Below are 72,089 nucleotides of genomic sequence, written 5' to 3'. Positions count from 1 at the left end.
TCATGCGGTACCAATTTAGTAAGAGGGAAAGTTTGCCCAAGAGAAAATGATTTTCCAGACATTCACTGCCTTTTTTGCACATTTTTTGCAGCTGTGATCTTCATCTTCTTGGTGTGGGTGTGGTAAATTTCAAAGTTGCCATCAATACCATCATCGTCCATATCTTGTAAAGAGGAAATTTGGTGTTTCCCAGGGTCGTGGTTATCTATGTTTAGTGGCATTCCTTTTACAGTGTTCGTTACACTAGAACAAATAATTTTTGACTGTGACATTTGGATAGTATTGGTAATATGTATGGGTGAAGATGAAGAAGCTTGTGCCAGGGGTGTGTTTATAGTTATGGACAGTGCACTCCTCTTTAAACTTAGTTTTTCACAAACATTCATCAGTTTGTTCGGTTTTCCTCCAACACTGATCTGCTTTCTCTAATTCAGCATCTCACGAACATGTTGCACTTTGCCAGCCATTTAGACAGACACGTCTTTGGCAACATATTTTTCACATGATTTTTTAGGCCGAGTCTAACACGCGCATCTGTTACACCGACCTTCTGATGGGCATGAAACACATTCCGGTAATTGGTGGTGCCTAAACGACTAATCATTGTAGGCTGTATCCTGGATCTCATACCTCCCATAGCCAACGCTGATATTAATCATGTACATTCCCATTCCTGCAATCACCATGCCCTTTTCCTGATCACTTGATCCAACGATTAGTCCGCCATATTTATACTAAAAACCTGCACCTTCCCAGCAGCAGCTGTGTAGGAAACCACTTTACAGGTTTGCAGGTGTTTATGATACCCATAAATATATATTTTTTTTTAAATTGACCCCCCCCCCCCATGGGGAAATGTTTGTCAGCCCATGCACTCAGTGTATGGGCATTACAAGTCTGGGAGACATGCTCCTTAACATTGGGACTAGTTTTTAATAATGTCTTCCTCCACATATCATCATTCTCTGCCACTAAAACACCATGGTGAAAGTGTTCTGTGCTGCTGCAACCATTCAATTTTTGGCCCAGGGGGTCTATGATCCCAATAAATAATTTTTTTTAAATGTAACCCACATGGGGAAATTTTTGACAGCCCATGCACTTAGTGTATGGGCATTACGAGTCTAGGAGACCTGCTCCTCTGTAATGGGATAGTTTTTTTTTATGAGGCCCTCCTCCATGTTTCTTCCAAAGGGGATTGAGGAGCGTGCAAATTTGGGTCAAGTCTGCCCTTGCATTCAATGCATAAGGAAACAGTATGGCAAGACCAACTGAAGAATGTGAAGTGGGTTTTCCTGTGGCCATTCAGTACCAGTGGTTCAAAGGCTTATAGGGGTGCATATCTCTTGATAGCAGGGCAGGCCTTGCAGGTAATACATAAGAATACAGTATGGCAGGACCAACTGAAGAATGTGAAGTGGGTTTTCCTGTGGCCATCCAGTACCTGGGTTCAAAGGCTTATTGGGTGCATATGACTTGATAGCAGGGCAGGCCTTGCAGGCAATACATAAGAAAACAGTATGGCAGGACCAACTGAAGAATGCACAGTGGGTTTTCCTGTGGCCATCCAGTAACCAGGTTCAAAGGCTTATTGGGGTGCATATAACTTGATAGCAGGGCAGGCCTTGCATCCAATGCACTGTACCTCTCGGGAAAGGGGTATTGGGGTGCGTTGTAATTGTTGGCAGCCCAGCCACTCACGCCATAGGCATAAACAGCATAGGATACCCATTGTTTAATAATGGTCCTTTAAGGATATTAATGCCGCCTGATGCCCCTCTAAAAATAGGCTTTGAGACTTTAAGACTGAGTCCCTCTTTCATAAATGAAACAAGATGTGTCTCCTGATGTGTCACACACCACTGTTATGATCAGGTGGCCTTGGAGCAGCATGAAATGACCTTCACTGGAGCAGTGGTAACTTTACTGACCGCAAACCCTGATCCTATCACCGCAACTAGAAGTAGCCGTGGGATGTGCCTAACCAGACCTAGACACCTCGACACAGCCTAAGGACTAAATATCCCTAAAGATGGAAATAGGAAAACTCTCTTGCCTCAGAGTAGATCCCCAAAAGATAGATAGCCCCCCACAAATAATGACTGTGAGTAGGAGAGGAAAAGACACACGCAGACAGAAAACAGGGATAAGCAAAGGAGGCCACTTCTACCTAGATAGGAAAGGATAGTACAGGATACTATGCGGTCAGCATAAAACACTACAAAATATCCACAGCAGAAAAATACAACTCCACCTAACTAAAGATGTGGAGAGTATATCTGCCACTCCAGCGAGTCCAACTAGACTGAGAAAAACATCAGGCACAGTCTAGCAGGAACAAAATAGAAACAAGATAAGCACAGAAAATAAACACACAGCAGTGTGTCTAAAAAAATGAAGCAAACACTTATCTTAGCTGAATTGGCAGCAAGCAGGAGAGGCCAGGCAGAGGACCAACACTTCCAAAGGAACATTGACTACTGGCAAGGACTAATGAGTCCTGCACAGTTAAATACCCCAGTCAGAATTGCAATTAGCAGAAACACCTGTCCAAGACTGCTGCTCAAGAATAACTGCATTACCATCAACAACCACCGGAGGGAGCCCAAGAGCAGAATTCACAACACACCACTTGGCCAGCTAGCGTTGTTAAATGTTACAATGACTTGAATGAATGTTCCCAGTGAATGCATTTGTATTGGTTGAAAGCAATGTAAAAGTTGAAAAACACACCAAAAACGCTGCGTGTGAACATGACCCAAGTGATGGTGGAACATTTTAGTCTGGGGTTAATTATTTTGCGATCCCCATGATGTTCTCGTGTCATTTCTGCAGTGTTTCTGTAACAACTCTGCTGGCATCACGCCATGGCCTCACATCTCTCACACTATCTTACCCACTGCTCCAGGTCATGATGTGGTTTCTGTTTCATGCCAGCTCCATGTTCTGTGTCTCTGCTCTCTGCATGCCTCATGGCTATGTGTATAGGGGGCCGGCGCCTGAACTCTCTGGTTCTTATAGGAATCAGGTGCATCTGTCTAATTAGTTCCTGACCAATTATCAAGAGACCTCCTGTATATAGTGCAGCTCCACCCTGTGGTCTGGGCCTGTGCAATGTGTTAGCTCAGTTAGTGTTTAGCTGCTGAGTTTGCCTGGCCTTGCTCTGAGTTACTCCCTCTGAGCTTTTCTCTATGCTATTGCCTTGATCTTGTAGTCCGCCCCCCAGGAGGCAGAATATCCTGGTCCCTGTGTCTTTGTCCCAGTGTCTTGTTCCATTGCCTTGTCTGTACTTTGTCTTTTCTCGGTCTCCTTGTCTGTGGCTTCCTTCCCTGCTTTGTCTTTCCTTGTGTTCTCAGTCTGCTTACACTCCGCACTCTTGCGGCTCTGCACTCAGACCTTGCTTCGCACTCTCTGGCTTTGCTCTGTGGCTCCGCTCTTTGCGGTTCTATCTGGCTCCGCCTCCTGTGTTTCTACACTTGGCTCTGTCTCTGCTCTTGGCTCTGCCTCCAGCGTCTCCGCTCTTGGCGTTACCTCCAGCGTCTCCGCTCTTGGCTCCGCCTCCAGCGTCTCCGCTCTTGGCTCCGCCTCCAGCATCTCCGCTCTTGGCTCCGCCTCCAGCGTCTCCGCTCTTGGCTCCGCCTCCAGCATTTCCGCCCTTGGCTCCGCCTCTTGCGGCTCCGCCCTTGGCTCTGCCTTCTCCTTCTCTTCTCTTAGTTCCATCTTCTACTTGTTACTTAGTCCTCCTGTCTGAACAGGTTCCCACCTGTTTCACATACCTGCCTGCAGACCGGTCCCTACCGGTTCTTCCTATGTTCCAGATGTACCGGCCTGCCTACCAGAGAGCCAGCCGTGTCCGCCTGCCCGCCAGTGTCTCTGTTGTACCCGTCTGCCTGCCTGTGTACCAGCCGTGCCCGCCTGTCAGCCAGAGTGCCAGCCGTGCCCGCTCCGTTCCTTAGTGGGATCAGCAGCCACAGCCAGACATCACCCTGGAGTGGTACCTGGTAGCTTCCTATTGCACAAGTCTGACCTCACCATCAGAGGCTCCAGCGAACACCTAGGAAGCTACTTAGTTACGCCCCTTCCAGGGAAGTTTGGTCTGTGGTCCAGTGGGGCCACACCCCCATATGCCCGCGCCAACCAGTCTGGGCGCGTGCGTGACAGTTTCCATCATTTTCAGACTTTTTAGACCTTAAAAGGACCCCCGGGGGAGTCACGGCAAAAATACTTGGGTTTCCCATAGACTTACAATGGGCTCGTTGCTCGGATACCCGAGTATCCCAATTTGCTTGACACAAGCAATGAGCAACACGAGCATTTTAGTGCTCGCTCATCACTAGACACTAGGAATAGAAGAATTTTTTGCGGCCTCTTTATCAGGCCTCTATAACATGCTAGATGCTACAAACTATTTTAAACTCAAGGCCTATGGATCAGGCCTCTATAACACACTAGATCCTGCAAACTATTTGAAAGTCAGGTCCCCTATTGTAAGATACTAGGAACAGAATAATTTTGGTGGCCTTTGTATCAGGCCTCTATAACACCCTAGATGTTAAAAACTATTTGAAAGTCAGGTCCCCTACTTTATGACACTAGAAACAGAAGAACTTTTTTGTGGCCTTTGTATCAGGTCTCTGTAGCACACTAGATGCTACAAACTACCATATATACTCAAGTGTAAGACAACCCTAGTATAACCCGAAGCAAGCTGGGTATGTATTGTCCCCTCACCTCTATCCCTGTATGTGTGGTTCCCCCATCCTGTCCTGCTCTGTATGGCTCCCCCTGTTGTATGCATGGCTCCCCGTCCCATCCTTGTATGCATGGCTCGGCTCCCCCAGTCCCATTCTTGTATGCATGTATACAAGGCTCCCCCGTCCTCCCCCCATTATACTCACCCTCCTCGCTCCGTTGCTGAATGTCACGGCAGTTCTTCCTGTGCTGAGCGGTCACGTGGTACCGATCATTATGGTCATGAATATGCACTCCATGCCTACTGGAGTGGAATCGCGTTAATATTCATGACCTTAATGAGCGGTATCACCTGAGCACAGGAACAGGAAAGAGCTACCGGCGCTCGGTCAGATCTGAAGGGACGAAGATGCAGTGACGGAGGGTGAGTATCGATGTCTTCTGGAAGCCAGCGGCTGCAGCTGTCACTGTGCTACAGCTGCCGGCTCCCCACTCCCCCTCCCCCACCGGATTTTTTGGCCATGACTCATGTATAAGCTGAGGGGGATGTTTTCAGCACAAAAAAATGTGCTGAAAATCTTGGCTTATACATGAGTATATACGGTATTTGAAAGTCAAGTCCCCTACTTTATGACATTAGGAACAGAAGACATTTTTGTGGCCTCTGTATCATGCCTCTATAACACACTAGATGCTACAATCTATTTAAAAGTCAGGTCTCCTACTGTATGTGCAGCGCCCCAGAGTCCTGGTCGTTGAAGTAATGTTGTTCTTCCACCAGGGGGAGTGATGTTACGTCTGAAGGCAATGAAGGAGATCTTCTGTCCAGGTATCACAACCACAAAACACACTTCACACTCCAGTTCACCAGGGGGAGCCATGCTTCTATCTATTAGGGCACTCCCCACACTTAGGTAAAACTGGTGGGTTGGTTAGGAAGTTAGGCAGAAGCTGACTGGGCTTCACCCAGACAGTGAGTCCCGACCGAGTATGGCAGAGGCTGGTTGGAGGGGGTTCCAGCCAGGTCCAGACTGAGGCCTGTGGAAGAAGAAGGTACACGGAGCTGCGCCTGCATCCCATGCGGCAGCATCCTAAGAAAGGACACAAAAGGAATTGTGTTGCAGTGAGTGACCAACAAAGTCATAGCAACAGGAGAGGAACATCAGTGGGAGACCAGCTAGAAGCAGGCTTCCTCCTTCTGAAGCGCACTACCGGTAGCCAGAACACCGAGGGAGTAAAGACAGTTGATTCCTTGTCGGCTGCCCAACCATATACCCAGGAGGCCGGGGCATCTCTAGGGTCCCTATAAAAAACCTCAGGGCACCAGTCATACGGGTTTGTCCTATCCATAAGGGGGACAAAGAGAGAAGAGACTTAACATCTACAATAGTTGTGAGGACCTTACTGAGTTGCTCAGCAGGGAGGTACTACAACGCCCTGGTGCTAGAGGAAGGCTATTGAATTCCACCTGGATAAGGGGACTCTGGATTTGCCTTCAGACCGGCTGGAACATTATCCCTTTAAAGAACTTTCCCCCAATTTGCATCAGCAGATGTCCCCCTAGGGCCACGGACTGGGACAGCCACCGTGACATCCCCACTGAGAACCGAACGACCCAGTACCGAGTACCCCACAGCCCTGGCGGGACGCTGCATATGACACTAGGAACAGAAGAATTTTTGGTGGCCTCTGTATCAGGCCTCTATAACACACTAGATGCTACAATCTATTTAAAAGTCAGGTCTCCCACTGTATGTGCAGCGCCCCAGAGTCCTGGTCGTTGCAGTAATGTTGTTTTTCCACCAGGGGGAGTGATGTTACGTCTGAAGGCAATGAAGGAGATCTTCTGTCCAGGTATCACAACCACAAAACACACTTCACACTCCAGTCCACCAGGGGGAGCCATGCTTCTATCTATTAGGGCACTCCCCACACTTAGTTAAAACTGGTGGGTTGGTTAGGAAGTTAGGCAGAAGCTGACTGGGCTTCACCCAGACAGTGAGTCCCGACCGAGTTTGGCAGAGGCTGGTTGGAGTGGGTTCCAGCCAGGTCCAGACTGAGGCCTGTGGAAGAAGAAGGTACACGGAGCTGCGCCTGCATCCCATGCGGCAGCATCCTAAGAAAGGACACAAAAGGAATTGTGTTGCAGTGAGTGACCAACAAAGTCATAGCAACAGGAGAGGAACATCAGTGGGAGACCAGCTAGAAGCAGGCTTCCTCCTTCTGAAGCGCACTACCGGTAGCCAGAACACCGAGGGAGTAAAGACAGTTGATTCCTTGTCGGCTGCCCAACCATATACCCAGGAGGCCGGGGCATCTCTAGGTTCCCTATAAAAAACCTCAGGGCACCAGTCATACGGGTTTGTCCTATCCGTAAGGGGGACAAAGAGAGAAGAGACTTAACATCTACAATAGTTGTGAGGACCTTACTGAGTTGCTCAGCAGGGAGGTACTACAACGCCCTGGTGCTAGAGGAAGGCTATTGAATTCCACCTGGATAAGGGGACTCTGGATTTGCCTTCAGACCGGCTGGAACATTATCCCTTTAAAGAACTTTCCCCCAATTTGCATCAGCAGATGTCCCCCTAGGGCTACGGACTGGGACAGCCACCGTGACATCCCCACTGAGAACCGAACGACCCAGTACCGAGTACCCCACAGCCCTGGCGGGACGCTGAATATGACACTAGGAACAGAAGAATTTTTGGTGGCCTATGGATCTGGCCTCTATAACACACTAGATGCTGCAAACTATTTGAAAGTCAGGTTTCCTACTGTATGACACCAAGAACAGAAGGATTTTTTGTGGCCACTGTATCAGGCCTCTATAACACACTAGATGTTACAAATTATTTGAAAGTCAGGTTTCCTACTGTATGACACTAGGAACAGAAGGATTTTTTCGTGGCCTCTGGATCAGGCCTCTACAGCTTAATTTGAACACAACAAAATGACAAAGTGTGATACAGCGGGTTGTCTAACATTTGTAACTGAAAAATTATACAAAATTTTAATGTGTCTTAGGTCTGCAGTCAGTTGCATATCACCACAGCATAAAATGACAAGGTGGCATACATCAGGCTGTTTCACATTTACCCGCTGAAAGAATATTATTTAGAATGCTATACTCGTGCATGGATCACAATAGAAGCAGTGCAAAACACACTTGTAGGACATGTGTCCTGCTGGCTTTGTCTGTGGACCTCCATAATGGCCAAAAAAAAGTGCTGGAAGGTAAATTTAACAGCCACACTGGACACTAGCTAGCTACACATCTGACGGATATACAACCACCTAGCTAACTAGCTAAAATCTGGGATACAACATACTTTTTCACATTTAGCTACTGAAAACATATTATTTATAATGCTATACTCGTGCATGGACCGCAATAGAAGCAGTGCACAACACACTTGTAGGACATGTGCCCTGCTGACTGTCTGTGGCCAAAAAAGGCTGGAAGGTGAATTTATAAACCACACTGGACAGGAGCTAGCTACACTATCTGACTGATATATAACCGCCTAGCTAACTAGCTAATATCTTGCTGCTAACAGTGCCAGTGTCAGGACCAGCCTCTCTGTGCTGTTACAGTGTCAAAATGGAGCTAAAATAGTGTTTTATAATTAGCATGCGCAATTTAGTGATTCATTAGAAATTGGATACTGAATGAAAGAATAGCAATTATGAGATTTTCAATTGCGGTAAGTGAAACATCAGAAAATGCTTTAAAAATAGTAGAGAAGTCTGCTTCTTCGCTTCCCTTGTTGTTGTGTCTGGTATTGTATTTCAGTCTCATTCAATTTCCACATTCTACAGACAAAAATAAATGTTCCTGGTAAAAAGATAAAAAAAAATACTTTATTTCTAATTTGTGAGCTGTCATAGTGTACAAAACAAGAGACGACCAATATCAATGTACTTTATCCTTCGTAGCACATGCAATATACTAACCCTTACCCCCTTGGATTTACATTATATTACCATAACATATTTCAGGACAATTATTAGTTTTAGTACCTTGCTACTTCAGGAAAATAAGAGACAAAAACTTTGAATTCTTGAAGCACAAGTGATTAGTAAGCAAAGTCCAGAAAAGGGCAAAGAGAGGGAATTGGGAGCAACAACAGTAAATTACTTATTGATTGAGGCGAAGAAGCCAACATTGAAAGCCTACATTTATGTTTTAGTGGCTGAGGAATTCCCTGGGATATTGAACATGTTTTATATCCCCACATATAAGGTATTTAATGCTGTGTTTGCATATACAGTCATGGCCAAAAGTATTAACACCCTGCAGTTCTGTCAGATAATACTCAGTTTCTTCCTGAAAATGATTGCAATCACAAATTATTTGGTATTATTATCTTCATTTAATTTGTCTTAAATGAAAAAACACAAAAAGAATTGTCCTAAAGCGAAATTGGATATAATTCCACACCAAACATAAAAAAGGGGTGGACAAAAGTATTAGCACCATTCGAAAAATCATGTGATGCTTCTCTAATTTGTGTAATTAACAGCACTTGTAACTTACCTGTGGCACCTAACAGGTGTTGGCAATAACTAAATCACACTTGCAGCCAGTTGACATGGATTAAAGTTGACTCAACCTCTGTCCTGTGTCCTTGTGTGTACCACATTGAGCATGGAGAAAAGAAAGAAGACCAGAGAACTGTCTGAGGACTTGGGAAACCAAATTGTGAGAAAGCAAGAGCAATCTCAAAGCTACAAGTCCATCTCCAAAGACCTGAATGTTCCTGTGTCTACCGTGCGCAGTGTCATCAAGAAGTTTAAAGCCCATGGCACTGTGGCTAACCTCCCTAGATGTGGACGGAAAAGAAAATTGACAAGAGATTTCAACGCAAGATTGTGCGGATGTTGGATAAAGAACCTAGACTAACATCCAAACAAGTCCAAGCTGCCCTGCAGTCCAAGGGTACAACAGTGTCGACCCGTACTATCCGTCGGCGTCTGAATGAAAAGGGACTGTATGGTAGGAGACCCAGGAAGACTCCACTTCTCACCCCAAGACATAAAAAAGCCAGGCAGGAGTTTGCCAAAACTTACCTGAAAAAGCCTAAAACGTTTTGGAAGAATGTTCTCTGGTCAGATGAGACAAAAGTAGAGCTTTTTGGGCAAAGGCATCAACATAGAGTTTACAGGAGAAAAAAAAGAGGCATTCAAAGAAAAGAACTCGGTCCCTACAGTCAAACATGGCGGAAGTTCCCTGTTGTTTTGGGGTTGCTTTGCTGCCTCTGGCACTGGACTGCTTGACTGTGTGCATGGCATTATGAAGTCTGAAGGCTACCAACAAATTTTGCAGCATAATGTAGGGCCCAGTGTGAGAAAGCTGGGTCTCCCTCAGCAGGATAATGACCCAAAACACACTTCAAAAAGCACTATAAAATGGTTTGAGAGAAAGCACTGGAGACTTCTAAGGTGGCCAGCAATGAGTCCAGACCTGAATCCCATAGAACACCTGTGGAGAGATCTAAAATTGCAGTTTGGAGAAGGCACCCTTCAAATATCAGGGACCTGGAACAGTTTGCCAAAGAAGAATGGTCTAAAATTCCAGCAGAGCATTGTAAGAAACTCATTGATGGTTACCGTAAGCGGTTGGTCGCAGTTATTTTGGCTAAAGGTTGTGCAACCAAGTATTAGGCTGAGGGTGCCAATACCTTTGTCTGGCCCATTTTTGGAGTTTTGAGTGAAATGATCAATGTTTTGCTTTTTGCTTCATTCTCTTTTGTGTTTTTTTATTTAAGACAAATTAAATGAAGATAATAATACCAAAGAATTTGTGATTGCAATCATTTTCAGGAAGAAACTGAGCATTATCTGACAGAATTGCAGGGGTGTCAATACTTTTGGCCATGACTGTACATAGGTTAGGTTATCTTTGATTCTACTGATGTGGTTTCTTGTTACATGGCACCATAGTTTTTAAGGCTGGAAATATAGATAAGTCTACGTATTTCATTCTAATTCCATCAATTTTGATTAGGAAGAAGGCCAAATGCTTTATGAGACAGGGGATATACTTTCTCATATTTCAGGGAAAGTAAAAAATTTCCAGAAATCTTGTAGCCATTGCCAGGAAATAGGAAGAATTTCATATTACTTCAATTACACATGCAGATCTCTCAGCACGGGTGTCGTCTTTCTATGAGGTTCATACACCGAAATGTGTGGGATGATGTAATGTGAATTCTGTGGCAGAGCTCCCTCCTGTGGTCACAAGTGGTACTTCGGCTGGTTCTCTCTGTGAGCTTCCGTTGGTGGAGGAAAGTGGTACTGCGGCTTCTGAGTTTCCTTCCTCAGGTGATGTGGTGAAGTCGTTAGGTGCTGCTCTATTTAACTCCACCTAGTGCTTTGATCCTGGCCTCCAGTCAATGTTCTAGTATTGGACCTGTTTCCTCCTGGATCGTTCCTGTGGCCTGCTTCTCTGCATAGCTAAGTTCCTCTTTGCTATTTGCTGTTTTTTTTCTGTCCAGCTTGTCAATTTGTTTTTTACTGCTTGCTGGAAGCTCTGGGACGCAGAGGGTGTACCTCCGTGCCGTTAGTTCGGTACGGAGGGTCTTTTTGCCCCCTTTGCATGGTTTTTGTAGGGTTTTGTGTTGACCGCAAAGTTACCTTTCCTATCCTCGCTCTGTTCAGAAAGTTGGGCCTCACTTTGCTAAATCTATTTCATCTCTACGTTTGTCTTTTCATCTTAACTCACAGTCATAATATGTGGGGGCTGCCTTTTCCTTTGGGGTATTTCTCTGAGGCAAGGTAGGCTTATTTTCTATCTTCAGGCTAGCTAGTTTCTCAGGCCGTGCCGAGTTGCATAGGGAGCGTTAGGCGCAATCCACGGCTGCCTTTAGTGTGGTTGGAGAAGATTAGGGATTGCGGTCAATAGAGTTCCCACGTCTCAGAGCTCGTTCTTGTTTTTTGGGTTATTGCCAGGTCACTGTATGTGCGCTGACCTCTATGTCCATTGTGGTACTGAATTACCTTTCATAACAGTACTGGAGGCCAAAAGTACTAATGATTCCCAATAGAGGGAAAAAAGAAGTTCTGAGACCATTTTTTTTTCTTTGCACTGTGTTTTGCCTTTTTTTTCCCCTAGACATTTGGGTGGTTCAGGACACAGGTGTAACAATGGACATTAAAGGTCTGTCTTCATGTGTGGATCAGCTCACGGCAAGAGTACAAAGTATTCAAGACCTTGTGGTTCAGAATTCTATGTTAGAACCGAGAATTCCTATTCCTGATTTGTTTTTTGGAGATAGAACTAAATTTCTGAGTTTCAAAAATAATTGTAAACTATTTCTGGCTTTGAAACCTCGCTCCTCTGGTGACCCAGTTCAACAAGTTAGGATCGTTATTTCTTTTTTGCGTGGCGACCCTCAGGACTGGGCATTTTCTCTTGCGTCAGGAGATCCTGCATTAAGTAATATCGATGCATTTTTCCGGGCGCTCGGATTGCTGTACGATGAGCCTAATTCTGTGGATCAGGCAGAGAAGAATTTGCTGGCTCTCTGTCAGGGTCAGGATGAAATAGAGGTATATTGTCAGATATTTAGAAAGTGGTCCGTACTTACTCAGTGGAATGAAGGTGCGCTCGCAGCTATTTTCAGAAAAGGTCTCTCTGAAGCCCTTAAGAATGTCATGGTGGGATATCCTATGCCTGCTGGTCTGAATGAGTCTATGTCTTTGGCCATTCAGATCGGTCGACGCTTGCGCGAGCGTAAATCTGTGCACCATTTGGCGGTATTACCTGAGCTTAAACCTGAGCCTATGCAGTGCGATAGGACTTTGACCAGAGTTGAACGGCAAGAACATAGACGTCTGAATGGGCTGTGTTTCTACTGTGGTGATTCCACACATGCTATCTCTGATTGTCCTAAGCGCACTAAGCGGTTCGCTAGGTCTGCCACCATTGGTACGGTACAGTCAAAATTTCTTCTGTCTGTTACCTTGATCTGCTCTTTGTCATCGTATTCTGTCATGGCATTTGTGGACTCAGGCGCTGCTCTGAATTTGATGGACTTGGAGTATGCTAGGCGTTGTGGGTTTTTCTTGGAGCCCTTGCAGTGTCCTATTCCATTGAGAGGAATTGATGCTACGCCTTTGGCCAAGAATAAGCCTCAGTACTGGACCCAGCTGACCATGTGCATGGCTCCTGCACATCAGGAGGTTTTTCGCTTTCTGGTGTTGCATAATCTGCATGATGTGGTCGTGTTGGGGTTGCCATGGCTACAAGTCCATAATCCAGTATTAGATTGGAAATCCATGTCTGTGTCCAGCTGGGGTTGTCAGGGGGTACATGGTGATGTCCCATTTCTGACTATTTCGTCATCCACCCCTTCTGAGGTTCCTGAGTTCTTGTCTGATTACCGGAATTTATTTGATGAGCCCAAGTCCGATACCCTACCTCCGCATAGGGATTGTGATTGTGCTATCGATTTGATTCCTGGTAGTAAATTCCCAAAAGGTCGACTGTTTAATTTATCTGTGCCTGAGCACGCCGCTATGCGGAGTTATGTGAAGGAGTCTTTGGAGAAGGGGCATATTCGCCCGTCATCGTCGCCATTAGGAGCAGGGTTCTTTTTTGTAGCCAAGAAGGATGGTTCACTGAGACCTTGTATAGATTACCGCCTTCTAAATAAGATCACGGTTAAATTTCAGTACCCCTTGCCATTGTTATCTGATTTGTTTGCTCGGATTAAGGGGGCTAGTTGGTTCACCAAGATAGATCTTCGTGGTGCGTATAATCTTGTGTGTATTAAGCGAGGCGATGAGTGGAAAACTGCATTTAATACGCCCGAGGGCCATTTTGAGTATCTAGTAATGCCATTCGGACTTGCCAATGCTCCATCGGTGTTTCAGTCCTTTATGCATGACATCTTCCGAGAGTACCTGGATAAATTCCTGATTGTGTACTTAGATGACATTTTGATCTTCTCGGATGATTGGGAGTCTCATGTGAAGCAGGTCAGAACGGTGTTTCAGGTCCTGCGTGCTAATTCTTTGTTTGTGAAGGGATCAAAGTGTCTCTTTGGTGTTCAGAAGGTTTCATTTTTGGGGTTCATCTTTTCCCCTTCTACTATCGAGATGGACCCTGTTAAGGTCCAAGCCATCCATAATTGGACTCAGCCGACATCTCTGAAAAGTCTGCAAAAGTTCCTGGGCTTTGTGTTGTGAATTCTGTGGCTGAATTCACTCCTGTGGTCACAAGTGGTACTTCAGCTTCTGGGCTTCCTCCCTCAGGTGTTCTGGTGAGCTCGTTGGCTGCCTTGTTATTTAACTCCACCTGATTCTGTCTTCCTTGCTCCTTGTCTATGTTCCAGTGTTGGATCTGAGCTTCTGGATCTTTCCTGTGGCCTGCTGCTCTGCTTAGATAAGTGCTTCTTTGCTTTTGTTGCTGTTTTTTCTGTCCAGCTTATCTATTCGTTTTTGCTGGAAGCTCTGAGACGCAAAGGGTGTACCGCCGTGCCGTTAGTTCGGCACGGTGGGTCTTTTTGCCCCCTTTGCGTGGTTTTTTGTTTTAGGGTTTTTTGTAGACTGCAAAGTTCTCTTTGCTATCCTCGCTCTATCTAGAATATCGGGCCTCACTTTGCTGAATCTATTTCATCCCTACGTTTGTCTTTTCTTCTTGCTAACAGTCATTATATGTGGGGGGCTGCCTTTTCCTTTGGGGTATTTCTCTGAGGCAAGTCAGGCTTGTATTTCTATCTTCAGGCTAGTCAGTTCCTCAGGCTGTGCCGAGTTGCATAGGTAGTGTCAGGCGCAATCCACAGCTGCCTTTAGTTGTGTTTAGGATAGGTTCAGGTATTGCGGTCTACAGAGATTCCACGTCTCAGAGCTCGTTCTATTGTTTTTGGGTTATTGTCAGATCACTGTATGTGCTCTGATTACTGGCACACTGTGTTACTGGATTGCCTTCATAACAGTACAAGGAGCCACAACTAATGATTCTCAATAGAGGGAAAAAAGAAGTTCTGACATCATTTTTTTTTCTCAGCTCTGTGTTCAGTCTTTTTTTTCCCCTAGACATTAGGGTGCTTCAGGACACAGCTGTGGACATGGATATTCAGGCTCTGTGCTCTTCAATGGATAATCTCGTTATAAATGTACAAAAGATTCAAGATACAATTGATCAGAAATCTATGCTAGAACCAAGAATTCCTATTCCTGATTTGTTTTTTGGTGATAGAACTAAGTTTCTGAGCTTCAAAAATAATTGTAAGCTATTTCTGGCCTTGAAACCTCATTCTTCTGGTAATTCAGTTCAACAGGTTTTGATTATTATTTCTTTTTTGCGCGGCGACCCTCAGGACTGGGCATTTTCTCTTGCGCCAGGAGACACTGCATTGAGTGGTGTCGATGCGTTTTTCCTGGCGCTCGGATTGCTGTACGATGAGCGTAATTCAGTGGATCAGGCTGAGAAAAATTTGCTGGCTTTGTGCCAGGGTCAGGATGATATAGAAGTATATTGTCAGAAATTTAGGAAGTGGTCAGTACTCACTCTGTGGAATGAATCTGCGCTGGCAGCTTTGTTCAGAAAGGGTCTCTCTGAGGCTCTTAAGGATGTCATGGTGGGTTTTCCTATGACTGCTGGTTTGAATGAGTCTATGTCTTTGGCCATTCAGATCGGTCGTCGTTTGCGCGAGCGTAAATCTGTGCACCATCTGGCGGTATTGTCTGAGATTAAACCTGAGCCTATGCAGTGCGATAGGACTATGACCAGAGTTGAACGGCAAGAACACAGACGTCTGAATGGGCTGTGTTTCTACTGTGGTGATTCCACTCATGCTATTTCTGATTGTCCTAAGCGCACTAAGCGGTTCGATAGGTCTGCCGTCATTGGTACTGTACAGTCCAAATTCCTTCTGTCCATTACCTTGATATGCTCTTTGTCATCGTATTCTGTCATGGCGTTTGTGGATTCAGGCGCTGCCCTGAATCTGATGGATTTGGATTATGCTAAACGTTGTGGGTTTTTCTTGGAGCCTTTGCGGTGTCCTATTCCGTTGAGAGGAATTGATGCTACACCTTTGGCCAAGAATAAACCTCAGTACTGGGCCCAGCTGACCATGTGCATGGCTCCTGCACATCAGGAAGTTATTCGCTTTCTGGTGCTACATAATCTGCATGATGTGGTCGTGTTGGGGTTGCCATGGCTACAAACCCATAATCCAGTATTGGATTGGAACTCTATGTCGGTATCCAGCTGGGGTTGTCAGGGGGTACATGGTGATGTTCCATTTTTGTCTATTTCGTCATCCACTCCTTCTGAGGTCCCAGAGTTCTTGTCTGATTATCAGGATGTATTTGAGGAGCCCAAGTCCGATGCCCTACCTCCGCATAGGGATTGTGATTGTGCTATCAATTTGATTCCTGGTAGTAAATTCCCTAAAGGTCGTTTATTTAATTTATCCGTGCCTGAACACACCGCTATGCGCAGTTATGTGAAGGAATCCCTGGAGAAGGGACATATTCGCCCATCGTCATCACCTCTGGGAGCAGGGTTCTTTTTTGTAGCCAAGAAGGATGGTTCGCTGAGACCGTGTATTGATTACCGCCTTCTTAATAAGATCACTGTTAAGTTTCAGTATCCCTTGCCATTGTTATCTGACTTGTTTGCTCGGATTAAGGGGGCTAGTTGGTTCACTAAGATAGATCTTCGTGGTGCGTATAATCTGGTGAGAATCAGGCAAGGAGATGAATGGAAAACGGCATTTAATACGCCCGAGGGTCATTTTGAGTATCTAGTGATGCCGTTCGGACTTGCCAATGCTCCATCTGTTTTTCAGTCTTTTATGCATGACATCTTCCGTGAGTATCTGGATAAATTCCTGATTGTTTACTTGGATGACATTTTGATCTTCTCAGATGATTGGGAGTCTCATGTGAAGCAGGTCAGAATGGTTTTCCAGGTCCTGCGTGCTAATTCTTTGTTTGTGAAGGGATCAAAGTGTCTCTTCGGTGTGCAGAAAGTTTCATTTTTGGGGTTCATCTTTTCCCCTTCTACTATCGAGATGGATCCGGTTAAGGTCCAAGCCATCCAGGATTGGACTCAGCCGACATCTATGAAAAGTCTGCAAAAGTTCCTGGGCTTTGCTAATTTTTATCGTCGCTTCATCTGTAATTTTTCTAGCATTGCCAAACCATTGACCGATTTGACTAAGAAGGGTGCTGATTTGGTTAATTGGTCTTCTGCTGCCGTGGAAGCTTTTCAGGAGTTGAAGCGTCGTTTTTGTTCTGCCCCTGTGTTGTGTCAACCAGATGTTTCTCTTCCGTTCCAGGTCGAGGTTGATGCTTCTGAGATTGGAGCAGGGGCGGTTTTGTCACAGAGAGGTTCTGGTTGCTCAGTGTTGAAACCATGTGCTTTCTTTTCCAGGAAGTTTTCTGCTGCTGAGCGTAATTATGATGTGGGCAACCGAGAGTTGCTGGCCATGAAGTGGGCATTCGAGGAGTGGCGTCATTGGCTTGAAGGAGCTAAGCATCGCGTGGTGGTATTGACTGATCATAAGAACCTTACTTATCTCGAGTCTGCCAAGCGCTTGAATTCTAGACAGGCCCGTTGGTCGTTATTTTTTGCTCGCTTCGATTTTGTGATTTCGTACCTTCCGGGCTCTAAAAATGTGAAGGCGGATGCTCTGTCTAGGAGTTTTGTGCCCGACTCTCCGGGTTTATCTGAGCCGGCGAGTATCCTCAAGGAAGGAGTCATTGTGTCTGCCATCTCCCCTGATTTGCGGCGAGTGTTGCAAAAATTTCAGGCTAATAAACCTGATCGTTGTCCGGCCGAGAAACTGTTCGTCCCTGATAGGTGGACTAGTAAAGTTATCTCTGAACTTCATTGTTCGGTGTTGGCTGGTCATCCAGGAATCTTTGGTACCAGAGAGTTGGTGGCTAGATCCTTCTGGTGGCCATCTCTGTCACGGGATGTACGTACTTTTGTGCAGTCCTGTGGGATTTGTGCTAGGGCTAAGCCCTGCTGTTCACGTGCCAGTGGGTTGCTTTTGCCCTTGCCGGTCCCGAAGAGGCCTTGGACACATATTTCGATGGATTTCATTTCTGACCTTCCCGTTTCTCAAAAGATGTCAGTCATTTGGGTGGTCTGTGATCGCTTTTCTAAAATGGTCCATCTGGTGCCCTTGGTTAAATTGCCTTCCTCCTCTGATTTGGTGCCTTTGTTCTTCCAGCATGTGGTTCGTTTGCATGGCATTCCTGAGAATATTGTTTCTGACAGAGGTTCACAGTTTGTTTCAAGGTTCTGGCGAGCCTTTTGTGGTAGGATGGGCATTGACCTATCTTTTTCCTCGGCTTTCCATCCTCAGACTAATGGCCAGACCGAACGAACCAATCAGACCTTGGAAACATATCTGAGATGTTTTGTTTCTGCAGACCAGGATGATTGAGTGTCCTTTTTGCCGTTGGCTGAGTTCGCCCTTAATAATCGGGCCAGCACGGCTACCTTGGTCTCTCCATTTTTCTGCAATTCTGGGTTCCATCCTCGTTTCTCTTCAGGACAGGTTGAGTCTTCGGACTGTCCTGGTGTGGATTCTGTGGTGGACAGGTTGCAGCAGATCTGGACTCAGGTAGTGGACAATTTGACCTTGTCCCAGGAGAAGGCTCAACTTTTCGCTAATCGCAGACGCCGTGTGGGTCCCCGACTTCGTGTTGGGGATCTGGTTTGGTTATCTTCTCGTCATATTCCTATGAAGGTTTCCTCTCCTAAATTTAAACCTCGTTTTATTGGTCCGTATAGGATTTCTGAGATTCTCAATCCTGTATCCTTTCGTCTGACCCTCCCGGACTCCTTTTCCATACATAATGTATTCCATAGGTCGTTGTTGCGGAGATACGTGGCACCTATGGTTCCATCTGTTGAGCCTCCTGCCCCTGTTTTGGTGGAGGGGGAATTGGAGTATATTGTGGAGAAAATTTTGGATTCTCGTGTTTCTAGACGGAAACTCCAGTATCTGGTTAAATGGAAGGGTTATGCTCAGGAAGATAATTCCTGGGTTTTTGCCTCTGATGTCCATGCTCCAGATCTTGTTCGTGCCTTTCATGTGGCTCATCCTGGTCGGCCTGGGGGCTCTGGTGAGGGTTCGGTGACCCCTCCTCAAGGGGGGGGGGGTACTGTTGTGAATTCTGTGGCTGAATTCACTCCTGTGGTCACAAGTGGTAATGCAGCTTCTGGGCTTCCTCCCTCAGGTGTTCTGGTGAGCTCGTTGGCTGCCTTGTTATTTAACTCCACCTGATTCTGTCTTCCTTGCTCCTTGTCTATGTTCCAGTGTTGGATCTGAGCTTCTGGATCTTTCCTGTGGCCTGCTGCTCTGCTTAGATAAGTGCTTCTTTGCTTTTGTTGCTGTTTTTTCTGTCCAGCTTATCTATTCGTTTTTGCTGGAAGCTCTGAGAGGCAAAGGGTGTACCGCCGTGCCGTTAGTTCGGCACGGTGGGTCTTTTTGCCCCCTTTGCGTGGTTTTTTGTTTTAGGGTTTTTTGTAGACTGCAAAGTTCTCTTTGCTATCCTCGCTCTATCTAGAATATCGGGCCTCACTTTGCTGAATCTATTTCATCCCTACGTTTGTCTTTTCTTCTTGCTAACAGTCATTATATGTGGGGGGCTGCCTTTTCCTTTGGGGTATTTCTCTGAGGCAAGTCAGGCTTGTATTTCTATCTTCAGGCTAGTCAGTTCCTCAGGCTGTGCCGAGTTGCATAGGTAGTGTCAGGCGCAATCCACAGCTGCCTTTAGTTGTGTTTAGGATAGGTTCAGGTATTGCGGTCTACAGAGATTCCACGTCTCAGAGCTCGTTCTATTGTTTTTGGGTTATTGTCAGATCACTGTATGTGCTCTGATTACTGGCACACTGTGTTACTGGATTGCCTTCATAACAGCTTTGCTAATTTTTATCGTCGCTTCATCTGCAATTTTTCTAGTATTGCTAAACCATTGACCGATTTGACCAAGAAAGGTGCTGATTTGGTCAATTGGTCTTCTGCTGCGGTGGAAGCATTTCAAGAGTTGAAGCGTCGTTTTTCTTCTGCCCCTGTGTTGTGTCAACCAGATATTTCGCTTCCGTTCCAGGTCGAGGTTGATGCTTCTGAGATTGGAGCAGGGGCTGTTTTGTCGCAGAGAGGTTCTGATTGCTCGGTGATGAAACCATGCGCCTTATTTTCCAGGAAGTTTTCGCCTGCTGAGCGAAATTATGATGTGGGCAATCGAGAGTTGCTGGCCATGAAGTGGGCATTCGAGGAGTGGCGTCATTGGCTTGTGAAGGAGCTAAGCATCGCGTGGTGGTCTTGACTGATCATAAGAACTTGACTTATCTCGAGTCCGCCAAGCGGTTGAATCCTAGACAAGCTCGTTGGTCGTTGTTTTTTGCCCGTTTTGACTTTGTGATTTCATGCCTTCCGGGCTCTAAAAATGTGAAGGCGGATGCTCTGTCTAGGAGTTTTGTGCCCGACTCTCCGGGTGTATCTGAGCCGGCGGGTATCCTCAAAGAGGGAGTAATTGTGTCTGCCATCTCCCCTGATTTGCGGCGGGTGCTGCAAAAATTTCAGGCTAATAAACCTGATCGTTGCCCAGCGGAGAAACTGTTTGTCCCTGATAGGTGGACGAATAAAGTTATCTCTGAGGTTCATTGTTCGGTGTTGGCTGGTCATCCTGGAATCTTTGGTACCAGAGAGTTAGTGGCTAGATCCTTTTGGTGGCCATCTCTGTCGCGGGATGTGCGTACTTTTGTGCAGTCCTGTGGGATTTGTGCTCGGGCTAAGCCCTGCTGTTCTCGTGCCAGTGGGTTGCTTTTGCCCTTGCCGGTCCCGAAGAGGCCTTGGACACATATCTCTATGGATTTTATTTCAGATCTTCCCGTCTCTCAAAAGATGTCAGTCATTTGGGTGGTCTGTGATCGCTTCTCTAAGATGGTCCATTTGGTACCCTTGTCTAAATTGCCTTCCTCCTCTGATTTGGTGCCATTGTTCTTCCAGCATGTGGTTCGTTTACATGGCATTCCAGAGAATATCGTTTCTGACAGAGGTTCCCAGTTTGTTTCGAGGTTTTGGCGAGCCTTTTGTGGTAGGATGGGCATTGACTTGTCTTTTTCCTCGGCTTTCCATCCTCAGACTAATGGCCAGAACCGAACGAACCAATCAGACCTTGGAAACATATCTGAGATGCTTTGTTTCTGCTGATCAGGATGACTGGGTGTCCTTTTTGCCTTTGGCTGAGTTCGCCCTTAATAATCGGGCCAGCTCGGCTACCTTGGTTTCACCGTTTTTCTGCAACTCTGGGTTCCATCCTCGTTTCTCTTCAGGGCAGGTTGAGTCTTTGGACTGTCCTGGTGTGGATACCGTGGTGGACAGGTTGCAGCAGATTTGGACTCATGTAGTGGACAATTTGACTTTGTCCCAGGAGAAGGCTCAACGTTTCGCTAATCGCAGACGCTGTGTGGGTCCCCGACTTCGGGTTGGGGACTTGGTTTGGTTATCTTCTCGTCATATTCATATGAAGGTTTCCTCTCCTAAGTTTAAACCTCGTTTTATTGGTCCGTATAGGATTTCTGAGGTTCTTAATCCTGTGTCTTTTCGTCTGACCCTTCCAGATTCTTTTTCCATACATAACGTATTCCATAGGTCATTGTTGCGGAGATACGTGGCACTTATGGTTCCATCTGTTGATCCTCCGGGCCCGGTTTTGGTGGAGGGGGAGTTGGAGTATATTGTGGAGAAGATTTTGGATTCTCGTGTTTCAAGGCGGAAACTCCAGTATCTGGTTAAGTGGAAGGGTTATGCTCAGGAAGATAATTCCTGGGTCTTTGCCTCTGATGTCCATGCTCCCGATCTTGTTCGTGCCTTTCATATGGCTCATCCTGGCCGTCCTGGGAGCTCTGGTGAGGGTTCGGTGACCCCTCCTCAAGGGGGGGGTACTGTTGTGAATTCTGTGGCAGAGCTCCCTCCTGTGGTCACAAGTGGTACTTCGGCTGGTTCTCTCTGTGAGCTTCCGTTGGTGGAGGAAAGTGGTACTGCGGCTTCTGAGTTTCCTTTCTCAGGTGATGTGGTGAAGTAGTTAGGTGCTGCTCTATTTAACTCCACCTAGTGCTTTGATCCTGGCCTCCAGTCAATGTTCTAGTATTGGACCTGTTTCCTCCTGGATCGTTCCTGTGGCCTGCTTCTCTGCATAGCTAAGTTCCTCTTTGCTATTTGTTTGCTGTTTTTTTCTGTCCAGCTTGTCAATTTGTTTTTTACTGCTTTCTGGAAGCTCTGGGACGCAGAGGGTGTACCTCCGTGCCGTTAGTTCGGTACGGAGGGTCTTTTTGCCCCCTTTGCGTGGTTTTTGTAGGGTTTTGTGTTGACCGCAAAGTTACCTTTCCTATCCTCGCTCTGTTCAGAAAGTTGGGCCTCACTTTGCTAAATCTATTTCATCTCTACGTTTGTCTTTTCATCTTAACTCACAGTCATTATATGTGGGGGCTGCCTTTTCCTTTGGGGTATTTCTCTGAGGCAAGGTAGGCTTATTTTCTATCTTCAGGCTAGCTAGTTTCTCAGGCCGTGCCGAGTTGCATAGGGAGCGTTAGGCGCAATCCACGGCTGCCTTTAGTGTGGTTGGAGAGGATTAGGGATTGCGGTCAATAGAGTTCCCACGTCTCAGAGCTCGTTCTTGTTTTTTGGGTTATTGCCAGGTCACTGTATGTGCGCTGACCTCTATGTCCATTGTGGTACTGAATTACCTTTCATAACAATGAAGGTTTTTGATATCCTCAAGAAAGAAGAGTGCATTCCATAGCTCTGCCCACCCCATGAGGTCATCCGGGAGGAGAGACCCTTAGTTTTGGGCATAGGTATAAAACTCAGAGGCCCAGACAAATGAGGGTCTTTTGCCGGGGGATTCAGCTATGACAGGCTGTGCAATCTGACCTAAAGATTAGTGAGGAAGGTCCCCTCCCCTGCCACCGCATGGCGTACCATTGAATGATATGAAAGAACCATAAGTCGATCTTCACCATTAATCCTTTTTTATTTGTAATTGTTTGTATATACGATACTTGTCTTCTTTTATAACATCCGCTTACCCTTTTGTAAACACTGCCTACCTTTTCAGAGTAAAATATATAAAATTACTAGCTTTGTTCCTCCTTGCTCTATAAAGTACTGTCATGGCCTCTGAAGTGAATTACGCTACTAATTTGGGTTGGCTCGGACCCGTTATTAATTAAGGAATAAAAGCTGGTGGCAGCAGATTTGTCCTGTGCATTTGGGAGACCTGGTAGTGATGGACGGGGTTTATAATTATTGTTCCCGCCTGAGTGGGAGTAGTTATATTGACCTCGCTGCAGTATGCCCATTAGCCAGTACAAAGTAAGGCAGCCTTTCTGGCGACCAGTCCTAGGTGCAGTACCCTGTCTGACCTGAAGGTAAGGGGGGCGCCAGAGAGCTGCAAGTTCCAAACCGGAACTGGGAAGTGGGATATAGCTAAATCCCCTTCAGAAAAGAACTGAGCAACCAAACAACCCCGGTTCATGACATATTAGTGTGAGCAGTGGGGACGATAAAGTTATCCTCCCTGTGAGTCATGGCAGCCATAACTTCAAGGTCCGAACTTTTTTAATACATTTACCAACTTCCTTAGACAGTATGTTCCATTAGCAGGGTTGTCTTATTTTGCTTTAATTATTGTATTGTTAACGTTGTTACTTATGACTTTTGTGTTTGAAACTGTTAAACTGTAAAGCGCTGCGGAATATGTTGGCTCTATATAAATAAAGATTATTATTATTATTATTATTAGTCTCACTAATCGAACATTAAATAATCTCCCACTATGTTGGTCATTAAAACTTCATTCTTGTACGCTTAGTGCCCTAAAAATATGATTATATGATGTAAATAGCTCATCGGAGACATTTCTAAACTGACATATAAAAATCCTGCCTTTGCTACTATTGGCTATGAGGTGAACCTGATCAGTGAAACTCATGTACAAGAAGCAGAAGTTGGGATACTTTATGAAAGTTCCCATAATATGGTCAACTTTTTAACAAAAAATGCTGTAGGGATAATTAAAACACAGATGCAGGTGCTACTGTATTCTCGAAGAGGCACAAGCATGAAGGTTACAGCTTCGTTGAGGCATATACAGGTGCATCTCACAAAATAAGGATATCATCAAAAAGTTCATTTATTTCAGTTCTTCAATACAAAAAAGTGAAACTCTAAGGGTATGTGCACACGTTGCGGATTTCCTGCAGATCCGCATCGTTTTTTGTGGTGCAGAAACGCTGAGGATCCACAAGTGATTTACAGTACAATGTAAATCAATGAGAAAAAAAAATGCTGCGCAACAAAAATTCCTAAGCTTAATCCGCAACGTGTGCACATGGCCTAATACTAGAGTCATTCAAAATAGAGTGATGCATTTCAAGTGTTTATTTCTATTAACTCCTTCATGACCCAGCCTATTTTGACCTTAATGACCTGGCCATTTTTTGCAATTCTGACCAGTGTCCCTTTATGAGGTAATAACTCAGGAACACTTCAACAGATCCTAGCGATTCTGAGACTGTTTTTTCATGACATATTGTGCTTCAAGTTAGTGGTAAATTTAGGTTGATAATGTTTGCGTTTATTTGTGAAAAAAAATGGAAATTTGGCGAAAATTTTGAAAATTTCGCAATTTTCATATTTTGAATTTTTATTCCGTTAAACCAAAGTTATGTGACACAAAATACTTAATGAATAACATTTCCCACATGTCTACTTTACATCAGCACAATTTTGGAAACAACATTTTTTTTTTGCTAGGAAGTTATAAGGGTTAAAATTTGACCAGCGATTTCTCATTTTTACAGCAAAATTTACAAAACCATTTTTTTAGGGACCACCTCACATTTGAAGTCAGTTTGAGGGGTCTATATTGCTGAAAATACCAAAAAGTGACACCATTCTAAAAACTGCACCCATCAAGGTACTCAAAACCACATTCAAGAAGTTTATTAACCCTTCAGGTGTTTCATAGCAGCAGAAGCAACATGGAAGGAAAAAAATGAACATTTAACTTTTTCGCCACAAAAATGATCTTTTAGCAACAATTTTTTTTTATTTTCCCAATGGTAAAAGGAGAAACTGAACCACGAAAGTTGTTGTCCAATTTTTCCTGAGTACGCTGATACCTCACATGTGGGGGTAAACCACTGTGTGGGTGCACGGCAGGGCTTGGAAGGGAAGGAGCGCCATTTCACTTTTTGAATGAAAAATTGGCTCCACTCTTTAGCGGACACCATGTCACGTTTGGAGAGCCCCCGTGTGCCTAAAAATTGGAGCTCCCCCACAAGTGACCCCATTTTGGAAACTAGACACCCCAAGGAACTTATCTAGATGCATTGTGAGCACTTAGCAACAATTTTTTTATTTTCCCAGGGGTAAAAGGAGAAACTGGACCCCGAAGGTTGTTGTAAAATTTGTACTGAGTATGCTGATACCCCATATGTAGGGGGGATCACTTTTTGGGCCACGACAGGGCTTGGAAGGGAAGGAGCGCCATTAGACTTTTTGAATGAAAAATTGGCTGCAATCTTTAGAGGAATGAATCTGCCGTCCGGATTCGGCGGGTGCACTGCGCATGTACCCTCCATTTTGGAAGATGGTGGCTCCCATCGCTGAAGACAAATGGACACCGAGAGGGACACTGGGACTCAGTAAGTATGGGAGGTGGAATCGGACAGTAGGGGCGGAGGAGAGGATGAGGGGAGAGGAGGGCAACGGAGGACAGGACGGAGCGGAGGAAAGACTGACAGCAGCGGCAGATTGCTGCTGTCAGTCTGTGGTGGGGGCAGATCACGGTCTCCAGCCATGGCCGATGATATTGCAGCATCGGCCATGGCTGGATTGTAATATTTTGCCAAGTTTTCATAGGTGAAATATTACAAATTGTTCTGATTGGCTGTTTCACTTTCAACAGCCAATGAGAGCGATCTTTGCCACGTTGGGGCAAAGCCATCCCACCTGGGCTGAAGTATCATTTCCCTGTCCCTGCAGGTCGGGTGAAATTTAAGTTAACCCTTTCACCCGATCTGCAGGAACGCGATCCTGCCATGATGCCACATAGGCATCACAGGTCGGATTGGCACCGACTTTCATGATGTTTACATGGCGTCACAGGTCGGGAAGGGGTTAATGAAAACTCAAAAGTCATTATCTCAGTAAATTGTGAAGAGGTAGAAGGTTTGTGGATGTTTTTCACGCTGCCGATTAAAATGCAGAACCAAAGATATCCAAATGAAGGAAAATGGTTCTTATTTCAATGCGTTTCAAAGTTCAATTGACTTTCTTCCTCAGGAACACAACCACATACATACAAATCAGTGATGCTTCAGGAGAAATGTCATCTGCTGGTGTAGTAGGTCCACTGTGTTTTATCAAGACCAAAGTCAGGGCAGCCATCTACCAGGAAATTTTAGAGCCCTTCATGCTTCCCTCTGCCAACAAGCTTTTCGGAGATGGAAATTTCATTTTCCAGCAGGACTTAGCACCTGTCCACACTGCCAAAAGTACCAATACCTAGTTTAAAAACAACTGTATCACTGTGCTTGATTGGCCAGCAAACTCTTCTGACCTTAACCCCATAGAGAATCTATGGGATATTGTCAAGAGGAAGATGAGACACCAGACCCAACAATGCAGACAAGCCAAAAGCTGCTATCAAAGCAACGTGGGCATCCATAACATCTCAGCAGTGCCACAGACTGATTGCCTTCATCCAACACCATATTGATGCAGTAATTGATGCCAAAGGAGCCCCAACCAACTATTGAGTGCAATTACTGAACTTACATTTCAGAAGGTCAACATTTCGGATGTTAAAATAATTTTTTCAAGCTGGAGTTATAAAGTATTCTAATTTACTGAGATAATGACTTTTGGGCTTTCAATGGCTGTAAGCCATAATCATCAACATTAACAGAAATATACACTAGAAATAGATCACTCTATTTGTATTGACTCTATCTAATACATGAGTTTGACTTTTTGTATTGAAAAACTGAAATAAATTACATTTTTGATAATATTCTAATTTTGTGAGATTCACCTGTAGTTTTATGGTACTCTCAGAGAGGCACAATACATACACAGTCTTTGAGTTGAAGCAGTGTAATAACAATGGGCTCTTAACTTTAAGGGTATGTGCACACGTAGATGGAACCTCTGCGTATTTTTCCGCACCTGGTTTGAGAAATCCTCAGGTAAAAGCACTGCGATTTACCGTTGATTTTTGCGGTTTTTGTGCGGATTCCACCTGCGCTTTTACACCTGCGGATTCCTATTATGGAGCAGGTGTAAACTACTGCGGAATCCGCACAAAGAATGAACATGCTGTGGAATAAACAACGAAGTGTTTCCGCGCATTTTTTTCCACAGCATGTGCACTGTGGATTTTGTTTTCCATAGGTTTACATGATACTGTAAACTCATGGAAAACAGCTGCGAATCCGCAGCGTCAAAACCGCTGCAGATCTGCAGCAAAATCCACAACGTGTGCACATACCCTTAGCCTGCTCTTAAAATTAGGCGGTAAAACTTAAATTTGCACGTTCAGCTAATTTTTATGTGCATGTGTAATGGTATAGGGTATGTGCACACGTTGCAGATTTCCTGCAGATCTGCAGCTTATTTTCCCGCGCAGAAACACTGCAGATCTGCAAGTGATTTACAGTAAAATGTAAATCAATGGCAAAAAAAATGCTGTACTAATTGTGCAAAAAAATCTGTGCTGAAAATGCAGCAGATTCAAAAAAGGACCATGTCAATTCTTTTTGCAGATGTGCTGCGTTTCTGCACCCATTCCATAATAAAAATCTGTACCATACCAAAAAAAAGGCACAGATTCTGACCTGCTTTTTCTGCCAAGAAATGCAGAATCTGCACAGAAAATTCCAGTCAAATCTGCATCGTGTGCACATAGCCTAAAGATTCTCCTTTCTGATTGTAATCACCTGGTATTCTGGGCATATCTCGATAAGTATTACTCTGTTAGGCTATGTTCACATGTCCAGTAGTGATCCGTTAGAACAGATCGAGGAGCAATCAGTGGCAGACACAACTTTTTAGTCTGTTTTTAAAAAATGTATCTCTGCTGGATCCATTTTTTAACATTTAAGTCTATGGAAAATGAATCCATTAATTAGCTATGTATTTTCTTCCATTTGTATCGGATCCAGCTAGCAAAAATGGATAATTTATAAATCAAAGAAAAAGGATGGCTAATTAACAGATCTATTTTTGCATAGACTTCTAAGTTAAAAAACTGATCCAGAGGAGATATTTTTTTTAACAGACTAAAAGTTGTGCCTAGACAACTTTTTTGCCATCGGACTGCAGCATGATCCATTCTAACAGATCAATACTGGACATGTGAACATAGCCATTGGTGCAGAGACACTCTGTTCTCCACTTGCTTAGCCACTCACAAAAGTGCAGGGAGACTCAACTCTCTACCTGCATTGGATTCCTATCATAAAGACACAGCCAGCTCTTATCATACAACAATCTGTGGGGAGGAAGAGGAGTAGAACTGAGCTGAGTAAGATTACAAACACCTCTACATACAGTTAGGTCCATATATATTTGGACAGAGACAACATTTTTCTAATTTTGGTTATAGAAATTACCAAAATGAATTTTAAACAAAACAATTCAGATGCAGTTGAAGATCAGACATTCAGCTTTCATTTGAGGGTATCCACATTACAATTGGATGAAGGGTTTAGGAGTTTCAGCTCCTTAACATGTGCCACCCTGTTTTTAAAGGGACCAAAAGTAATTGGACAATTGACTCCAAGGCTATTTCATGGACAGGTGTGGGCAATCCCTTCATTATGTCATTCTCAAATAAGCAGATAAAAGGCCTGGAGTTGATTTGAGGCGTGGTGCTTGCATTTGGAAGGTTTTGCTGTGAAGTAAACATGCGGTCAAAGGAGCTCTCCATGCAGGTGAAACAAGCCGCTGCGAAAACAGAAAAAACCCATCCGAGAAATTGCTACAAGATTAGGAGTGGCAAAATCTACAGTTTGGTACATCCTGAGAAAGAAAGAAAGCACTGGTGAACTCATCAATGCAAAAAGACCTGGGCCCCTACGGAAGACAACAGTGGTGGATGATCGCAGAATAATCTCCATGGTGAAGAGAAACCCCTTCACAAGAGCCAACCAAGTGAACAACACTCTCCAGGAGGTCGGCGTATCAATATCCAAATCTATCATAAAGAGAAGACTGCGTGAAAGTAAATACAGAGGGTTCACTGCACGGTGCAAGCCACTCATAAGCATCAAGAACAAAAAGGCTAGACTGGACTTTGCTAAAAAACATCTAAAAAAGCCAGCACAGTTCGGGAAGAACATTCTTTGGACAGATGAAACCAAGATCAACCTCTACCAGAATGATGAAAAGAAAAAAGTATGGTGAAGGCATAGTACAGCTCATGATCCAAAGCATACCACATCATCTGTAAAACACGGCGGAGGCAGTGTGATGGCTTGGGCATGCATGGCTGCCAGTGGCACTGGGTCACTAGTGTTTATTGATGATGTGACACAGGACGGAAGCAGCCAAATGAATTCTGAGGTATTCAGAGCCATACTGTGTGCTCACATCCAGCCAAATGCAGCAAAAGTGATTGGTCGTCATTTCATACTACAGATGGACAATGACCCAAAACATAAAGCCAAAGCAACCCAGGAGTTTATTAAAGCAAAGAAGTGGAATATTCCTGAATGGCCAAGTCAGTCACCTGATCTCAACTCAATTGAGCATGCATTTCACTTGTTAAAGACTAAACTTCAGACAGAAAGGCCCACAAACAAACAGCAACTGAAAACCACAGCAGTGAAGGCCTGGCAGAGCATCAAAAAGGAGTAAACACAGCGTCTGGTGATGTCCATGAGTTCAAGACTTCAGACAGTCATTGCCAACAAAGGGTTTTCAACCAAGTACTAAAAATGAACATTTTATTTAAAGTTATTTAATCTGTCCAATTACTTTTGGTCCCTTTACCAACAGGGTGGCACATGTTATGGAGCTGAAACTCCTAAACCCTTCATCCAATGTTAATGTGGATACCCTCAAATGAAAGCTGAAAGTCTGAACTTCAACTGCATCTGAATTGTTTTGGTTCAAATTCAATGTGGTAATGTCTATAACCAAAATTAGAAAAATGTTGTCTCTGTCCAAATATATATGGACCTAACTGTATGCAGCTCTCACTTCACAAGACTGCAAGCTTTGCCCCTTCCCATACACTGACTGCTATGTGGTAAAAGCTGGATGTGTTTGCAACCACACTCAGCTCATCACACTGATTGCCTTGAGGAGAAAGTCAGAGATATTTAAAATCACACTCAACTTTACTCCATACAGTGACTATAGAGAGCAAGGCTGTCTGTCATTACATTACATAGGAGAAAGCATGTTCATCTGACCTTCTAGGGACATTGTCTTTTATTCTCCTGAAAGATGCTTCCTGCTTATGATTGGTCAACATCATGCAGGGGAAGAAGTGCACACCCCCAGAGACAAATCTCTGGTAATGCCCCCTTATCATAAATTATAATGTAAACTTTACAAGCTAATCTCTTTGCAACAAACAAGAGAATTCAAAAATAAAAAACAACAAATTATTTCTCTCTATAGGCACTATTTCATGATGTGACCAGTTTAGCATTTTCAAACTGGTGAAATATACTCTTTCAATGCTTTTCAATTTTTATCATGTTCCCTTATTCTTGATAATAAAAAAAAATGTATCTATTATATTTATCTATTCTAGGATGGATATTAAAGGGAACCTGTCACCCCGAAAATCGCGGGTGAGGTAAGCCCACCGGCATCAGTGGCTTATCTACAGCATTCTGTAATGCTGTAGATAAGCCCCCGATGTTACCTGAAAGAGGAGAAAAAGACGTTAGATTATACTCACCCAGCAGCGGTCCCGCTGCTGGTCAGGTCAAACGGGCGTCTCTGATCCGCTGCGGCGCCTCCCATCTTCATTACAAGACGTCCTCTTCTGATCTTCAGCCACGGCTCCGGCGCAGGCGTACTTTGCTCTGCCCTGTTGAGGGCAGAGGATAGTACTGCAGTGCGCAGGCGCCGGAAAGGTCAGAGGCCCGGCGCCTGCGCACTGCAGTACTTTGTCTGCCCTCAACAGGGCAGAGCAAAGTACGCCTGCGCCGGAGCCGTGGCTGAAGATCAGAAGAGGACGTCTTGGAATGAAGATGGGAGGCGCCGGAGCGGACCAGAGACGCCCGTTTGACCTGACCAGCAGCGGATCCGCCCCTGGGTGAGTATAATCTAACGTCTTTTTCTCCTCTTTCAGGTAACATCGGGGGCTTATCTACAGCATTACAGAATGCTGTAGATAAGCCCCTGATGCCGGTGGACTTACCTCACCCGCGAATTTCGGGGTGACAGGTTCCCTTTAATTTAGTGTGCTTTATTGTGCTTCATGGGGAGAATAGCTTCATATATACACTGCACAGATAGTGAGTAGTGAGCTGTATACCCTGTGTACACTGCCTTATATGCAATGTGCTCATAATTCTGTTGTGCGTATGGACCTAAAACAACCATCCAATGATAGGATTATCTTTCCATTTAGACATGTGGATTGTCATACTGAATGACATACTTCAAATTGTCCTCCGCTGACTACACCAATGCTGCCTGTGTACCCCTGGAACCTATTTAAAACTGCATAGAGCATCCTTTTTTTTAGTTTAGGCCTAGTAAGTCTGTCTGCAGTCCCTCCTTGCAATCGTCCTCCGCTGACCACACCAATGCTGCCCGTGTACCCTTGTAACCTTTTTTTAAACTGCATTGAGCCAACTTTTGTGTTTAAGGCCTACTACCAGTGTCTGTCTGCACAACTCAATACAGCTGTCCTCCTCTTAAAAAAGCTGAGCTTCAATTGTCAGGTTTTCAGCCTATCGGAATTTGAAAACTGCATTGGGGCTACAAGTTTGGTTGGGGCCTACAAACGGTGTCTGCTGCTCCTAGGTGTTCTCCTGGTTTACTTGCCTTAGCTTAAATCTTCAGGCTTTCATTAAGTAGTTTTAATATTAAACTGCATTTGGCCTACTAGTTTGGTTGGGGCCTACTAACGGTGTCCACCGCTCCTAGGTGTTCTCCTGGTTTATTTGCCTTAGCTTCAATCTTCAGACTTTCATTACATATTTTTAATATTAAACTGCATTTGGCCTACTAGTTTGGTTGGGCCTACTAACGGTGTCTGCCGCTGCTTGCTGTTCTCCTCCACTGAACAAAGCAATGCCGCCTGGTTAGTCCTGTTACCAATTTTGAACTGCATTTAGCCCACTTTATTTGGGCCTATATCTGTGTTTCCTCCTCATCCTGCCCATTGCCCAGCCAGTGCTAGATGAGTCTGCTGGTACATTGATCCACACCACTACATTCCCCTTTGCACGCTACTCAGCCAGAATGTGACCCTGCTGAAAGTCAGGTTCCCCTTCCCGCATACTATATCACCTTACACGGGGACAAAGAGGAAGGTGCAGATGAAAGTGCAGGTTCCTTCATCAGGTGGGGGGGGCATACTCGTTGGGGACGTCACTGGCACAGGGCCCATCATAGTACGCAAAAGTGTCTCTGCCGGTGGGAGGCGCCCCCACCATGCAAACACACCGCCATACTTTGAGGGGCCCTGTGCCAATGCCAATGCGAATGAGTGGGCTCCCCCTGCTTGCTCAGGATCACAGCACTTGCAAAGTTGAAATACTTACCTCTCCCTGCTCCACTGCCGTGACGTAGTCCACGTTTCCTGGGCCCACTAAAAACTTGAACCAGCCATACCCCCCACAACTTTAGCCAAATGACCCCCAATTTCCAATGCCTAACTATTATTATAAGGTAAATTAAGATTGACAAGCTTCAGTAACAAGAATGGATGTTTTTGCCATTAAAATGGGCACTGTAGGTGTTTTCCTGGCCTCCACCCACTGCGGACTATGTTTCCCCATTGACTTGATTTGGGTTTCGTGTTTCGGTCGATCCCTGACTTTTCGCGATAATCGGCCGATTTCACTCGACTCGACTTTTGATCCAAACCCGACTCGATCCAAAAAAAGCAAAAGTCGCTCAACCCTAGTGAACACCATAAAAAAAAAGGCAAAAAATAATGCTTTATCATCATACTGACGAACAAAAAGTGGAATAACGTGATCAAAAAAGGGAAATAAATAAACATGGTACCGCTGGAAACATCACCTTTTCCCACAAAAAACAAGCCCCCACACAGTGGAAAAATAAAAAAGTTATAGCTCTCAGAATAAAGGGATGCAAAATAATTCTTTTTTATATAAAATAGTTTTTATTTTATAAAAGCGCCAAAACATAAAAAATGATAAATGATGAATGAAACTGCCTTATCAATTTTACCAAATGCGGAACGGTATAACGCCCCCCCAAAAGAAATTTGATTTGCTGGTTTTTGTTCATTCTGCCTCGCAAAAATTGGAATAAAAGGCGATCAAAAAATGTCATGTGCCCGAAAATGGTACCAATAAAAACATCCCGCACAAAACAAGATCTCACATGACTTTGTGCGCCAAAATATGGAAAATTATAGCTCTCAAAATGTGGTGATGCAAAAACAATTTTTTGCAATACAAAGTGTGTGACAGCAGTCAAACATAAAAACCCGCTATAATGCCTCTTTCACATGTCCTGATATTTTCGGTATCGAAGATGTCAGTGTCTGTGTGTATAATACTTGCGGCACACGTGTGGCATGCATGTGCCACATCAGTACCACAAGCACGGGCGCCAGGGAAGAAGCGTTATAGTAAGCGCTGTTCCCCGGCGCCCGATGCTGAACACCGCTCTCATTATTCTCCCCTGCTTGTGTCGATCGCTGGCAGAGCAGGGTAGAACGATGAGTCGTGTTCAGCACCCGGCACCAGAAAACAGCGCTTACTGTAATGCTTCTTCCCTAGCGCCGATGCGTGTTACATGGATGACATCCATGTGTGTTATGCGTTTGCACATATGCTGGATGTTTTGTGGCCCATGCTGACATAAAAAAATGCACATGTCAGCATGTTTTGCCCACACACACGGTCCGTGGAAACACACTGACATGTGCACAGACCCATTCACTTGAATAGGCAAAAAGTGCTCCGTTCCTACTGAGTCTCTCCACATGGCTGCCCAGTGGTATGAAATTCTGTGACACACCCATGGTGTCAATATGATCACTGCACACCTAGATATATTCATTGAGAGATGTAATTCATAAAATGGGATCACTTATGGGGGCTTCTGCTGTTTTGACAACTCATGGGCTCTCCCAGTGGTTCATGGCACCTGCAAACCATAACAGTAAAATCTGGAGCTCCTTCTCTTCTGAGCTCTGCCATGCGCCCAAACAGTGGTCTACCCCCATATATGGGGTATCAGCGTACTCATGACAAATATGACAACAACTCTTGGTGTCCAATTTCTTCTGTTAGCCTTGGGAAAATAAAAAATTGGGGACTAAAAGATGATGTTTGTGGAAAAAATATGATTTTTGTATTTTCACGCCTGGGCGTTATAAACTTCTGTGAATCACTTGGGGGTTCAAAGTGCTCACCACACATATAGATAAGTTCCTTGGGGGGTCTAGTTTCCAAAATGGAGTCAATAGTGGGGGGTTTCCACTGTTTAGGCACATCAGGGGCTCTCGAAATGCGACATGAGCGTCCAATCTCAATTTCAGCCAGTTTTACGTTGAAAAAGTCAAACGGTGCTCCTTCCTTTCAAATCTCTGCCATGCACCCAAACAGTGGTTCCCCCCACATATTAGGAATCAGCATACTCAAGACAAATTTCACAATAACTTTTGGGCTCCAATTTCCTGTTACCCTTGGGAAAATAAAAAAAATTGGATCTGAAGTAATTTTTTTGTGAAAAAAAGGTAAATGTTCATTTTTTTTAACATTCAAAAAATTCCTGTGAAGCACCAGAAGGCTTAATAAACTTCTTGAATGTGGTTTTGAGCACCTTGAGGGGTTCAGTTTTTAGAATGGTGTCACTTTTGGGTATTTTCTATCATATAGAGCCCTCAAAGTGACTTCAAATGTGATGTGGTCCCTAAAAAAAAATGACGTTGCAAAAATGAGAAATCGCTGGTTAACTTTTAACCCTTATAACGTCTGCTGCACCCCCACGTAAGGGCAATGGGGTACTCGGTACCGGGTCCTTCAGTTCCCTCAGCTGGGATGTCACGGTGGCCCAACCCAGACCGTGGCCCTATGAGGGGCACCCAAATAAAAAGGGGAAAATAGTTTGTAGATAATGGTAGTGTTCGTGATGCCATCTGTGGTATTCGGTCAGGGTGACCGACGCTGCTTAGGGGTCCGCTGGGGTGATGGAATGGCAGCTAGATGGTATACCTTCCCACAGGTGAAGTATATCCCCAGGGCTTCCCAGAATTGTAGATGTTGATGGTGGATGGTGCAAGGCGCTGTGAATAACGAGGACACAATGGGTGCAGTCTCTTTACCTTTACTGAAGGCTTCAGCATCCACAGTCCAGAGTGCCGGATTACAGGGTAGGCAGAGTCCAGCCGGTCTGATGGCAATTCCAGAGTCCCCTTATCCAGGTGGAAATCAGTAGCCTTCCCCTTGCGCACAGTAACGTAGTAGGTCCCTACTTGCATTAGCTCCCATAGGGTCCTCACTCTTGTTACTCTTCTCTCTGTCCCCCAGATGGATAGGACAAACCCATATGACGGTGGTGGCCTGAGGCTATTTTATAGGGACCCTAGCATTGCCCCTCCTCCACCTTGCCACCTTGTATGCTTAGGTTCTTAGGTCGGACAGCCAACTTGGAATCGACTGTCCTGCCGGTCTCTGAAGTAAAGCGTAGAGTCTATTACTCCCTCGGTGTTCCGCCCACCGCTTCTGCGCTCAGTGGGAGGCAGCCTTCTTCTAGCTGGTCTCCCACTCGTGTTTTACTCCTGTTGCTACGACTTCTGTGCTCACTCACTACAGCACACTTCCTTTCTTGTCCTTTCTTAGGAGGCTGCCGCATGGGTTGCAGGCGCAGCTCCGTGTCCTTCTTCTCTTTTTCCTGGGCTGAGCCCAGTCTGCTCCTCTCCTCTCCTCCTCCTGGCTCCAACTCCAACTGCTCTCTCTTCCTAACCAACCCCCCAGTTTTACCCAAGTGTGAGGAGTGGCCTAATAGATAGAACCTTTTGCTCCCCCTGGTGGCCAGCGTGTGAAGTGTGTGTGTGGCTGTGATACCTGGCAGGGTGAACTCCTTTGGTGCCATCAGATGTAACATCGCTCCCCCTAGTGGAAGAACGACATTACTGCAACGACCAGGACTCTGGGGCGCTACACGTCCATTCCTAATAAAAAAAAACATTTTGGTTCCAAAATTGTGCTGATGTAAAGTAGACATGTGGAAAATGTTACTTATTAAGGATTTTGTGTGACATATCTGTGTGATTTAAGGGCATGAAAATTCAAAGTTGGAAAATTGCGACATTTTCGCCAAATTTCCGTATTTTTTTTTAAATAAATGCAAGTCATAGCAAAGAAATTTTGCCACTATAATGAAGTACAAAATGTCACTAGAAAACACTGTTAGAATCACTGGGATCCATAGAAGTGTTCCAGAGTTATTACCTCATTAAGGGGCAGTGGTCAGAATTGTAAAAAAATGGCTTGGTCATTAACATGCATTAATGAGTTGATTAAGAGCATCTATCTACTCTGTAGGAGCCAAAACTCTTAATGGTTGTTAGGGGATCAAATACTTATTTCTCCCTGCAAAATGCAAATAAATTGAAATATTTTATACAATGTGATTGCCTGGATTTTATTTTTTATATTCTATCTCTCAATGTTAAAATTAGCCTACCTTTAAAATTTGTGACTGTTCATGTCTTTTTGAGTAGGCAAACTTATAAAATCAGCAAGGGATCATATAATTATTTCCTTCACTGTATATCCCATAAATATTGGATTGATACAAAACCCCAATATTCCTATCTGGCCAATGGAGATACCACAGTTAGGACCTTCTCAGGACCTTCTCATCAGGATCTTTTGATGGGAGGAAGCTCATTTTGGTGGACACAATTATCCTACCTGGAACAAAGGAACCCCTCCTTCTTGAATATACAAGTTTTGTATTCTATGTCTTTTCCCCCACTATGGATATCCCGTTTAATCACGTGTCCATAGCAGGTAGTCCCAGTTTCAAAGGATGTTTTAATTAGTTTTTCTCAGTTCATAGCCATATGTAATTTACTCTCTGCCTCCATATGTTTTGTTGTGAGGTCTTATTTCCAAAAGGGTTTTGGATTGTCTGTTCCTTCTCCTAGAGAGTAGAGATGTCTGATAATTTTTATTTATTTTTCTATGACACCCCCTTATTTGCACATGAATTAAAAGTTATTTTCACAAGCACAATAACAGCAAAATGTTGAGCGCTAGTATGCATTTCATAGCATTGAGGACCCTTATATCCCTGAATAGTAAGTCAAAAAGAAATTTCCGGGGTGGTTGACTGCCGTTCAGTGGGGTCTTACCTTTTATATTCACTTTGAGAATATTGAGTGATATTGCCTACCATATCAGTCCATGCACATTGTAATAATTCACATAGAAAAAAATAATGAACACTCACCTCATCACTACAGTAGAAGTAACAATTCAGCCTAGGGAGTATAGAGGTAGCAGTTACATGCTGGAAATGGTAGGTTCAAATGCCTCTCTATGACTGTTAGGACTGGCGGAACGCACCAAGAAAGATGTAATAGATGCGTTCGCAGTCCGGGGTCCACCGTGCAGGTGAAAACCTGCTGCTAGTAAATGGCAGCGTAATATGGCGGTGGAAGCGAACCCGGTAAAGCCACAGGTCCTCAATACCGCACTAAAGAGTGCAAGCAAGGAGTCAGCGAACACAACCCCAAGACTCAGGATTGAAGTCCGATTAGACCACTTGCTGACACAACACCGCAACTGGGTGTGTTAGGTAACTATGATAATTAGAGCACCGAAGTGCGAACTGTGCCGTGCTGGCAGACACCACTAAGCACCCAGACGTGGGTCAGGAAGCGCACTACTGGCGCGTGGCGCCGCCTGGCGGACACAGCAATAGACGCTGATACGTGTGTGACACGTTGAGTGGTTAGTCGGGCGCTAGATAGCAGCCATACTCCATACGCGAACAGTCATACAATAGGGTAGGGGTATTTAATGAACGACTTGCACTCACAACAAACACACGTATACAATTGTACAATAGCGCATGGCCGTGCGGTCATGCGAAGCTTATATAGCTGTAGTACTTTCAGGACCTTCCAATAAAGGACCAATTGGCAGCTGCCACAGAAGTTAGCCCTTTCAGGACCTGCCAGGAGGACCAATGGGAACCACTGCAGCATCTGAGCATGTGACCCTTGATCTCCAACGGGAGATCTCACCCTGGGCATGCTCAGAAGGGAAAAAGGAGGACTTAGTCCCAAAAGCGTCCGCTCGCTGCTGCCCAGCACTGGCTTTAATGGCAAAAGCTGGAGAAGCAACAGCAAGCATAAGCACAGAGTGAGACTGAGCCAGACGCAAGGACCGACGTCTCCGCTGAGCAGGTTTACCTGCGGCAGGAGAAGAATGGGAGACCGCAGCAGAAGCAGCCCGAGATTCCCCCTGTGCAGAAGCGGGAACTCGACCCCCAACATTACCCCCCTCCTAGGCCCCCCCCTCCCTGGGCCTCGCTACGTTCGAAGGCAGCAATGAGCTGCAGAGCCCGAATGTGCTCAGCAGGCTCCCAGGATCTATCCTCAGGACCGTAACCCCTCCAGTCCACCAAATAAAATTTTTTGCCACGAACCACCTTGTACCCCAAGATAGCGTTCACCTCGTAATCATCCGTAGACGAACCCGACGTCCCAGTAGATGACTCAGAAAACCGGAACATGTACACGGGCTTAAGGAGGGACACATGAAAGGTGTCGGTGATACCTAGGTGTGGAGGAAGGGCTAGACGGTAAACCACAGGATTAGCCTGTTCGAGGACCTTAAAAGGACCTAAGTAGCGAGGTGCAAACTTTGTAGACTCAACTCCCAGCCTGATGTTACGGGCGGAGAGCCACACTAAGTCGCCAGGAGCAAAGGTTGGAGCGGGGCGCCGATGTGCGTTGGCGGAGGACCTCATTCTCTCCTTGGAAGCCCGAATGGCATCCTGAGTGCGATCCCAAATGTCCCGTGACTCCACAGCCCAGTCTGCCACCCTGGAATCGGCGGAAGACACGGGCATGGGCACAGGTACCTGCGGATGCTGACCATAGTTAAGGAGGAATGGGGTCTGTCCAGTGGAGTCAGCTACAGCATTGTTAAGAGCAAAGTCCGCCCACGGTAGCAAAGATGCCCAGTCACCTTGCCTAGCAGAGACAAAATGTCGCAGATATGTGACCAAGGTTTGGTTGGCTCTCTCCACCAACCCATTCGTCTCGGGATGATATGCCGAAGAGAGATTTAACTCAATACTGAGAAGATGACAAAGCTCTCTCCAGAACCAAGACGCAAACTGGGGACCCCGGTCACTGACAATTTTGTCTGGCATACCGTGAAGGCGGAAGATGTGTTTAATAAACAACGCTGCCAAGGCCCGTGCAGAAGGTAGCCGAGGAAGCGGCACCAAATGCACCATTTTAGAAAAATGGTCGGTGATTACCCAAATGATGGTACAGCCACGAGACTTGGGCAAACCCACCACAAAGTCCATCCCGACCATCTCCCAGGGCCTGTCTGCCACCGGCAGAGGGTATAACAAACCAGCTGGCCGTTGACGGAGAGACTTATTTTTGGCACAAGAGACACATGCCCGAACGTAGTCTCCGACATCACGAACCATATGTGGCCACCAGTACATTCTCGCCAGCAAATCAGATGTCCTCTTTGCCCCAAAGTGTCCACCCACTCTGGACGAATGAGCCCAAGAGAGAACCTCCGGTCGCAAATTGATGGGAACAAAAGTCTTGCCCGGAGGCACAGACTCAAGCGAAACCGGAGCTACGGTTCTCAGACTCTCCGAAGGGACAATAAGCCGAGGCTCCTCCTCCTCAGTTGACACAAGGGAGAGAGAGAGAGCGTCAGCACGAATGTTCTTCTCCCCGGCGAAATAATGTAGAGTGAAGTGGAACCGGGAGAAAAACAAGGACCATCTGGCCTGACGAGAATTCAGCCGCTGGGCTGTACGCAAATAGACCAAATTTTTGTGGTCCGTGAAGACTTGGAATGGAAACCGAGCACCCTCCAAAAGATGTCTCCACTCCGAAAAGGCCAACTTCATTGCTAGCAACTCCCTATCCCCGATGGAGTAATTTCTCTCCGCTGGTGTGAAGGTCTTTGAGAAGAAGAAGCATGGATGCTTCCGACCTTGAGCATCCTTTTGATAGAGAACTGCTCCAGCACCAACGGATGAGGCATTCACCTCCATAAGGAATGGCTTATCCACATCGGGACGATGTAAGATGGGAGCACTAGCAAAATGGGACTTTATAGAAGTGAAGGCCTTGGAGACCTCTTCCGACCACAATTTGGGATTCGCTCCCTTCTTGGTGAGGGATACCAAGGGAGCTACCAAAGTGGAGAAGTGGGGGATGAACTGGCGATAGTAATTTATGAACCCCATAAAGTGCTGCACCGCTTTAAGAGAATGGGGTTCTTGCCAGTCCATCACAGCCTGTAGTTTGGCAGGATCCATAGCCAATTCCTGGGCCGAGATGATATAGCCCAGGAAAGGTAAAGACTCCTGCTCAAACACACACTTCTCCAACTTTGCATAAAGAGAATTCGCCCGTAAGAGTTCAAAGATGAGAATATCATCCAGATAGACTATAACCGAGGTGGAAAGCATATCCCGGAAGATATCGTTGACAAAGTCCTGAAAAACGGCTGGGGCATTACAGAGCCCGAAGGGCATCACCAGGTACTCATAGTGCCCATCCCTGGTATTGAAAGCCGTTTTCCATTCGTCCCCCTCACGGATGTGAATCAGGTTGTAGGCAGCCCGCAGATCTAGTTTGGTGAATATCTTAGCTCCCCTTAGCCTGTCAAAGAGCTCCGATATTAGGGGCAACGGGTACTTATTTTTAATGGTGATAGCATTGAGACCCCTGTAATCGATGCAAGGACGTAATTCCCCGTTCTTCTTCTGTACGAAGAAGAATCCCGCCCCTGCAGGAGACACTGATTTCCTAATGAACCCTCTTGCCAAATTCTCCTGGATGTATTGAGACATAGCCTCCGTCTCAGGGAGAGAGAGGGGATATACCCTTCCCCGAGGAGGTTCAGCTCCAGGCAAGAGGTCAATAGGACAGTCATAGGGGCGATGAGGCGGTAGAGTCTCTGCTGCCTTTTTAGAGAATACATCTGCAAGGCACCAATAGCACCTTGGAAGAGATGAAAGGTCTGCGGGTACCTCGGTAGTAGAGACCTGTACACACTCACTCACATACCTGCCCATACAAGACTTACTCCAACCCAATATTCTCCCTGAGGACCACTCAATATGTGGGGAGTGGTAACGGAGCCAGGGTATTCCCAGTAAAATCTCATCCATTCCCTCGGGAAGGACTAGAAGGGAAATAATCTCCTGGTGGGAAGGGGACATGGACAACGAGAATGGAACAGTCTGGTGTGTGATTTGTTGTGGAAGTGTCGACCCATTCACAACTCTAACAGTTACAGGTTTGGTGAGCATAACAAGTGGTACAGCGTGGCGCAGAGCAAAAGCAGTCCTTTAAAGGACAGTTTGGAGGAAAAAGCCGCTGTGTCTAGTGAATCTCCCCCTAAGGTTACTAGACGCGATCGTTTTCCCGACCGCCGTGGACATTTATTAGTGTAATGTCCTCGTTGGTGACAATTTTTAGAAACCATGGGTACTCGAGCGGCCTGAGACTTAGGTCCCGCTTGAGAAACCTCCATGGCCTCATGGGCGTCGGACGCCAAAACGGAAGATTCAAGAGGTCTGGCGAAGGTGGGAGCCAGTCTAAACCTCTGCCTACACTGGGTCCGCTCTAACCTTCGTTCGTGAAAATGGAGGTCGATGCGGGTAGATAGAGAAATAACCTTCTCCAGTGTGGCGGGTATCTCCCTGGTGGCTAAGGCGTCCTTCACGTGGTCTGCCAGTCCCCTCCAGAACACCGGAATTAGAACTTTATCTGACCACTCTAACTCCGAGGCTAGAGTCCGGAACTGGATGGCAAACTGGCTGACCACGGACGAGCCCTGAGTAATTGTCAACAACTGGAGCGCGGTATCGTGTGTAATACGGGGTCCCAAAAAGACCTGCTTCAAAGCATCCAGAAAGAGCACACGGTCATCATGTTCCCAAAGTGGCGTTGCCCACTCCAACGCACTGCCCGACAAGAGAGATAAAATGAATCCCACTTTCGCCCGTTCCGTAGGGAAACGCGCCGCCAGGAGCTCGAGATGTATGGAGCACTGGCTTACGAATCCGCGACATTGTTTACTGTCACCAGCAAACTTGACAGGAAGCGGGAGACGGGATAAAGTCGGGGCAGAGGTGGCAGCGGACAAACTGGCTGCGGCTACACTTGCAGCCTGAACAACGACAGCAGTGACATCCACAGCTGAGGTTGAACGCTCTAGAGGTTGAACCTTCCCTCCAGCTGCTGGATGTACCGCTGTAAACGCTGATCGTCTGCCATTTACTAGCCAGACCCTGGCGCTAGTGTTCTGTTAGGACTGGCGGAACGCACCAAGAAAGATGTAATAGATGCGTTCGCAGTCCGGGGTCCACCGTGCAGGTGAAAACCTGCTGCTAGTAAATGGCAGTGTAATATGGCGGTGGAAGCGAACCCGGTAAAGCCACAGGTCCGCAATACCGCACTAAAGAGTGCAAGCAAAGAGTCAGCGAACACAACCCCAAGACTCAGGATTGAAGTCCGATTAGACCACTTGCTGACACAACACCGCAACTGGGTGTGTTAGGTAAATATGATAATTAGAGCACCGAAGTGTGAACTGTGCCGTGCTGGCAGACACCACTAAGCACCCAGACGTGGGTCAGGAAGCGCACTACTGGTGCGTGGCGCCGCACTGGCGGACACAGCAATAGACGCTGATACGTGTGTGACACGTTGAGTGGTTAGTCGGGCGCTAGATAGCAGCCATACTCCATACGCGAACAGTCATACAATAGGGTAGGGGTATTTAATGAACGACTTGCACTCAGAACAAACACACGTATACAATTGTACACTAGCGCATGGCCGTGCGGTCATGCGAAGCTTATATAGCTGTAGTACTTTCAGGACCTTCCAATAAAGGACCAATGGGCAGCTGCCACAGAAGTTAGCCCTTTCAGGACCTGCCAGGAGGACCAATGGGAACCACTGCAGCATCTGAGCATGTGACCCTTGATCTCCAACGGGAGATCTCACCCTGGGCATGCTCAGAAGGGAAAAAGGAGGACTTAGTCCCAAAAGCGTCCGCTCGCTGCTGCCCAGCACTGGCTTTAATGGCAAAAGCTGGAGAAGCAACAGCAAGCCTAAGCACAGAGTGAGACTGAGCCAGATGCAAGGACTGACGTCTCCGCTGAGCAGGTTTACCTGCGGCAGGAGAAGAATGGGAGACCGCAGCAGAAGCGGGAACTCGACCCCTAACAATGACATTACCAGTATTAGGATCCCTTTCCACTTGTGAGAAAAATGGACAAGTGCAATCCGATAAAAAATCGGATTGCACTCGGACCAATGTTAATCAATAGGTGACATTCCATTTGCGATTTTTTTCTCAGCCGAAATCGGACTGAGAAAAATCTGTGTCGGCTGAGAAAAAAATCGCAGCATGCTGCGATTTGCTGCGAGTCTCGGACGAGACTCGCCAATGCAAGTCAATGGGTGTGAGAAAAAAAACGCATGGAATACGGACCATCCATATTCCATCCGTTTTTTACGGATACCTTACCATTCTGTGGCACAGAACACTGTAAATAGTCCTGTAAATGACTGTATAAAAATAGTTGCAGAGAAAAAAAACGGATTGCATACGGATGTAAAAAACGGATGATGCGATTAAAAATCCCATTACACTCGCATGACAATCGCAAGACAATCGCACACGTTACATCCGTTTTTTCGGTCCGTAAATCGGACCTTTTTTTCTCACACAAGTGGAAATGAGCCCTTAGAATGAGATAAAGTAGAGGAATTTTACAGATTTACGTAGGGGTTTTGAAGAGTCAAGTTTGTTTCTGAAGCACTGGTTGAGATGCCATAAGATGTAAAGATTCTGCCAAGCAATGTGATGTACATTTATGATGTAATTTTGTCTTATTTTAGTGATCTACCATTAATTGGAAATTATTTTCTCCTCTTTTGGTTTTCAGGTTACATTCTCTAGTTTGGTTACACTTACAGTTTACTACAGCTTCAGAAAATCCAGCCAGTGGTGTGTGTGAGTGTCCGTGGAGGCAACTATGGGTGAGTTATTACATATTTTTCCAAACTTAAAGAGAAGGTGCCACCAGTTTTCTTGTATTTTGTTTTTTTTGTGAAATTAAGCTTAAAATAGTAATTAAAATGTATTAATGCAATGTTTGCACTGTTTGCAAACATTTCTATATGAAAAAATATTATATACTAGCTGAAGAGCCCGGCGTTGCCTGGGCATAGTAAATATCTGTGGTTAGTTATAGCACGTCACTTCTCTTATTTTCCCATCACGACTCTCATTTTCTCCCTCACATCTCTCATTTTCTCCCTCACTCCTCTCATTCCCCCCTAACACTTGTCATTTCGACCTCACATCTGTCATTTTCCGATCACTACACTATTTTCCCTCACTCCTCTCATTTTGCACTCACACCTTTTCATTTTTACCTCACACCTCTCATTTTCACCTCAGTATATACATGTTTGTCATCTCCCTTATATATAGTATACACCTGTATGTCATCTCCTGTATATAGTATATACCTGTATGTCATCTCCCCTGTATATAGTATATACCTGCTGTGTGTCATCTTCCCTGTATATAGTATATACCTGTATGTCATCTCCTCCTATATATAGTATATACCTGTATGTCATCTCCTCCTATATATAGTATATACCTGTATGTCATCTCCTTCTATATATAGTATATACCTGTGTTAGGAGTCGAGTTTCCTCTGCTGCACAGGGGGAATCTCGATCCGTCTCCGCTGCGGTCTCCCATTCTCCTCCAGCCGCAGTGGAGTCTGCTCAGCAGGGACGTCGCTCCCAGTGTCTTGTTCGCTCTCACTCTGTACAGAGAGTTACTGCTGCTTCTTCAGCTCCTGCCATTAAAGTCAGTGCTGGTCAGCGGCGAGCGGACTTCCCTGGGACTAAGTCCTTGTTTGCGCACACTGAGCATGCCCAGAGCAAGATCTCCCGTTGGAGATCGAGGGTCATGTGCTCTGGCTCTGCAGCACATTCCATTGGTCCTCTTGGCAGGCCCTGGAAGGGCAAAGTTTCTGTGGCCACTTCCTGTCCTGCAATTATATAAACTGCGCATGACCGCACGGCCATGCGCTAGTGTACAATTGAATATGTGTGTTTGTTGTGAGTGCAAGTCGTTCATTAAATACCCCTACCCTATTGTATGACTGTTCGCGTATGGCGTATGTCTGCTATCTAGCGCCCGACAAATCACTCAACGTGTCACACACGTATCAGCGTCTATTGCTGTGACCGCCAGTGCGGCGCCACGCGCCAGTAGTGCGCTTCCTGACCCACGTCTGGGTGTTTAGTGGTGCCTTCCAGCACGGCACAGTTCGCACTTCGGTGCTCTAATTATAAGAGTTGCCTAACACACCCTGTTGCGGTGTTGTGTCAGCAAGTGGTCTAATCGGACTTCAATCCTAGTTGGGGTTAAGTTCGCTGACTGCTTGCTCGCCTTCTATGTGCGGTACCGCGATCCTGTGACACAACAGGATCGCTTCCTTCACGTTGGGTGAAGTTTAACCCACGCGAGTATACTTATGAGTACCGCCATATAGTCCGTCATTACTCAGCAGCAGGTTCCATCTCTGCACGGTGGACCCCGGGCTACGAACGCACCGTACACTATCAGTCTTATTATTTGGTGCGTTCCGCTAGCCCTAACATTACACTAGCGCCAGGGTCTGGCTAGTGATGACGGACAAACAGCAATCCCTGCGGTATATACAGCAGCTGGAGGGTAGGTTGGCGGCTCTCGAGAGCGCAACCCCAGCTGTGGATGTTACCGCAGTTGCTGTACAGGCTGCCAGCGTGGCTGCAGCAACTTTGTCCATTGCCACCCCTGTTCCGACATTTTCTCGCCTCCCGCTGCCAGAAAAATTTTCTGGTAATAGCAAATTTTGTAGGGGATTCGTGAGTCAGTGCTCTATTCATCTCGAGCTTCTGGCTGCACGTTTCCCCACAGAGCGGGCTAAGGTGGGATTTATTGTGTCTCTATTGTCGGACAGGGCGTTGGAATGGGCTACGCCGCTGTGGGAGCGTGGCGATCATGTGGTGCAGAGTGCTCCTCTGTTTTTGAGCACTTTAAAACAGGTCTTTTTAGGACCTCAAGTCACCCATGACACTGCTCTCCAACTGCTGGCATTAACTCAGGGTGAGTCCTTGGTCAGTCATTTTGCCGTCCAATTCCGCACTTTAGCATCTGAGCTGGAATGGTCGGATAAAGCTCTTATCCCCATATTTTGGAGGGGCTTGGCTGACCATGTAAAGGACGCTCTGGCCACTAGGGAGATTCCTGCTACACTGGAGGAGTTAATAACAGTCTCCACTCGAATTGACCTCCGTTTTAACGAGCGGAGGTTAGAGCGAGCCCAGTGTAGGCAGAGGTTTCGGCTGGCTCCTACTTTCGCCAAACCTCTGGAATCTCCGGTCCTGGTTCCTGAGTCACATGAGGCCAGGGAAGTGTCACAAGCGGGACCTAAGTCCCGGACCGCTTGTGCACTCAGGGTCTGTCATGTTTGCCAGCAGTCTGGACATTTAGCCACCAGATGTCCTCAGCGGTCGAGGAAACGTCAGCGTCTAGTGGTCGTAGGTGGAGGTACACTAGACACGGCGACGTTTGCCTCTAAATTGTCCTTTAAGGGGACAATTACTTTAGGCTCATTCTCCCACTTGGTAGAGCTCTGCGTGGATTCTGGGGCGGAGGGCAATTTTATGTCTTCTGCCTTCGCCCAACGCCACGCAATACCTCTGGTTATGCTAGCTCAACCTGTAACGGTACGAGTGGTGAATGGGTCGACTCTGCCCTCACAGATAACTCACCAGACCATCCCTTTTACTCTGTCCATGTCGCCATCTCATCAGGAGATTATTTCTCTGCTCGTCATTCCAGAGGGAATTGATGAAGTCCTGTTGGGAATACCTTGGCTACGGTACCACTCTCCTCATATTGAGTGGTCCTCAGGCAGAATTCTGGGATGGGGTGAATCTTGTGGGGGTAGGTGTCAGAGGGAGTGCGTTCAGGTAGCTACAACTGAGGTATTCGCAGATCTTCCCTCTCTCCCCAAGCAGTATTGGTCGTATGCAGACGTATTCTCCAAAAAGGCGGCGGAGACCCTTCCGCCCCATCGCCCCTATGACTGTCCTATTGACCACTTGCCTGGTGCTGAGCCTCCCCGGGGTCGAGTCTATCCGCTATCTCTCCCGGAGACGGAAGCAATGTCACAGTACATCCAGGAAAATCTGGCAAGAGGGTTCATCAGGAAGTCAGTGTCACCTGCTGGGGCAGGGTTCTTCTTCGTGCAGAAGAAGAGTGGGGAATTGCGTCCATGCATAGACTACAGGGGTCTTAACGCCATCACCGTTAAGAATAAATACCCTATGCCTTTGATATCTGAACTGTTTGATAGGCTTAGAGGAGCAAGGGTATTTACTAAATTAGATCTGCGGGGTGCTTACAACCTGATTCGCATCCGTGAGGGGGACGAATGGAAGACGGCTTTTAACACCAGGGATGGGCACTATGAATATCTGGTGATGCCCTTTGGGCTCTGTAATGCCCCAGCTGTTTTCCAAGACTTTGTGAACGATATCTTCCGGGATATGCTTTCCACCTCGGTCGTAGTCTATCTGGATGATATTCTCATCTACTCTCCAGATATTGACTCCCACCGGAGAGATGTTTGCAAAGTCTTCGACCTCCTACGGGCAAACTCCCTCTATGCCAAGTTGGAGAAGTGTATGTTTGAGCAGGAGTCCTTACCTTTCCTAGGCTACATCATCTCAGCCCAGGGATTGGCTATGGATCCTGCCAAACTACAGGCTGTGATGGACTGGCAGAAACCCCATTCTCTTAAAGCGGTGCAGCGCTTTATGGGGTTCATCAATTATTATCGCCAGTTCATCCCGCATTTCTCAACTTTGGTAGCTCCCTTGGTTGCCCTCACTAAGAAGGGGGCGAATCCCAAATTGTGGTCTGAGGAGGTCTCCAAGTCTTTTATCTCTATAAAGTCACACTTCGCTAGCGCTCCCATTCTTCATCGCCCCGATGTTGATAAGCCATTTATCATGGAGGTGGATGCCTCTTCTGTTGGTGCTGGAGCAGTCCTCTTCCAAAAGGATGCTCAAGGTCGGAAGCATCCTTGCTTCTTTTTCTCCAAGACCTTCGCACCAGCAGAGAGGAATTATTCCATCGGGGACAGGGAGTTGCTAGCCATGAAGTTGGCTTTCTCGGAGTGGAGACATCTCTTGGAGGGAGCACGTTTTCCCTTCCAAGTCTTCACAGATCACAAAAATTTGGTGTATCTGCAGACAGCTCAGCGGTTGAATTCTCGCCAGGCCAGATGGTCCTTGTTCTTCTCCCGGTTTCATTTCACCCTCCATTTCCTTTCTGGGGAGAAGAACATTCGGGCCGACGCTCTCTCTCGCTCCGTTGTGTCATCTGCGGAGGAGGAAGAGGAGCCTCGGCTTATTGTCCCCACCGAGAGTTTGAGAACCGTGGCCCCGGTTTCGCTGGAGTCTGTGCCCCCGGGCAAGACTTTTGTTCCATCTAGTTTGCGACCGGAGGTTCTCTCTTGGGCGCACTCGTCCAGGGTGGGTGGACATTTTGGTACTAAAAGGACATCAGAGTTACTGGCGAGGACATACTGGTGGCCGCATATGGCTCGTGATGTCGCGGAGTACATTCGGGCGTGTGTCTCTTGCGCCAGGAACAAGACTCCTCGGCAACGGCCAGCTGGTTTGCTATATCCTCTGCCCGTGGCTGACAGGCCCTGGGAGATGGTCGGGATGGACTTTGTGGTTGGCTTACCCAAGTCTCGTAATTGCACCATTATCTGGGTGATCACCGATCATTTTTAAAAAATGGTGCATTTGGTGCCTCTTCCACGGCTACCATCTGCACGGGCGTTGGCTGTCTTGTTTATCAAGCATATCTTTCTCTTACACGGTATGCCAGACAAAATTGTTAGTGACCGGGGTCCCCAGTTTGCGTCTCGATTCTGGAGGGAGCTATGTCGTCTACTCAGTATTGAGTTAAATCTCTCTTCGGCATATCATCCCGAGACGAATTGGTTGGTAGAAAGGGCCAACCAGACCTTGGTCACATATCTGCGACATTTTGTTTCTGCCAGACAGGATGACTGGGCATCCTTGCTACCGTGGGCCGAGTTTGCACTTAACAATGCCGTAGCCGACTCCACCGGTCAGACTCCATTCCTCTTAAATTACGGCCAGCATCCGCGTGTTCCTGTGCCCATGCCTGTGTCTTCCGCTGATCCCAGGGTGGCAGACTGGGCTGTGGAGGCACGGGACATTTGGGATCGCACGCAGGATGCTATTCGGGCCTCCAAGGAGAGAATGAGGTCCTCCGCCGATGTTCATTGGCGCCCCGCTCCGACTTTTGCCCCTGGCGACTTGGTGTGGCTCTCCGCCCGTAACATCAGGCTGCGAGTTGAGTCCACTAAGTTTGCTCCTCGCTACTTGGGTCCCTTCAAGGTTCTCGAACAGGTTAATCCTGTAGTCTACCGCCTGGCTCTTCCTCCACGCTTGGGTATCACCGACACCTTTCATGTGTCCCTCTTGAAACCCGTATACATGTCCCGGTTTTCTGAGTCATCTGCCGGGACATCGGGTTCGTCTACGGACGATTACGAGGTGAACGCTATTTTGGGGTGCAAGGTGGTACGCGGCAAAAAGTTTTATTTGGTGGATTGGAAGGGTTATGGTCCAGAGGACAGGTCTTGGGAGCCTGCTGAAAACATTCGGGCCCCACAGCTCATTGCTGCCTTCGAGCGTAGCGAGGCCCAAGGAGGGGGGGGCCCTAGGAGGGGGGGTAATGTTAGGAGTCGAGTTTCCTCTGCTGCACAGGGGGAATCTCGATCCGTCTCCGCTGCGGTCTCCCATTCTCCTCCAGCCGCAGTGGAGTCTGCTCAGCAGGGACGTCGCTCCCAGTGTTTTGCTCGCTCTCACTCTGTACAGAGAGTTACTGCTGCTTCTTCAGCTCCTGCCATTAAAGTCAGTGCTGGTCAGCGGCGAGCGGACTTCCCTGGGACTAAGTCCTTGTTTGCGCACACTGAGCATGCCCAGAGCAAGATCTCCCGTTGGAGATCGAGGGTCATGTGCTCTGGCTCTGCAGCGCATTCCATTGGTCCTCTTGGCAGGCCCTGGAAGGGCAAAGATTTTGTGGCCACTTCCTGTCCTGCAATTATATAAACTGCGCATGACCGCACGGCCATGCGCTAGTGTACAATTGAATACGTGTGTTTGTTGTGAGTGCAAGTCGTTCATTAAATACCCCTACCCTATTGTATGACTGTTCGCGTATGGAGTATGGCTGCTATCTAGCGCCCGACAAATCACTCAACGTGTCACACACGTATCAGCGTCTATTGCTGTGACCGCCAGTGCGGCGCCACGCGCCAGTAGTGCGCTTCCTGACCCACGTCTGGGTGCTTAGTGGTGCCTGCCAGCACGGCACAGTTCGCACTTCGGTGCTCTAATTATAAGTTGCATAACACACCCTGTTGCGGTGTTGTGTCAGCAAGTGGTCTAATCGGACTTCAATCCTAGTTGGGGTTAAGTTCGCTGACTGCTTGCTCGCCTTCTATGTGCGGTACCGCGATCCTGTGACGCAACAGGATCGCTTCCTTCACGTTGGGTGAAGTTTAACCCACGCGAGTATACTTATGAGTACCGCCATATTGTCCGTCATTACTCAGCAGCAGGTTCCATCTCTGCATGGTGGACCCCGGGCTACGAACGCACCGTACACTATCAGTCTTATTATTTGGTGCGTTCCGCTAGCCCTAACATACCTGTATGTCATCTCCTCCTGTATATAGTATATACCTGTGTGTCATCTCCCCTGTATATAGTATATATCTGTGTGTCATCTCCTCCTGTATATAGTATATACCTGTATGTCATCTTCTATATATAGCATATACCTGTATGTCATCTCCTCCTTTATATAGTATATACCTGTAGGTAATCTGCTCCTGTATATAGTATATACCTGTGAGTCATCTCCTCCTGTATTTAGTATATACCTGTATGTCATCTCCTGTATATAGTATGTACCTGTATGTCATCTCCTCCTCTATATAGTATATACCTGTGTGTTATCTCTCCTGTATATAGTATATATCTGTGTGTCATCTCCCCTGTATATAGTATATTCCTGTGTGATCTCCTGTATTAGACCTCGTTAACACGTTATTTGCTCAATATTTTTACCTCAGTATTTTTAAGATAAATTGGCAGCCTGATAAATCCCCAGCCAACAGGAAGCCCTCCCCCTGGCAGTATACAGTGGGGCAAAAAAGTATTTAGTCAGTCAGCAATAGTGCAAGTTCCACCACTTAAAAAGATGAGAGGCGTCTGTAATTTACATCATAGGTAGACCTCAACTATGGGAGACAAACTGAGAAAAAAAATCCAGAAAATCACATTGTCTGTTTTTTTAACAATTTATTTGCATATTATGGTGGAAAATAAGTATTTGGTCAGAAATAAACAATCAAGATTTCTGGCTCTCACAGACCTGTAACTTCTTCTTTAAGAGTCTCCTCTTTCCTCCACTCATTACCTGTAGTAATGGCACCTGTTTAAACTTGTTATCAGTATAAAAAGACACCTGTGCACACCCTCAAACAGTCTGACTCCAAACTCCACTATGGTGAAGACCAAAGAGCTGTCAAAGGACACCAGAAACAAAATTGTAGCCCTGCACCAGGCTGGGAAGACTGAATCTGCAATAGCCAACCAGCTTGGAGTGAAGAAATCAACAGTGGGAGCAATAGTTAGAAAATGGAAGACATACAAGACCACTGATAATCTCCCTCGATCAGGGGCTCCACGCAAAATCCCACCCCGTGGGGTCAGAATGATCACAAGAACGGTGAGCAAAAATCCCAGAACCACACGGGGGGACCTAGTGAATGAACTGCAGAGAGCTGGGACCAATGTAACAAGGCCTAACATAAGTAACACACTACGCCACCATGGACTCAGATCCTGCAGTGCCAGACGTGTTCCACTGCTTAAGCCAGTACATGTCTGGGCCCGTCTGAAGTTTGCTAGAGAGCATTTGGATGATCCAGAGGAGTTTTGGGAGAATGTCCTATGGTCTGATGAAACCAAACTGGAACTGTTTGGTAGAAACACAACTTGTTGTGTTTGGAGGAAAAAGAATACTGAGTTGCATCCATCAAACACCATACCTACTGTAAAGCATGGTGGTGGAAACATCATGCTTTGGGGCTCTTTCTCTGCAAAGGGGCCAGGATGACTGATCCGGGTACATGAAAGAATGAATGGGGCCATGTATCGTGAGATTTTGAGTGCAAACCTCCTTCCATCAGCAAGGGCATTGAAGATGAAACGTGGCTGGGTCTTTCAACATGACAATGATCCAAAGCACACCGCCAGGGCAACGAAGGAGTGGCTTCGTAAGAAGCATTTCAAGGTCCTGGAGTGGCCTAGCCAGTCTCCAGATCTCAACCCTATAGAAAACCTTTGGAGGGAGTTGAAAGTTCGTGTTGCCAAGCGAAAAGCCAAAAACATCACTACTCTAGAGGAGATCTGCATGGAGGAATGGGCCAACATACCAACAACAGTGTGTGGCAACCTTGTGAAGACTTACAGAAAACGTTTGACCTCTGTCATTGCCAACAAAGGATATATTACAAAGTATTGAGATGAAATTTTGTTTCTGACCAAATACTTATTTTCCACCATAATATGCAAATAAAATGTTAAAAAAAAAGACAATGTGATTTTCTGGATTTTTTTTTCTCAGTTTGTCTCCCATAGTTGAGGTCTACCTATGATGTAAATTACAGACGCCTCTCATCTTTTTAAGTGGTGGAACTTGCACTATTGCTGACTGACTAAATACTTTTTTGCCCCACTGTATATTAGCTCACACATACACATAATAGACAGGTCATGTGACTGACAGCTGCTGTATTTCCTATATGGTACATTTGTTGCTCTTGTAGTTTGTCTGCTTATTAATCAGATTTTTATTTTTGAAGGCTAATACCAGACTTGTGTGTGTTTTAGGGCGAGTTTCGTTTGTCAAGTTGTGTGTGTTGAGTTGTGTGTGGCGACATGCATGTAGCGACTTTTGTGAGATGAGTTTTGTGTGGCAACATGCGTGTAGCAACTTTTTGTGTGTCGGGTTGCATGTAACAGGTTAGTGTAGCAAGTTGTGTGCAGCAAGTTTTGCGCATGGCGAGTTTTGCGCGTGGTGAGTTTTATGTCTGGTGCCTTTTGAGTATGTGCAAGTTTTGTGTGAGGCAACTTTTGCATGTGTTGCAAATTTTGTGCATGTGGCAATTTTTCCGCGTGTGCAAGTTTTGCGTGTGGCGAGTTTTCCATGAGGTGAGTTTTGCAATTGTGGCGAGTTTTGCGTGAGCCTAGTTTTTGCATGTGGCGAGTTTTGCGCGTGGCGAGTTTTGAGCGGCGACTTTTGTGTTTCGACTTTTATGTGGCGAGGTTGGTGTATGTGTGGTGAAATGTGTGCTGAGGGTGGTATATGTGTTCAAGCACGTGGTAGTGTGTGGCGCATTTTGTGTGTGTGTTCATATCCCCATGTGTGGTGAGTATCTCATGTCGGGGCCCCACCTTAGCAACTGATCGGTATATACTCTTTTGCGCCATCGCTCTCCCTCTTTAAGTCCCCCTTGTCCACATCTGGCAGCTGTCAATTTGCCTCCAACACGTTTCCTTTCACTTTTCCCCATTATGTAGATAGGGGAAAAATAGTTTGGTGAATTGGAAAGCGCGGAGTTAAAATTTCACCTCACAACATAGCCTATGACGCTCTCAGGGTCCAGACGTGTGACTGTGCAAAATTTTGTGGCTGTAGCTGCGACGCCTCCAACACTTTTCATTTCACTTTTTTCCCCATTATGTAGATAGGGGCAAAATTGTTTGGTGAATTGGAACGCGCGGGGTTAAAATTTCGCCTCACAATATAGCCTATGACGCTCTCGGGGTCCAGACGTGTGACTGTGCAAAATTTTGTTTCTGTAGCTGCGACGCCTTCAACACTTTTCCTTTCACTTTTTTCCCCATTATGTAGATAGGGGCAAAATTGTTTGGTGAATTGGAACGCGCGGGGTTAAAATTTCGCCTCACAATATAGCTTATGACGCTCTCGGGGTCCAGACGTGTGACTGTGCAAAATTTTGTTTATGTAGCTGCGACGCCTCCAACACTTTTCCTTTCACTTTTTTCCCCATTATGTAGATAGGGGCAAAATTGTTTGGTGAATTGGAACGCGCGGGGTTAAAATTTCGCCTCACAACATAGCCTATGACGCTCTCAGGGTCCAGACGTGTGACTGTGCAAAATTTTGTGGCTGTAGCTGCGACGCCTCCAACACTTTTCATTTCACTTTTTTCCCCATTATGTAGATAGGGGCAAAATTGTTTGGTGAATTGGAACGCGCGGGGTTAAAATTTCGCCTCACAATATAGCCTATGACGCTCTCGGGGTCCAGACGTGTGACTGTGCAAAATTTTGTTTCTGTAGCTGCGACGCCTCCAACACTTTTCCTTTCACTTTTTTCCCCATTATGTAGATAGGGGCAAAATTGTTTGGTGAATTGGAACGCGCGGGGTTAAAATTTCGCCTCACAATATAGCTTATGACGCTCTCGGGGTCCAGACGTGTGACTGTGCAAAATTTTGTTTATGTAGCTGCGACGCCTCCAACACTTTTCCTTTCACTTTTTTCCCCATTATGTAGATAGGGGCAAAATTGTTTGGTGAATTGGAACGCGCGGGGTTAAAATTTCGCCTCACAACATAGCCTATGACGCTGTCAGGGTCCAGACGTGTGACTGTGCAAAATTTTGTGGCTGTAGCTGCAGATGCCAATCCCGGACATAAACACACATACACACACACACACATTCAGCTTTATATAGTAGACTAGCTGAAGAGCCCGGCATTGCCTGGGCATAGTAAATATCTGTGGTTAGTTATAGCACCTCACGTCTCTTATTTTCCCATCATGCCTCTCATTTTCTCCCTCACACCTCTCATTTTCCCCCTCACTCCTCTTATTTTCCCCCTCACTCCTCTCATTCCCACCTAACACTTGTCATTTCGACCTCACATCTGTCATTTTCCGATCACTCCACTATTTTCCCTCACTCCTCTCATTTTGCACTCACACCTTTTCATTTTCACCTCAGTATGTACATGTTTGTCATCTCCCTTATATATAGTATACACCTGTATGTCTTCTCTTGTATATAGTATATACCTGTATGTCATCTCCCCTGTAAATAGTATATACCTACTGTATGTCATCTCCTCCTGTATATTGTATATACCCATGTGTCATCTCCTCTATTATATACCTGTATGTCATCTCTTCTGTATATACTGTATACCTGTATGTCATCTCCTCCTATTTATAGTATATACCTGTATGTCATCTCCTGTATATAGTATATACCTGCATGTCATCTCCCCTGTATATAGTATATACCTGCTATATGTCATCTCCTCTATATACCTATGTTATCTCCTCTTTTATATACGGTAGTATATACCTGTATGTCATCTCCTCCTGTATATAGTATATACGTGTGTCATCTCCTCCTGTATATAGTATGTACCTGTAAGTCATCTCCTCCTGTATATAGTATATACCTGTGTATCATCTGCTCCTGTATATAGTATATACCTGTGTGTCATCTCCTCCAGTATATAGTATATACCTGTATGTCATCTCCTCCTGTATATAGTATATACCTGTGTCATTTCCACTGTATATAGTATATACCTGTATGTCATCTCCTCCTGTATATAGTATATACCTGTGTCATGTCCCCTGTATATAGTATATATGTGTGTGTCATCTCCTCCTGTATATAGTATATACCTGTGTGTCATCTGCTCCTGTATATAGTATATACCTGTGTGTCATCTCCTCCTGTATATAGTATATACCTGTGTGTCATCTCCTCCTCCTGCATATAGTATATACCTGTGTGTCATCTCTCCTGTATATAGTATATACCTGTGTGTAATCTCCTGTATATAGTATATATCTGTGTGTCATCTCCTCCTGTATTAGACCGCATTCACACATTATTTGGTCAGTATTTTTACCTCAGTATTTGTAAGCTAAATTGGCAGTCTGATAAATCCCCAGCCAACAGGAAGCCCTCCCCCCTGGCAGTATATATTAGCTCACACATACACATAATAGACAGGTCATGTGACTGACAGCTGCCGTATTGCCTATATGGTACATTTGTTGCTCTTGTAGTTTGTCTGCTTATTAATCAGATTTTTATTTTTGAAGGATAATACCAGACTTGTGTATGTTTTAGGGCGAGTTTCATGTGTGTGTTGAGTTGTGTGTGGCGACATGCATGTAGCGACTTTTGTGAGATGAGTTTTGTGTTGCGACATGCGTGTAGCAACTTTTTGTGTGTCGAGTTGCATGTGACAGGTTAGTGTAGCAAGTTGTGTGCAGCAAGTTTTGTGGATGGCGAGTTTTGCGCGTGGCGAGTTTTATGTGTGGTGCGTTTTGAGTATGTGCAAGTTTTGTGTGAGGCAACTTTTGCATGTGTTGAAACTTTTGTGCATGTGGCAATTTTTCCGCGTGTGTAAGTTTTGTGTGTGGCGAGTTTTCCATGAGGTGAGTTTTGCACGTGTGGCGAGTTTTGCGTGAGCCTAGTTTTGCATGTGGCGAGTTTTGCGCGTGGCGACTTTTGAGCGGCGACTTTTGAGCGGCGACTTTTATGTGGCGAGGTTGGTGTATGTGTGGTGAAATGTGTGTTAAGGGTGGAATATGTGTTCAAGCACATGGTAGTTTGTGGCGCCTTTTGTGTGTGTGTTCATATCCCCGCGTGTGGTGAGTATCCCATGTCGGGGCCCCACCTTAGCAACTGTACGGTATATACTCTTTGGCGCCATCGCTCTCATTCTTTAAGTCCCCCTTGTTCACATCTGGCAGCTGTCAATTTGCCTCCAACACTTTTCCTTTCACTTTTCCCCATTATGTAGATAGGGGCAAAATTGTTTGGTGAATTGGAAAGCACGGGGTTAAAATTTCACCTCACAACATAGCCTATGACGCTCTCAGGGTCCAGACGTGTGACTGTGCAAAATTTTGTTTCTGTAGCTGCGACGCCTCCAGCACTTTTCCTTTCACTTTTTCCCCATTATGTAGATAGGGGCAAAATTGTTTAGTGAATTGGAATGCGCGGGGTTAAAATTTTGCCTCACAACATAGCCTATGACGCTCTCGGGGTCCAGATGTGTGACTGTGCAAAATTTTGTGGCTGTAGCTGCGACGGTGCAGATGCCAATCCCGGACATACACACACACATACACACACACACACATTCAGCTTTATATATTTGATTTTTCTACAAATATACATATTTACCACTAGGGGGAGCATTTTCCATTTTAGACCTCAAGCAGCTATAGTAAGATTTAGCAGCAAAAAATATTGGGGCAGTAACTGCTGACACCACCATTTCCCTCCCCTTTTGGGTGGTCTAATATCCCTGGGGCAGAATGAAGAGCAGCATCACAGGGTAGCACCATTTTGTGTGTGACTGCCCTGTGACCTGCTATCACCAGCAGTTACTGCATCAGAGGCACAGCTTGTTTACAGAGGAGCAGAACACAGTGGGCTCAGCAGCATTTTTTGTGAATAACATTCTTGCCATCCCCCTACCCCCACCTTAATCCCTGTCCTGTCAGCTGCCCTGCTCTCTCTCTCCAGGTGTCACCTCCCTCTCTGCAGGCTGTGAGTGCAGCTTACCAGAGATCACAGGGACTGTGTGTGAGGGGGAGGCAGAGACACAGCAGGAGAAGCACACAGGGAAGCTTGTGAGGAGCAGAGGATGTGCCTGCTTGGAGTACAGAGGAGCAGTGAGGGCTTCTTCTGTCCTGCGATAGAGAATAAGTGGAGCTCGGCAGTTAGCACTGGGCTATAATAAAATGGCGGCTAGTCACACCTACAGCAGTGAGTTGTGCAGCCCACAGAGGCGTGCCCAGCTCACTGCTAATGCTGCTGCAATGTTACAGATAGGAGATAAAAGACCGGCGCTGACCCTATGGCCATAGGGTGCCGTAATCTGACACTGATAGGGCCCTGCTACTGCTGCAAAACCAAGATGTCAGCCCCCAGTGCATTCTTTAAACTCATATAACACATGAAATCTGTTTCACATGCATTTCAAACTTGCTTATAGCAGCATATTATGCTACATTACAGTGATTTATTAATGACCTACAAACGCGGTACCTTCCCTTTAAAAAAGTTATCGCTGTTTGCTCCAAAAAAATTGCAGCTTCTGGGAAAATTGTGATCTGTAAGAGGAAAATGTCTTTAAAAATCGACAATATAGCCATTGTTCAAAATGTAAATGAGGCAGAAATTGAATGAGAAAACTGACAAAAGCAAACATTCATTATGTGTTGAGATGCGACTCAGACAAATTGCTGTAGTTAACCCCTTTACCCCCAAGGGTGGTTTGCACGTTAATGACCAGGCCAATTTTTACAATTCTGACCACTGTCCCTTTATGAGGTTATAACTCTGGAACGCTTCAACAAATCCCAGTGATTCTGACAATGTTTTCTCGTGACATATCGTACTTTATGATAGTCGTAAAATTTCTTTGATATTACATGCGTTTATTTGTGAAAAAAAACAGAAATTTGGCGAAAATTTTGAAAATTTCGCAATTTTCCAACTTTGAATTTTTATGCCCTTAAATCACAGAGATACAGTTAGGTCCATATATATTTGGACAGAGACAACATTTTTCTAATTTTGCTTATAGACATTACCACAATGAATTTTAAACAAAGCAATTCAGATGCAGTTGAAGTTCAGACTTTCTGCTTTCATTAGAGGGTATCCACATTAAAATTGGAAGAAGGGTTTAGGAGTTTCAGCTCCTTAACATGTGCCACCCTGTTTTTAAAGGGACCAAAAGTAATTGGACAGATTCAATAATTTTAAATAAAATGTTCATTTTTAGTACTTGGTTGAAAACCCTTTGTTGTCAATGACTGCCTGAAGTCTTGAACTCATAGACATCACCAGACGCTGTGTTTCCTCCTTTTTGATGCTCTGCCAGGCCTTACCTGCGGTGGTTTTCAGTTGCTGTTTGTTTGTGGGCCTTTCTGTCTGAAGTTTAGTCTTTAACAAATGAAATGCATGCTCAATTGGGTTGAGATCATGTGACTGAATTGGCCATTGCAGAATATTCCACTTCTTTGCTTTAATAAACTCCTAGATTGCTTTGGCTTTACGTTTTGGGTCATTGTCTATCTGTAGTATGAAATGACGACCAATCAGTTTGGCTGCATTTGGCTGGATCTGAGCACACAGTATGACTCTGAATACCTCAGAATTCATTTGGCTGCTTCTGTCCTGTGTCACATCATCAATAAACACTAGTGACCCAGTGTGTTGTGAATTTGCTTTTTGGCTCCCTCTAGTGGTTACTAGTTTTTTGACTCTGGTTTTTCTGTCTTTCCTTTTATCCGCACCTGGGTCGTTAGTTAGGGGCGTTGCTTTATAAGCTCCCTGGACACTCAGTTCTATGCCTGGCAACGTAGTTATCAGAGCTAATCTGCTGTGCTCTTGTCTACTGATCCTGGTCCGGTTATTCAGCTAAGTCATTTACTTTGCTTTTTGCTATTTGTTTTTGGTTTTGTATTTTTGTCCAGCTTGTTCCTAATCTGTATCCTGACTTTTGCTGGAAGCTCTAGGGCGCTGGTGTTCTCCCCCCGGACCGTTAGACGGTTCGGGGGTTCTTGAATTTCCAGTGTGGATTTTTGATAGGGTTTTTTGTTGACCATATAAGTTTCCTTTCTATATTCTGCTATTAGTTAGCGGGCCTCTCTGTGCTAAACCTGGTTCATTTCTGTGTTTGTCATTTCCTCTTACCTCACCGTTATTATTTGTGGGGGGCTTCTATCCTGCTTTGGGGTCCCTTTCTCTGGAGGCAAGAGAGGTCTTTGTTTTCCTCTACTAGGGGTAGTTAGATTCTCCGGCTGGCGCGAGTCATCTAGGATCAACGTAGGTATGACCCCCGGCTACTTCTAGTGTTGGCGTTAGGAGTAGATATATGGTCAACCCAGTTACCACTGCCCTATGAGCTGGATTTTTGTATCTTGCAGACTTCCACGTTCCTCTGAGACCCTCGCCATTGGGGTCAAAACAGTTTGCCAGGCCAATATTAAATGTTTAATGCATTGCAAAAGAGGGATTATAAGAAAGAAGATTCTGAGTTTTTTTTTCTCCTCTCTCATTTTTTTTTTTCTTCATCCCCTTTACCTCAGAGTGGCTTATGCTTGCTGCAGACATGAATGTCCAGACCTTGATTACAAGTGTGGACCAGCTGGCTACTCGTGTGCAGGGCATACAAGATTATGTTATCAGAAGTCCTGGGTCAGAACCTAAGATACCGATTCCTGAACTGTTTTCCGGAGACAGGTTTAAGTTTAGGAATTTCAAGAATAATTGTAAATTGTTTTTGTCCCTGAGACCCTGTTCATCTGGAGACTCCGCTCAGCAAGTAAAAATTGTTATTTCGTTCTTACGGGGTGACCCTCAAGATTGGGCTTTTTCGCTGGCGCCAGGAGATCCGGCATTGGCTGATATTGATGCGTTTTTTCTGGCGCTCGGTTTACTTTATGAGGAACCCAATCTTGAGATTCAGGCAGAAAAGGCCCTGCTGGCTATGTCTCAGGGGCAGGACGAGGCTGAAGTGTATTGCCAAAAATTTCGGAAATGGTCCGTGCTGACACATTGGAACGAGTGTGCACTGGCCGCTAATTTTAGAAATGGTCTTTCTGATGCCATTAAAGATGTTATGGTGGGTTTTCCCATTCCCACAGGTCTGAATGATGCTATGGCACTGGCTATTCAAATTGACCGGCGATTGCGGGAGCGCAAGACCGCAAATTCCCTCATGGTGTTGTCTGAACAGACACCTAATTCGGTGCAATGTGATAGAAAAACCGCAAATTCCCTCATGGTGTTGTCTGAACAGACACCTGATTTAATGCAATGTGATAGAATCCTGACCAGAAATGAGCGGAAAATTCATAGACGCCGGAATGGCTTGTGCTACTACTGTGGTGATTCTACACATGTTATCTCAGCATGCTCTAAACGTATAGCTAAGGTTGTTGGTCCGGTCACCGCTGGAAATTTGCAATCTAAATTTATTCTGTCTGTAACTTTGATTTGCTCACTGTCGTCTTATCCTGTCATGGCGTTTGTAGATTCAGGTGCTGCCCTGAGTCTTATGGATCTGTCATTTGCTAAGCGCTGTGGTTTTACTCTTGAACCATTAGAAAATCCTATTCCTCTTAGGGGTATTGATGCTACGCCATTGGCAGCAAATAAACCGCAGTATTGGACACAGGTTACCATGTGCATGACTCCTGAACACCGCGAGGTGATACGTTTTCTTGTTTTACATAAAATGCATGATTTGGTTGTTTTAGGGCTGCCATGGTTACAGACCCATAATCCCGTCCTGGACTGGAAGGCTATGTCAGTTTCTAGTTGGGGCTGTCGTGGTATTCATGGGGATACCCTGCCTGTGTCTATTGCTTCTTCTACGCCTTCGGAAGTTCCGGAGTATTTGTCTGATTATCAGGATGTCTTTAGCGAGTCCAGGTCCAGTGCATTGCCTCCTCATAGGGACTGTGACTGTGCTATAGATTTGATTCCAGGCAGTAAATTTCCTAAGGGAAGACTCTTTAATCTGTCGGTACCTGAACATACCGCTATGCGTTCGTATATCAAGGAGTCTTTGGAGAAAGGACATATTCGTCCGTCTTCTTCCCCTCTTGGTGCAGGATTCTTTTTTGTGGCTAAAAAGGACGGATCTTTGAGGCCTTGTATTGATTATCGGCTTTTAAATAAGATCACTGTCAAATTTCAGTATCCTCTGCCGCTGTTGTCTGACTTGTTTGCCCGAATTAAAGGTGCCAAGTGGTTTACCAAGATAGACCTTCGTGGTGCGTACAACCTTGTGCGCATTAAGCAAGGTGATGAATGGAAAACCGCATTCAATACGCCCGAAGGTCATTTTGAGTACTTGGTGATGCCTTTTGGGCTCTCCAATGCGCCTTCAGTTTTTCAGTCCTTTATGCATGACATTTTCCGGAAGTATCTGGATAAATTTTTGATCGTTTATCTGGATGATATTTTGGTTTTTTCTGATGATTGGGACTCGCATGTGGAGCAGGTCAGGTTGGTCTTTAAAATTTTGCGTGAAAATTCTTTGTTTGTCAAAGGCTCAAAGTGTCTCTTTGGTGTACAGAAGGTTCCCTTTTTGGGGTTTATTTTTTCCCCTTCTGCTGTGGAGATGGACCCGGTCAAGGTCCGAGCTATTCTTGATTGGACTCAGCCCTCGTCAGTTAAGAGTCTTCAGAAGTTCTTGGGTTTCGCTAACTTCTACCGTCGTTTTATCGCTAATTTTTCTAGCATTGTGAAACCTTTGACGGATATGACCAAGAAGGGCTCCGATGTAGCTAACTGGGCTCCTGCTGCCGTGGAGGCTTTCCAGGAGTTGAAACGCCGGTTTATTTCGGCGCCTGTTTTGTGCCAGCCCGATGTCTCACTTCCCTTTCAGGTTGAGGTGGATGCTTCGGAGATTGGAGCAGGGGCCGTTTTGTCGCAGAGAGGCCCTGGTTGCTCTGTTATGAAACCTTGTGCCTTTTTCTCTAGGAAGTTTTCGCCTGCCGAGCGAAATTATGATGTGGGCAATCGGGAGTTGTTGGCCATGAAGTGGGCATTTGAGGAGTGGCGTCATTGGCTCGAGGGTGCTAAGCATCGTGTGGTGGTCTTGACTGATCACAAAAATCTGATGTATCTCGAGTCTGCTAAACGCCTTAATCCGAGACAGGCCCGCTGGTCATTGTTTTTCTCCCGCTTTGATTTTGTTGTCTCGTATTTACCAGGTTCAAAGAATGTGAAGGCCGATGCTCTTTCTAGGAGCTTTGTGCCTGATGCTCCTGGAGTCGCTGATCCTGTTGGTATTCTTAAGGATGGAGTTATCTTATCAGCTATTTCTCCGGATCTGCGACGTGTGTTGCAGAGATTTCAAGCTGATAGGCCTGAGTCTTGTCCACCTGACAGACTGTTTGTTCCGGATAAGTGGACCAGCAGAGTCATTTCCGAGGTTCATTCCTCGGTGTTGGCAGGTCACCCGGGAATTTTTGGCACCAGAGATCTGGTGGCCAGGTCCTTTTGGTGGCCTTCTTTGTCAAGGGATGTGCGGTCATTTGTGCAGTCCTGTGGGACTTGTGCTAGAGCTAAGCCTTGCTGTTCTCGTGCCAGCGGGTTGCTCTTGCCCTTGCCTGTCCCGAAGAGACCTTGGACACATATCTCCATGGATTTCATTTCTGATCTTCCGCTATCTCAGGGCATGTCTGTTATCTGGGTGATATGTGATCGCTTCTCCAAGATGGTCCATTTGGTTCCTTTGCCTAAGCTGCCTTCCTCTTCCGATCTGGTTCCTGTGTTTTTCCAGAACGTGGTTCGTTTGCACGGCATCCCTGAGAATATTGTGTCAGATAGAGGATCCCAGTTCGTTTCCAGGTTCTGGCGATCCTTTTGTAGTAGGATGGGCATTGATTTGTCGTTTTCGTCTGCTTTCCATCCTCAGACTAATGGACAGACGGAGCGAACCAATCGGACTTTGGAGGCTTATTTGAGGTGTTTTGTCTCTGCTGATCAGGACGATTGGGTGACATTCTTGCCGTTGGCTGAGTTTGCCCTTAATAATCGGGCTAGTTCCGCCACCTTGGTTTCGCCTTTTTTCTGCAACTCTGGTTTCCATCCTCGCTTTTCTTCAGGTCATGTGGAGTCTTCTGACTGTCCTGGGGTGGATTCTGTGGTGGATAGGTTGCAGCGGATCTGGAATCATGTGGTGGACAACTTGAAGTTGTCACAGGAGAGGGCTCAGCGCTTTGCCAACCGCCGCCGCGGTGTGGGTCCCCGACTACGCGTTGGGGATTTGGTATGGCTTTCTTCCCGCTTTGTTCCTATGAAGGTCTCCTCTCCTAAATTTAAACCTCGTTTTATTGGTCCTTACAAGATATTGGAAATCCTTAATCCTGTATCTTTTCGTCTGGATCTTCCTGTGTCGTTTGCTATTCACAATGTATTTCATAGGTCCTTGTTGCGGCGGTACGTTGTGCCTGTAGTTCCTTCTGCTGAGCCTCCTGCTCCGGTGTTGGTTGAGGGCGAGTTGGAGTACGTGGTGGAGAAGATCTTGGATTCTCGCCTCTCCAGGCGAAGACTTCAGTACCTGGTCAAGTGGAAGGGCTATGGTCAGGAGGATAATTCCTGGGTGGTCGCCTCTGATGTTCATGCGGCCGATTTAGTTCGTGCCTTTCATGCCGCTCATCCTGATCGCCCTGGTGGTCGTGGTGAGGGTTCGGTGACCCCTCACTAAGGGGGGGGTACTGTTGTGAATTTGCTTTTTGGCTCCCTCTAGTGGTTACTAGTTTTTTGACTCTGGTTTTTCTGTCTTTCCTTTTATCCGCACCTGGGTCGTTAGTTAGGGGCGTTGCTTTATAAGCTCCCTGGACACTCAGTTCTATGCCTGGCAACGTAGTTATCAGAGCTAATCTGCTGTGCTCTTGTCTACTGATCCTGGTCCGGTTATTCAGCTAAGTCATTTACTTTGCTTTTTGCTATTTGTTTTTGGTTTTGTATTTTTGTCCAGCTTGTTCCTAATCTGTATCCTGACTTTTGCTGGAAGCTCTAGGGCGCTGGTGTTCTCCCCCCGGACCGTTAGACGGTTCGGGGGTTCTTGAATTTCCAGTGTGGATTTTTGATAGGGTTTTTTGTTGACCATATAAGTTTCCTTTCTATATTCTGCTATTAGTTAGCGGGCCTCTCTGTGCTAAACCTGGTTCATTTCTGTGTTTGTCATTTCCTCTTACCTCACCGTTATTATTTGTGGGGGGCTTCTATCCTGCTTTGGGGTCCCTTTCTCTGGAGGCAAGAGAGGTCTTTGTTTTCCTCTACTAGGGGTAGTTAGATTCTCCGGCTGGCGCGAGTCATCTAGGATCAACGTAGGTATGACCCCCGGCTACTTCTAGTGTTGGCGTTAGGAGTAGATATATGGTCAACCCAGTTACCACTGCCCTATGAGCTGGATTTTTGTATCTTGCAGACTTCCACGTTCCTCTGAGACCCTCGCCATTGGGGTCATAACACCAGTGCCACTGGCAGCCATGCATGCCCAAGCCATCACACTGCCTCCGCCGTGTTTTACAGATGATGTGGTATGCTTTGGATCATGAGCTGTACCACGCCTTCACCATACTTTTCTCTTTCCATCATTCTAGTAGAGGTTGATCTTGGTTTCATCTGTCCAAACAATGTTCTTCCCGAACTGTGCTGGTTTTTTAGATAGTTTTTAGCAAAGTCCAGTCTAGGCTTCTTATTCTTGATGGTTATGAGTTGCTTGCACTGTGCAGTGAACCCTCTGTATTTATTAATAATAATAATAATAATAATAATCTTTATTTATATAGCGCCAACATATTCCGCAGCGCTTTACAGTTTCAAACACAAAAGTCATAAGTAACAACGTTAACAATACAATAATTAAAGCAAAATAAGACGACCCTGCTCGTGAGAGCTTACAATCTACAACATGCAGTATTCTCTTTATGGTAGATTTGGATATTGATACGCCGACCTCCTGGAGAGTGTTGGTCACTTGGTTGGCTGTTGTGAAGGGGTTTCTCTTCACCATGGAGATTATTCTGCGATCATCCACCACTGTTGTCTTCTGTGGGCGCCCAGGTCAATTTGCATTGATGAGTTCACCAGTGCTTTCTTTCTTTCTCAGGATGTACCAAACTGTAGATTTTGCCACTCCAAATCTTGTAGCAATTTCTCAGATGGGTATTTTCTGTTTTCGCAGTTTAAGGATGGCATGTTTCACCTGCATGGAGAGCTCCTTTGACCGCATATTTACTTCACAGCAAAACCTTCCAAATGCAAGCATCACACCTCAAATCAACTCCAGGCCTTTTATTTGCTCAATTGAGAATGACATAACGAAGGGATTGCCCACATCTGTCCATGAAATAGCCTTGGAGTCAATTGTCCAATTACTTTTGGTCCCTATAAAAACAGGGTGGCACATGTTAAGTAGCTGAAACTCCTAAACCCTTCATCCAATTTAAATGTGAATACCCTCAAATGAAAGCTGAAAGTCTGAACTTCAACTGCTTCTGAATTGTTTTGTTTAAAATTCATTGTGGTAATGTCTATAACCAAAATTAGAAAAATGTTGTCTCTGTCCAAATATATATGGACCTAACTGTATGTCACACAAAATACTTAATAAGTAACATTTCTCACATGTCTACTTTACATCAGCACAGTTTTGGAACCAAATTTTTTTTTTGTTAGCGAGTTATAAGGGTTAAAATTTGACCAGCAATTTCTTATTTTTACAACACCATTTTTTTTTAGGGACCACATCTCATTTGAAGTCATTTTGAGGGGTCTATATGATAGAAAATACCCAAGTGTGACACCATTCTAAAAACTGCACCCCTCAAGGTGCTCAAAAGCACATTCAAGAAGTTTATTAACCCTTCAGGTGTTTCACAGGAATTTTTGGAATGTTTAAATAAAAATGAACATTTAACTTTTTTTTCACAAAAAATTTACTTCAGCTCCAATTTGTTTTATTTTACCAAGGATAACAGGAGAAAATGGACCCCAAAAGTTGTTGTACAATTTGTCCTGAGTACGCGGATACCCGATATGTGGGGGTAAATCACTGTTTGGGCGCATGACAGAGCTTGGAAGCGAAAGAGCGCCATTTGACTTTTCAATGCAAAATTGACTGGAATTGAGATGGGACGCCATGTTGCATTTGGAGAGCCACTGATGTGCCTAAACATTGAAACCCCCCACAAGTGACACTATTTTGGAACGTAGACCCCCTAAGGCAGAGGTCCCCAACTCCAGTCCTCAAGGCCCACCAACAGGTCATGTTTTCAGGATTTCCTTTGCATTGCACAGGTGATGTAATTATTACCTGGTCAAGACTAAGGAAATCCTGAAAACATGACATGTTGGTGGGCCTTGAAGACTGGAGTTGGGGACCCCTGCCCTAAGGAACTTATCTAGAGGTGTGGTGAGCACTTTGTCTCACCAAGTGATTCACAGAAGTTTATAATGCAGAACCGTAAAAATAAAAAGTCATATTTTTTCACAAAAATGATATTTTCACCCCCTATTTTTTTATTTTCCCAAGATAAAGAGAAGAAATTGGACCCCAAAAGTTGTTGTTCAATTTGTCCTGAGTATGCTGATACTCCATATGTGGGGGTAAACCACTGTTTGGGCGCATGGGAGAGCTCGGAAGGGAAGGAGCGCCGTTTGACTTTTCAATGCAGAATTGCCAGGAATTGAGATGGGACACCATGTTGCGTTTGGAGAGCCACTGATGTGCCTAAACATTGAAACCCCCCACAAGTGACACGATTTTGGAAAGTAGACCCGCTAAGGAACTTATCTAAATGTGTGGTGAGCACTTTGACCCACCAAGGGCTTCACAGAAGTTTATAATGCAGAGCCGTAAAAATAAAACAAAAATGTTTTCCCACAAAAATTATTTTTTAGCCCCCAGTTTTGTATTTTTCCAAGGGTAACAGGAGAAATTGGACCCTAAATATTGTTGTCCAATTTGTCCTGAGTACGCTGATACCCCATATGTGGGGGGAACCACCGTTTGGGTGCATGGGAGGGCTCGGAAGCGAAGGAGCGCCATTTGGAATGCAGACTTAGATGGAATGGTCTGCAGGCGTCACATTGCGTTTGCAGAGCCCCTAATGTACCTAAACAGTAGAAACCCCCCACAAGTGACCCCATATTGGAAACTAGACCCCCCAAGGAACTTATCTAGATGTGTTGTGAGAACTTTGAGCCCCCAAGTGTTTCACTACAGTTTATAACGCAGAGCCGTGAAAATATAAAATCTTTTTTTTTTCCCACAAAAAATATTTTTTAGCCCCCAGTTTTGTATTTTCTCAAGGGTAACAGGAGAAATTGGAACCCAAAATATGTTGTCCAATTTGTCCTGGGTACGCTGGTACCCCATTTGTTGGGGTAAACCCCTGCTTGGGCACACGGGAGAGCTCGGAAGGGAAGGAGCACTGTTTTACTTTTTCAACGCAGAATTGGCTGGAATTGAGATTGGACGCCATGTCGCGTTTGGAGAGCCTCGGATGTGCCTAAACAGTGGAAACCCCCCAAATTATAACTGGAACCCTAATCCAAACACACCCCTAACCCTAATCCCAACGGTAATCCTAACCACACCTCTAACCCAGACACACCCCTAACCCTAATCCCAACCCTATTCCCAACCGTAAATGTAATCCAAACCCTAACCCTAACTTTAGCCCTAACTTTAGCACCAGCCCTAACTGTAGCCTTAACCCTAGCCCCAACCCTAACCCTAACCTTAGCCCTAACCCTAGCCCTAACCCTAGCCCTAACCCTAACCCTAGCCCTAACCCTAAACCTAAAGGGAAAATGGAAATATATACATTTTTTAAATTTTTTTAATTTTTCCCTAACTAAGGGGGTGATGACGGGGGGTTTGATTTACTTTTATAGCGGGTTTTTTAGCGGATTTTTATGATTGGCAGCCGTCACACACTGAAAGACGCTTTTTATTGCAAAAAATATTTTTTGCGTTACCACATTTTGAGAGCTATAATTTTTCCATATTTGAGTCCACAGAGTCATGTGAGGTCTTGTTTTTTGCGGAACGAGTTGACGTTTTTATTGGTAACATTTTCGGGCACGTTACATTTTTTGATCGCTTTTTATTCCGATTTTTGTGAGGCAGAATGACCAAAAAACAGCTATTCATTAATTTCTTTTGGGGGAAGCATTTATACCGTTCCGCGTTTGGTAAAATTGATAAAGAAGTTTTATTCTTCGAGTCACTATGATTACAGCGATACCTCATTTATATATTTTTTTTATGTTTTGGCGCTTTTATACGATAAAAACTATTTTATAGAAAAAATAATTATTTTTGCATCGCTTTATTCTGAGGACTATAAATTTTTTATTTTTTTGCTGATGATGCTGTATTGCGGAACAAGATGACATTTTCAGCGGTACCATGGTTATTTATATCTGTCTTTTTGATCGCATGTTATTCCACTTATTGTTGGGCGGTATGATAATAAAGCGTTGTTTTTTGCCTCATTTTTTTTTTTCTTACGGTGTTTATTGAAGGGGTTAACTAGTGGGACAGTTTTATAGGTTGGGTCGTTACGGATGCGGCAATACTAAATATGTGTACTTTTATTGTTTGTTTTTTTATTTAGATAAAGAAATGTATTTATGGGAATAATATTTTTTTTTTTCTTTATTTAGGAATTTTTTTTTATTATTTTTTTTTACACATGTGGAAATTTTTTTTTTTACTTTGTCCCAGGGGGGGACATCACAGATCGCTGATCTGACAGTTTGCACAGCACTCTGTCAGATCAGCGATCTGACTTACAGCACTGCAGGCTTACCAAGCGCCTGCTCTGAGCAGGCACTTAGTAAGCCACCTCCCTCCCTGCAGGACCCGAATGCCGCGGCCATTTTAGATCCGGGCCTGCTGCAGGGCGGAGAGGTAAGAAACCCTCACAGCAACGCGATCACATTGCGTTGCTGCAGGGGTCTCAGTTTGCATTATCGTTCATTAGACCTATCCAGTGATTTCTTTTTTCTTTTTGTATTGTATTGTATGTATATATTTTTTTCATGTCTGGTTTGTGTTTTGTATTATTATTAAAGATATTTTGATAGTTATTTTTCTGGACATTTGTGATTATTTATAGATATAGTATATATTTTTTTATATATACTTTAGGATTTAAAAGCTCTTGGTTTTTTCATGTTTTTCATAGGGGTCTCAGGGAAGCCCGCAAGAAGCCCCTTCCCTGCGCGATGCTTCCCTATACCGCCGGCACAACGCGATCATGTTTGATCGCGGTGTGCCAGGGGTTAATGTTCCGGGGGCGGTCCGTGACCGATCCTGGCACATAGTGCCGGATGTCAGCTGCGATAGGCAGCTGACACTCGGCTGCGCTCCCCACGTGAGCGCGGCCGATCGCGCTTGACGTACTATTCCGTCCTTGGGAAGTAAGGCCCACCCCACATGGACAGAATAGTACGTCCAATGGCAGAAAGGGGTTAAAAGGGGTTAAAATTAAAGAGATCTTTGAAGCCATCATGTGCCTCTAGGTTCTTCAGGGGTGAACTGAACACAGATAGAAGAGAGATCCTATGCAAGGACAGTATGTGGTCCCTTTGCAATCGAATATCTCATTAAAATGCACAAGTCCATCTGCTTTAGAGATGGCAGTGACTCCCTTACCTTTGGACCCTAGTATGCCAGTACAAGTTTCACAATGGTATGTGTTGTGAATTCTGTGGCTGAATTCACTCCTGTGGTCACAAGTGGTACTGCAGCTTCTGAGCTTCCTCCCTCAGGTGTTCTGGTGAGCTCGTTAACTGCTTCATTACTTAACTCCGCCTGATGCTGCTATCCTTGCTCCTTGTCAATGTTTCAGTGTTGGATCTGAGCTTCTCCTGATTGTTCCTGTGACCTGCTGCTCTGTATAGCTAAGTGCCTTTTGCTTTTTTGTTGCTTTTTTTTCTGTCCAGCTTGTCTTTTGTTTTGCTGGAAGCTCTGAGACGCAAAGGGTGTACCGCCGTGTCGTTAGTTCGGCACGGTGGGGTTTTTTTTGCCCCCTTTGCGTGGTTTTGCTTTAGGGTTTTTTGTAGACTGCAAAGTTCGCTTTACTGTCCTCGCTCTGTCCTAGAATATCGGGCCCCACTTTGCTGAATCTATTTCATCCCTACGTTTTGTCTTTTCATCTTACTCACAGTCATTATATGTGGGGGGCTGCCTTTTCCTTTGGGGAATTTCTCTGGGGCAAGTCAGGCCTATTTTTCTATCTTCAGGCTAGCTAGTTTCTTAGGCTGTGCCGAGTTGCCTAGGTAGTTGTTAGGCGCAATCCACAGCCGCTTTTAGTTGTGTTTAGGATAGGATCAGGTGTGCAGTCTACAGAGTTTCCACGTCTCAGAGCTCGTTCTTGTATTTTTGGGTATTTGTCAGATCACTGTGTGCGCTCTGATCGCTAAGCACACTGTGTTTCTGGATTGCCTTCATAATACCTGTCATTAGCAAACATAACAGGTATGTCCGCCTCTGATGTGCATCCTTTTTTAATTATGAGACTGTAAATCATGGCATGGCCAGATGGACAAAAAACAGGTGTCTGTAACTTTGTTATCTACAGAAGCAGAGTATGTGTCTGCATTTCACCCAAGTCAAAAGGTCAGTTGATTAAACCAATTGTTAAGAGATCTTGGTAAGTCATCAACTCATGATTTGGTAGAATGTGGCTTAATTGAGTTTGTTTACTGCGAGACTGACCAGATGATAGCTGATATTATGAGAAAGCCACTTCCAAAGCCAAATTTGAAGAATTCAGAACCACTGTTGGACTAACAGACAAAATAGTTGTTGAGTGGGAGTGTTTGAATAATAGTTACTAGGCCTCTTTCCCACATCTGTGTCTCTGGTACGTGTGCAGGGCCATATTTGCCACTAGGCACGTGAGGGCACGTGCCAAGGGCGCCAGGATGCGGGGGGCGGCAGCTGAGCAAGGTTTTTTTTTTTAAGGTCTGGGGTCAACCACCCACCCACCTCGAACCCGCAAACCAATACTCACCCTTCTCCTGCGGTGCCTGCAGCTCCCATGGTCTCAGCGCCGGCAGCTCATCCTGTTCATAGCGGTCGCTGGTACCGCTCATTAAGGTGATGAATATGGATGCA

Source organism: Ranitomeya imitator, chromosome 2 (genome assembly GCF_032444005.1).
Source record: "Ranitomeya imitator isolate aRanImi1 chromosome 2, aRanImi1.pri, whole genome shotgun sequence".
Taxonomy (NCBI): Eukaryota; Metazoa; Chordata; class Amphibia; order Anura; family Dendrobatidae; genus Ranitomeya; species Ranitomeya imitator.
This window is presented reverse-complemented; position numbering follows the sequence as displayed.